A 72,089-nucleotide genomic window follows, 5' to 3' on the forward strand; every position below is an offset into this window, starting at 1 on the left:
ATCTCATGCCGCCTTTGAAACATTGAGACCGTTGCTGCAAAATGGGACCCATATGTCATCCTCCATGTACAATAAAAGTTTCTTTTCTTGGATTATTTTTTGTTCCTGATATTTGGTCACTTTCCTTTTTCTTTCGATCTCATGCCGCCTCTGTAACATTGAGTAAGTAGCTCGGCTCATGGGACCCGCATGTCATCCTCTATGTACAATAAAGTTTCTTTTCTTGGATTTTTTTACCCCTGATTTTTGGTCACTTGCCTTTTTCTTTCGATCCTATGCCGCCTTTGAAATTGAGGAGGCTGCTTGGCTCATGGGTCCCACATGTCAGCCTCTATGAACAATAAACCTTTCCTTTGTTGGATTTATTTTTTACCCCTAATTTCTCGCTATTTGCCTTTTTCTTTTGATCCCCTGCGGCCTTTGAAACGATGAGGACGACGATGGCAGGTCGGTCCCACATGTCATCTTCTATGAAGAATAAAAGTTTCCTTTGTTGGATTTACTGTTGACCCCTAATTTCTGGCTATTTGCCTTTTTTTTCTTTTGATCCTCTGCCGACTTTGAAATGATGAGGATGCCATTGTTTTGTACTCCGTATCTAGTTCATTGTAAGCTAACAAAGTAAGGACTTAGTTTGGCATGCTATCACTCTGCTATCTAGCCTGTAGTACAAATAAACTTGTCATACTGCTAGATAATAATTTTGTGTGCCATCTTGTTCTTCAAAAGTCTGCATTATTGACTTGTTTCTCCGACTTGGCATGACGCTTACATATGGAATGCTTGAACATATTGGTTTGCATTCCCTCTTATACAAGTTCACGAGTGATCCCACTATATTTTGTATCTGGTCCATCCTAAGCTCCGGCATTAACTATCCTCTATGTGTTGCTCATTACAAGTTTATATCCCGAAACATCTTGATTTGCATCACCTTCACTATAAGTTCAGGAGTATTATTTAGTTCACGACCAATTTGAAGTAATTGCACTTGGCACATGTTGGTTCACATTCTCTCCTCTTTAGCTTTTGCCATCGTAACTTCTATTTTTGGTTTACATTCCCTGCTCTGTAGATTTAGCCATCAACTTCATCTTGCTCAGTCGTTGTTACAAAATTTATAGCCTGCTACTATGTTGTTCATGCCAATTTTGTACTCCCTGAACATGTTGGTTTGCATGGGACTCGATAGTAGTAAGTCTGTTGTTTCATTTTAACGTGCTCTGTTATATTGGCTGTTGGTATGCGGCATGCACTCTTTGTTTGCTTATTGTGCGCATTACAATGATCTTATAACGACCAAATGATGAGTTCCAAATTCTTTGGCAAACAATATTGTAGTGTCTTTGCCTTTCCATTGTTGCTATCTTAACTTGTAATGTCTTTGTTTCAGATATAGGTGGTGCATGGACAACTTAAAAGATTGCCGAATCGCTTCATTGTATTGCTAGGTTTAATTACCATTAAATTTCTCTAGGTTCTGTAATATTTTTTCAAAACCTTGCAGCTGATGTAATATTTAGTTAGTTTTTATAGTTCTTTCGCGCATTTTTTCTATGGTGCTTGTGGTAAGTGAGGCTATCCGACAGAAATCATGTGCTGTGTAAATATTCTCAGTATCTAAATCACAAATTCCCATCCCTTAAACGGCCTAATTAAGCGAAATCTCAAATGTGCCGGCCCGCAAAATCCTAAAACGCCTATTATGCCGGCATATAAACAGCAACTAAATGGGCTGGCCCACTTACTTATTGGGCCTGCCCACTTGATTTATTGTGGACCCTGATACGTCCAATTTGCATCACTATTTTATATCATAATTTGCTGTTATTCATTGATATATTTCATATTGGGACACAATACTTATGTTATTTCATCTATTTTGCATGTTTCATCATTATTGGAGGATCAAGCACCGGAGCCGGGATTCTGCTGGAAAAAGCACCGTCGAACGCAATATTTCGGAAGATCAAGTCGTGGAAGGAAATTATACCAAAAATCCTATTTTTCAAGATGACGAAGGAAGCCGAGAAGGAGGAGCCGGGTGGACCCGGGGTGGGCCCACACCATAGGGCGGCGCGGCCCATGGCCCGGCCGCGCCACCATGTGGTGTGGGGGCCCCACGGCCCCTTTCGCCTCCTTTTCTTCGCGAAACCCTTCGTCCCGAAAACCTAAGCCACGGAGGGTACCTCGCGAAGAGTTACGGCCGCCTCGCGGGGCGGAGAACACCGAGAGAGAAAGAGCTCTCCGGCGGGCAGGAATCCGCCGGGGAAATTCCCTCCGGGAGGGGGAAATCGACGCCATCGTCACCGTCATCGAGCTGGACATCATCTCCATCGCCATCATCATCATCTCCACCATCATCACCGCCATCTCCACCGCAGCACCTCGTCACCGCTGTAGCAATTTGGGTTTGATCTTGATTGTTTGATAGGGAAAACTCTCCCGGTATCGATTTCTACTTGTTGTTGATGCTATTGAGTGAAACCATTGAACCAAGTTTATGTTCAGATTGTTATTCATCATCATATCACCTCTGATCATGTTCCATATGATGTCTTGTGAGTAGTTCGTTTAGTTCTTGAGGACATGGGTGAAGTCTAAATGTTAGTAGTGAACTATGGTTGAGTAATATTCAATGGTATGATATTTAAGTTGTGGTGTTATTCTTCTAGTGGTGTCATGTGAACGTCGACTACATGACACTTCACCATTTATGGGCCTAGGGGAATGCATATTGTATTCGTTTGCCAATTGCGGGGTTGCTGGAGTGACGAAACCTAAACCCCCGTTGGTATATCGATGCGAGGAGGGATCGCGGGATCTCGGAGTTTAAGGTTGTGGTTAGATTTATCTTAATTACTTTCTTGTAGTTGCGGATGCTTGCAAGGGGTATAATCACAAGTATGTATTAGTCCTAGGAAGGGCGGTACATTAGCATAGGTTCACCCACACAACACTTATCATAACAATGAAGATTATTTAGCCGTATGTAGCGAAAGCACTAGACTAAAATCCCATGTGTCCTCGAGAACGTTTGGTCATTATAAGTAAACAAACCGGCTTGTCCTTTGTGCTAAAAAGGGATTGGGCCACTCGCTGCAATTGTTACTCTCGCACTTTACATACTCGTACTTTATTCAATCGTTACATCTAAACCCCACGAATAATTGTCTGTGAGAATTTACAGTGAATCCTTCATCGAAACTGCTTGTCAACACCTTCTGCTCCTCGTTGGGATCAACATTCTTACTTATCGAAAATACTACGATACACCCCCTATACTTGTGGGTCATCAAGACTATTTTCTGGCACCGTTCTTCGGGGAGTGAAGCGCTATTGGTAAGTGGAATTGGTAAGGAAAACCTTTCTTGTTTGTGCTGATTTTATTTACGCCTGCTGCTATAAGTCATTATGGAGAGATCTTCTCTTCAATTTCTATTTGGGAAATCTACTACTATCGCAACGGTAGTGGATGAGGCGCCAGGTGAGGAAGTGATACCATATAAAATACCTATGAAAATTATTGAACGTGTTATGGATAACCGCTATGAAGGGGATGGAACTGTCCACCCTGGGGATCATTTATTGTCCTTACATGAATTATGCGGCTTATTCAAGTGTGCAGGTATTGCTATGGATGAAGTGAGGAAGAAACTATTCTCTTTATCGATGTCTGGTAAGGCGGCGCATTGGTATAAATTACTGGATAATGGGGATTCTCTTGAATGGAATGATATTGTGCCCGGTTTTATTCTAAGTTCTATCCTCCAAGTGAAATTCACAAGGATCGGAATCGCATATATAATTTTTGGCCTCATGATGGAGAGAGTATTGCCCAAGCTTGGGGGAGATTGAAGTCTTTAATGCTCAAATGCCCCATTCATGAGCTTCCTGGTAATGTTATTATTGATAATTTCTATGCAAGACTTTCTTTTCAAGACAAGACCTTGCTGGATACTTCTTGTTCTGGATCATTTACACGCAACAAAGAAGAGTTTAAAAGGGACCTTCTTGATCGGATCCAAGAAAATACTGAAGGTTGGGAGAACGACAAGGATAGAGAATCAGATATTGATGTGGTTATTCAGCTGGCTAATAGAGAAACTATTTCTCCAATTGGTATTGTTCGAGATGTGGAAGTTTTATGCGGTAAGATTAAATATCCTGCTGACTTTTTGGTACTTGGTTCTGCTTGCTAGTGATTATTGTCCTATTATTTTCGGTAGACCTTTTCTAAATACTTGTGGAGCTATTATAGATTGCAAGAAAGAGAAAATTTTGACTAAATTTGCTGGTGAATCTTATGAGTTTAATTTCTCTAAATTTACCAAAACTCCTTATAAAGCTGATTTGCCTAGTGATGATTTTAAAATGGAGCAATGTGCATCTATTGTTCTTGTTCCTAACAATCCTTTGCGGCAACATTTGGAGGATAGCGAGAGTGAAGTTTTTAGGAAAGAAAGAGATGAGCTTGAGGAAATTTTTCTTCGCCAACCTATTCTCAAGCATGATTTACCGGTGGAAGATTTGGGTACAACACCGCCACCAAAGGAAGATCCTGTTTTTGATTTAAAGCCTTTGCATGATAATCTTAAATATGCTCATATTGATGATAAGAAAATATATCCTCGTTATTATTAGTTCTAAGCTTTCGAGTTTGAAGAAGAAAGGCTATTGGAAATATTGAAGAAACACGAGGCGCTATTGGCTACACTCTTGATGATTTGAAACGGATTTCTCCTTCTATTTGCCAACATGCTATTAATATGGAAGATGATGCAAAGCACTGTTGTTGAACATCAGCGTCGTCTAATTCCGAAGATGAAGGAAGTGGTAAGGAATGAGGTATTAAGACTTCTTGAAGCTGGTATTATATATCCTATTCGCTGGTAGTAGATGGGTTAGTCCTGTGCATTGCGTTCCCAAGAAAGGAGGAATGACTCGTTGTGCCTAATGATAATGATGAGCTCATCCCTCAAAGAGTAGTTGTAGGGTATAGAATGTGCATTGATTTTCGAAAAGTTAATAAAGTTACTAAGAAAGATCATTACCCTTTACCATTTATTGATCAAATGCTAGAAAGATTGTCTAAAAATACTCATTTTTGTTTTCTTGATGGTTATTACGGGTTTTCACAAATTCTTTGTTAAAACTAAAGATCAAGAGAAAACCACTTTTACTTGTCCCTATGGAACTTATGCTTATAGGCGTATGCCTTTTGGTTTATGTAATGCTCCTGCTACTTTTCAAAGATGCATGTCTGCTATTTTTCATGGTTTTTGCGAGAGTATTGTAGAGGTATTCATGGATGATTTTTCCGTTTATGGGAATTCTTTTGATAGTTGCTTGCGAAACCTTGATAAAGTTTTGCGAGAGATGTGAAGAAACTAACCTTGTTCTTAATTGGGAGAAATGCCACTTTATGGTTAATGAAGGAATTGTATTGGGACATAAAATTTACGAGAGATGTATTGAAGTTGATAGAGCTAAAGTTGAAGCAATTGATAAGATGCCCTATCCAAGGGATGTTAAAGGTATTCGTAGTGTTCTTGGTCATCTTTGGGTTTTATAGGAGATTTATTAAAGATTTCTCCAAGATTTCAAAACCTCTTACTAATCTTCTTCAAAAAGATGTACCATTTGTTTTTGATGACGATTGTAAGGAAGCTTTTGAAACTCTAAAGAAAGCCTTAACAAGCTGCTCCTATAGTTGAACCTCTGATTGGAATTTACCATTTGAAATTATGTGTGATGCTAGTGATTTTGCTTGTAGGTGCTTGTTCTTGGACAGCGAGTAGATAAAAAAGCTGAATGTTATTCATTATGCTAGTAAAACTCTTGATGTTTGCTCAAAGAAATTATGCTACAAGCTGAAAAAGAATTATTAGGCTGTAGTATTTGCTTGCGATAAATTTAGATCTTATATTGTTGATTCAAAAGTTACTATTCATACTGATCATGCTTGCAATTAGATACCTTATGACAAAGAAAGATTCTAAGCCGAGGCTTATTAGATGGGTACTTCTTTTGCAAGAATTTGATTTACATATTGTAGATAGGAAAGGTCTTGATAATCCTCGTTGCTTGATAATTTGTCTAGATTGGAAAATATTGCTTATGATCCTGTTCCTGTTAATGATAGTTTTCCAAATGAACAATTGGCTGTAATAAAGGTGAGCTCGTGAGACAGGTCCTTGGTATGCTGATTATGCTAACTTTATTGTTTCCAAGTACTTGCCTCCAACCTTTTCATTTCAGACAAAGGAGGAAATTCTTTTATGACTTGAGGCATTATTTCCGGGATGACCCACACTTATATAAAGAAGGAGTGGATGGTATTCTGCGAAGATGTGTTCCCGAATATGAACAACAAGAGATATTGAGTAAATGTCATGGTAGTGCTTATGGAGGACATCACGTCGGAGAAAGAACCGCGCAAAGGTTCTACAATCAGGTTTTTATTGGCCAACTCTCTTCAAGGATGCGAGAAAGTTTATTTTATCTTGTGATGAATGCCAAAGGGTTGGTAATATCTCCGAAGTAATGAAATGCCTATGAATTATACTCTTGTTATTGAACCAGTTTGATTGTTGGGGATTTGACTTCATGGGACCTTTTCCCTCTTCGGAAGGTAACACTCATATACTTGTTGCTTGTTGATTATGTTACTAAATGGGTGGAAGCCATACCTACAAAAAGTGCTTGATGGTGAGACCTCTTTAAGAATGCTTTTAGACATTATTTTTCCTAGATTTGGAGTGCCTAGATATATTATGACTGATGGAGGTTCTCATTTTATTCATGGAGGTTTTAGAAAAACTCTTGCTAGGTATGGTATTAATCATAGAATTGCTTCCGCTTATCATCCTCAAACTAGTGGTCAAGTAGAATTATAAAAATAGAGAGATTAAATCTATTTTGGGAAAGACTGTTAATAAAACTAGAAAGAATTGGGCTAGTAAATTGAAGGATGCACTATGGGCTTATAGAACTGTTTATAAAAATCCCATGGGAATGTCACCTTATAAAATGGTTTATGGGAAAGCTTGTCATTTACCTTTAGAACTAGAGCACAAAGCTTATTGGGTACATTAGAGAATTAAATAAAGATCCTAAACTTACTTAGGTAATAAGAGGTTGTTGCAATTAAGTTCTCTAGATGAATGGAGAAGTGAAGCTTATGAAAATGCTAAACTCTTTAAAGAGAAAGTTAAAAAATGGCATGATAGAAGGATTATCAAAAGAGAGTTTAATATTGGGGATAAAGTCCTATTGTATCGGTCTCGTCTCAGATTCTTTGCAGGGAAATTACTCTCGAAATGGGAAGGACCATATGTTGTCAAGGAGGTGTATCGTTCAGGAGCAATCAAAATTAGCTCTCTCCAAGGCAATGCTACGCAAGTGGTGAATGGACAAAGACTCAAGCATTATATCTCAGGTGATTCCTATAATATTGATGTTGATATTATTCAAGTGGAAACACCGGAGGCTTTCATCAAAGGGCAAATTGACGATCCGCTGAACTTGACTTTGAATAGGTAACGATGCGGTAATGAAAAGTACGCAATTTACCTTCCGAACAATATTTTCGTTGTTTTTGGAAAATATGAAAAATTACGAGTTCGAAACGAGTGGAAAGGACGCACGAGGGCGTGCCACCATAGGCCGGCGCGGCTCGGCTCGGGCCCGCGCCGACCTATGGTGCGGCCGCCTCGTCGCCCCTTCCGACTGCGGTTCGTTCCGGTACTTTCCGTTTGTCGTGAAAATTTTTGCTATATAATCCCCGGACCCACGGAGGTCCGTATATCGTTTTCTCGACGTGTTTTGTTTCGATTGTTTACGCCAGGATCTGTTTTCAGTTTAGAAGCACCATGGCCTCCAACAACAAGGGCAAGGGGCTTTCGGAGGAAGAAGTGAAGAGGGTGCCATCAAGACAAGAGCAGCAAGCCGTTGGGAGCAAGCAAATCTTGGTGGGATCTGTTGACACTCGACGTTCTTTTTCTCATAACTTGCGGGGACCTTTACCACCCGCTCTTAGCCTCGACTCTTTCACCGAGTTGGAAGAAGCTCTACGAACTACCGAGTGAGTTTTGTGATCAATATCGGGCTCTAAGAAGAGAAGTGGAGATACTCCGGGAGGAGAATTGCCGTCTCCGAAGAATGCTGGAATACCACTCGATTCACATCACAAGGTCATCATCGCCAACTTCGGATAACAATGAATCTCTTCGAGTCTTAGTGCGAGAATTTCCAAGCTGAGAAACCGAAGTCGAAGGAGATCTGTAAGAAGCGCGGGAGGAGTTCATCACCATCATCGCCAAAGGAGTAATTCATCATCGGTATTGGCATCCCCTTGGTTTGTTCCAAGCTTGGGGGAGTGCCGCGGTATCACATTGTCACTACCTTTTACTTTTTATTGTCAAGTAGTGTCATATCATGAGTAGGGAAGTTATCATATAAGATGGGTTGCAGTTTGGAAGTATCTCTCCTTTAGTTGGTTATCTATGTATCCCTTGGTGTGAGTTATCGTTATGGAATATTAATGAGAAGTCTTATCATTTACATATTGCACATCTTATTCTAGTTTGCAATCTCTGTCAAATGATTTACCTTGTTGTTAGTATTGGTATCACTTTGGGAGCATTGAATAAATCTATTTGGTTTTGGCAAACTTAGCATTGGTCAATAGCAACAACACTTTGAGGTTTAAGTAGAAAAGAGAAATACATGTAGTTGTTTCATTGTCTTTCTTTCTTGTTAGCTCATAGCTTATTTTTCTGAAATTAAAATTGTTTGTGCTTACAAGGAAGATGCATGATTGTTTCTATCACATGTATATTTGTTTGTTTCCCTCGACTCTTATGCTTGCTAATTAACCTTGCTAGCCAAAGACCTGTACTGAGAGGGAATACTTCTCGTGCATCCAAACCTTAGCCCAAACCTATGTCATTTGTGTCCACCATACCTACCTACTACATGGTATTTTCCGCCATTCCAAGTAAATACTTCATGTGCTACCTTTAAACAATTCAAAAACTTAGCAATTCTTATTTGTGTCAATGTTTCATAGCTCATGAGGAAGTATGTGGTGTTTATCTTTCAATCTTGTTGGGCAACTTTCACCAATGGACTAGTGGCTTCATCCGCTTATCCAATAATTTTGCAAAAAGAGCTGGCAATGGGATTCCCAGTCCCAAATTAATTAAACTAAATAGACACTCCTCCATGGTATGTGATTGATGGATGGCACCCGAAGGACTCGGTTAGCCATGGCTTGTGTAAGCAAAGGTTGGGGGGAGTGTCATCATCATAATAAAACTAAAATAAAAGGGCACTCCTTCATGGTATGAGATTGTTGGCAGGCACCCGAGGATTCGGTTAGCCATGGTTTGTGAAAGAAAGGTTGGAAGGAGTGCTACATAAAATAAAAATAAAATGGGAGCCGCTCTTTGAAGGTTGTCTGGCAAGGGGGTTAGAGTACCCGCTACCAGTCGTTGACAACAACAAACACCCCTCAAAATGTTACTTCTACCCTTTTTATATGATTTCAAAACTGAAAAAGCTCTAGCACATGATTTAATCCCTGCTTCCCTCTGCGAAGGGCCTGTCTTTTACTTTATGTTGAGTCAGTAAACCTATTTCCCTCCATCTCAAGCAAGCATTTGAGTAGTTGTGATCAAACCATTATATTGTGATTTGCTTCGTCATGCCTTTTATTCTTCTTTGTTTAGTACAAGTTTTATCTGAATGAATATAGCTTTGCAAGTTATCAATGATCATGAAGAGACCATTATGATTGAGTATGCAAGTTGTGCCTTATAAACTTTAACATGAGAGCGCTGCTCAATGAGATAAGTATAATCTGTTAATTGTTCTCTGACCAAGAACGAAGTTTGCCATCACCAATTATGATTTCTTATGCACCTTTATTTGTGATTACCTTATACTTGTTTCAAGTTGAGTTATATGAGGAAGTTGACTACTATAATGTCTTGTGCGAATGAATATGATGCTTCTTGTCCGTATTTTATTTATCGACTCTTCACTCCATAAACATGTGGTCCTCGTTTATCGAGCTCAGTTCGCTTGGGGACAAGCGAAGTCTAAGCTTGGGGGAGTTGATACGTCCAATTTGCATCACTATTTTATATCATAATTTGTCGTTATTCATTGATATATTTCATATTGGGACACAATACTTATGTTATTTCATCTATTTTGCATGTTTCATCATTATTGGAGGATCAAGCACCGGAGCCGGATTCTGCTTGGAAAAAGCACCGTCAGAACGCAATATTTCGGAAGATCAACTGTGGAAGGAAATTATACCAAAAATCCTATTTTTCAAGATGACGAAGGAAGCCAGAAGGAGGAGCCAGGTGGACCCAGGGTGGGCCCACACCATAGGGCGGCGCGGCCCATGGCTCGGCCGCGCCACCATGTGGTGTGGGGGCCCCACGGCCCCTTTCGCCTCCTTTTCTTCGCGAAACCCTTCGTCCCGAAAACCTAAGCCACGAGAGGGTACCTCGCGAAGAGTTACAGCCCGCCTCGCGGGGCGGAGAACACTAGAGAGAAAAGAGCTCTCCGGCGGGCGGGAATCCGCCGGGAAATTCCCTCCGGGAGGGAAATCGACGCCATCGTCACCGTCATCGAGCTGGACATCATCTCCATCGCCATCATCATCATCTCCACCATCATCACCGCCATCTCCACCGCAGCACCTCGTCACCGCTGTAGCAATTTGGGTTTGATCTTGATTGTTTGATAGGGGAAACTCTCCCGGTATCGATTTCTACTTGTTGTTGATGCTATTGAGTGAAACCATTGAACCAAGTTTATGTTCAGATTGTTATTCATCATCATATCACCTCTGATCATGTTCCATATGATGTCTTGTGAGTAGTTCGTTTAGTTTTTGAGGACATGGGTGAAGTCTAAATGTTAGTAGTGAACTATGGTTGAGTAATATTCAATGGTATGATATTTAAGTTGTGGTGTTATTCTTCTAGTGGTGTCATGTGAACGTCGACTACATGACACTTCACCATTTATGGGCCTAGGGAATGCATCTTGTATTCGTTTGCCAATTGCGGGGTTGCCGGAGTGACGAAACCTAAACCCCGTTGGTATATCGATGCGGGGAGGGATCGCAGGATCTCGCAGTTTAAAGGCTGTGGTTAGATTTATCTTAATTACTTTCTTGTAGTTGCGGATGCTTGCAAGGGGTATAATCACAAGTATGTATTAGTCCTAGGAAGGGCGGTACATTAGCATAGGTTCACCCACACAACACTTATCATAACAATGAAGATTATTTAGCCGTATGTAGCGAAAGCACTAGACTAAAATCCCATGTGTCCTCGAGAACGTTTGGTCATTATAAGTAAACAAACCGGCTTGTCCTTTGTGCTAAAAAGGATTGGGCCACTCGCTGCAATTGTTACTCTCGCACTTTACTTACTCGTACTTTATTCAACCGTTACATCTAAACCCCCTGAATACTTGTCTGTGAGCATTTACCGTGAATCCTTCATCGAAACTGCTTGTCAACACCTTCTGCTCCTCGTTGGGATCGACATTCTTACTTATCGAAAATACTACGATACACCCCCTATACTTGTGGGTCATCAGACCCCACCATCTATTTGGGCCGGCCCACTTGCTTTAAGGTGGACCCCACCCACTACTGGGCCGGCCCCGTAACAGAAAAGTGGGCCCCACATGCTTATTGGGCCGGCCCACTAGCTTGTTGGGCCAGCCCAATTGCTTCTGTGGTGGACCCCACTTATTAACTGGGTCGGCCCGTTAACAGGAAAGTGGGGCCCACCTGTGTTTTTGGCCCGGCCCACTATCTTGTTGGGCCGGCCCAATTACGCTATGGTGGACCCCACTTACTAACTGGACCGGCCCTTTAACAGGAATGTGGGACCCACCTGTGTTTTTTTGGCCCGACCCACCATCTTATTGGGCCGGCCCACTTGCTATGTGGTGGACCCCACATGCTAAATGGGCCGGCCCTTTAACAGGAATGTGGGACCCACCTGTGTTTTAGGCCCGGCCCACTTTCTTGTTGGGCCAATCCACTTGCTATATGGTGGACCCCGCAAACTTAATGGGCCGGCCCTTTAACAGGAAAGTGGGACCCACCTGTATTTTTGGCCCGGACCACTATCTTGTTGGGCCGGCCCACTTGCTATATGGTGGACCCCACATACTAAATGGGCTGGCCCTTTAACAGGAAAGTGGGACCCACTCAGTACTTTTGGCCCGACCATCGGCTTGTTGGGCCAGCCCAGTTGATCTAATGTGGACCCCACGTACTAAATGGGCCGGCCCGATAGTAGGAAAGTGGGGCCCACATGCTTCTTGGGCCGGCCCACTTGCTTTAAGGTGAACCCCACTTGTTAAATGGGTCGGCCCGATAACAGGGAAGTGGGTCCCACATGTCTTGTGGGCCGGCCTTTTTGCCTATTGACCGGTCAAACGAGTGCATTCGGCCCGGCCCACATGCTTAGTGGGCCGGCCCATTAAAGTTTTGACCAGTCAACCTTAGAGGTTAGGCCCGACCCACGTAACTAATGGACCAGCCTGACTATATAGTTGACCGGTCAAACTAAGTCGACCTGGCCGGCCCGCAAACTTAATTGGCCGGCCCGCTTAAGACGTGGCGAGGCCTCATGTGGGCCTACCATCTACGACGGGGTTTCAGCCGGTTAACGCCGTTAACTCCAGTTAACGGCGTCTGCCACGTGTCAGTTTGCATGACGTCAGCAGTCAACGGGCTCCCGGAAACACTTCTGCAACGTCCGATTTTTCGTGGCGGAAGGGCGCCCAAGCGCGATGATACGTCTCAAACGTATCTATAATTTCTTATGTTCCATGCTACTTTTATGATGATACTCACATGTTTTATACACATTATATGTCATTATTATGCATTTTCCGGCACTAACCTATTGACGAGATGCCGAAGAGCCGATTCGTTGTTTTCTGCTCGTTTTTGGTTTCGGAAATCCTACAAAGGAAATATTCTCGGAATTGGACGAAATCAACGCCCAGGGGCTTATTTTTCCACGAAGCTTCCAGAAGACCGAGGGAGAAACGAAGTGGGGCCACGGGGCGCTGCCACACTAGGGCGGCGCGGCCTAAGGGGGCCCGCGCGGCCCTACCGTGTGGGGCCCCCGTGACTCCTCCGACTCCGCCCTTTCGCCTACTTAAAGCCTTCGTCGCGAAACCCTCTGTACCGAGAGCCACGATACGGAAAACCTTCCAGAGACGCAGCCGCCGCCAATCTCATCTCGGGGGATTCAGGAGATCGCCTCTGGCACCCTGCCGGAGAGGGGAATCATCTCTCGAAGGTCTCTTCATCGCCATGATCGCCTCCGGATCGATGTGTGAGTAGTTCACCCCTGGACTATGGGTCCTTAGCAGTAGCTAGATGGTCGTCTTCTCCTCATTGTGCTATCATGTTAGATCTTGTGAGCTGCCTATCATGATCAAGATCATCTATTTGTAATGCTACATGTTGTGTTTGTTGGGATCCGATGAATATTGAATACTATGTCAAGTTGATTATCAATCTATCATATATGTTATTTATGTTCTTGTATGCTCTCCGTTGCTAGTAGAGGCTCGGCCAAGTTGATACTTGTGACTCCAAGAGGGAGTATTTATGCTCGATAGTGGGTTCATGCCTCCATTAAATGCGGGACAGTGACAGAAAGTTTTAAGGTTGTGGATGTGCTGTTGCCACTAGGGATAAAACATCGATGCTTTGTCTAAGGATATTCGTGTTGATTACATTACGCAACATACTTAATGCAATTGTCTGTTGCTTGCAACTTAATACCGGAAGGGTTCGGATGATAACCTGAAAGTGGACTTTTTAGGCATAGATGCATGCTGGATAGCGGTCTATGTACTTTGTCGTAATGCCCTGATTAAATCTCATAGTACTCATCATGATATATGTATGTGCATTGTTATGCCTTCTTTATTTGTCAATTGTCCAACCGTAATTTGTTCACCCAACATCTCGTTTACCTTATGGGAGAGACACCACTAGTGAACTGTGGACCCCGGTCCTATTCTTTACATCTGAAATACAATCTACTTCAATTGTTCTTTACTGTTCTTCGCAAACAATCATCATCATCCACACTACACATCTATCCTTTGTTTACAGCAAGCCGGTGAGATTGACAACCTCACTGTTACGTTGGGGCAAAGTACTGTGATTGTGTTGTGCAGGTTCCACGTTGGCGCCGGAATCCCCGGTGTTGCGCCGCACTACACTCCGCCACCAACAACCTTCAACGTGCTTCTTGGCTCCTACTTGGTTCGATAAACATTGGTTTCTTTCCGAGGGAAAACTTCTCGCTGTGCACATCACACCTTCCTCTTGGGGTTCCCAACGGACGTGTGTCTCACGCGCATCAAGATCGTTTTCCGGCGTCGTTGTCGGGAGATCAAGACACGCTGCAAGGGGAGTCTCCACTTCCAATCTCTTTACTTTGTTTTTGTATTGCTTTATTTTCTTTACTACTTTGTTTGCTGCATTAAAACAAAACACAAAAAAATTAGTTGCTAGTTTTACTTTATTTACTGTCTTGTTCTCCATATCAAAAAAAAAAAATTAGTTACTTGCATTTACTTGCATTTACTTTATTTACCTATTGTTTATTTCATCATGTTTCCTCCTAAGTACACTCTAAAATACATACCGATAGGCTGAGGGTCTATAATTGGAAGAGATAATATAGAAGATTTCTTCACTCATGTTAGTATAGCTGAAGATTTTGAAGATAGACACTTGGTAGAACTTGCTCCTACTTATGAAATTGCTGTTGCTTCTTTAGTACACATGTTGGAAACTAAGTTTGTTAATCTCAATCCTATAATTCAACATATGTTTCTTACACTTGGTGATATGGAAGAAGGAGAAAAGAAAGATTTTGTTTTAGAAACCCTTCTTAAAGAATTTGGTGGTGTAGCAAGAGAGGCTAGAAAGGTCTTTATTAAATATAAGATGCTTGGATCTTATACCAACTTTGCTAGTACCCTTGAAAAGATGGACATGGATAGAATAAGGTACACTAATAATGTTAATGATGGTGGGAAAATTAAGACAACAATACCTTGCAAGCTCGTAGGAATGTTCGAGGCACTAGAAAGGAATTATGATTGGATTGTTCCTGAAAATTTGTTTGATGAGAATAGCAAGCCTTAGAGTAATGAAAAACAAGCCTCTGAAACTAACATAGATAAGATACAATGCATAGTTGAGGAAACTCCCAACACCCCTGGTAATGATGTTGATGCTTCATCTCTTGATAATACTTGATTCACACTTTCTACGCCTAGCTGAAAGGCGTTAAAGAAAAGCGCTTATGGGAGACAACCCATCATTTTACTACAGTACTTTTGTTTTATATTTGAGTCTGGGAAGTTGTTACTACTGTAGCAACCTCTCCTTATCTTTATTTATTGCATTGTTGTGCTAAGTAAAGTCTTTGATAGTAAAGTCAATACTAGATTTGGATTACTGCGCAGAAACAGATTTCTTGCTGTCACGAATTTGGGTATGGTTCTTCGTAGGTAACTCGGAAAAATCTGCCAATTTACGTGCGTGATCCTCGGATATGTACGCAACTTTCATTCAATTTGGGCATTTTCATCCGAGCAAGTCCGGTGCCTCTAAAAAATTCGTCTTTACTGGATCGTTCGTTTTGACTGATTACTCGCCTTTTATTTCGCATCGTCTGTTTTGCTATGTTTGATGGATTTCTTTGTTCCATTAACTTTCAGTAGCTTTGTGCAATGTCCAGAAGTGTTAAGAATGATTATGTCACCTCTGAATATATGAATTATGCACTGACCCTCTAATGAGTTTGTTTTAAATTTGGTGTGGAGGAAGTTTTCAAGGGTCAAGAGAGGAGGATGATACAATATGATCAAGAAGAGTGAAGAGTTTAAGCTTGGGGATGCCCCCGTGGTTCATCCTGCATATTTTAAGAAGACCCAAGCGTCTAAGCTTGGGGATGCCCAAGGCATCCCTTCTTCATCGACAACTTATCAGGTCACCTCTAGTGAAACTATATTTTTATTCCGTCACATCTTATGTGCTTTGCTTGGAGCGTCTGTTTGTTTTTGTTTTTGTTTTGTTTGAATAAGATCGGATCCTAGCATTCTTTGTGTGGGAGAGAGACACGCTCCGCTGTTGCATATGAACACATGTGTTCTTAGCTTTATTCTTAATGTTCATTGCGAAGGTTGAACTACTTCGTTCATTGATATATGGTTGGAAACGGAAAATGCCGCTGTGGTAAATGGTATAATGTTTTGAATAATATGATACTTGGCAATTGTTGTGCTCATATAGATCATGTTTAAGCTCTTGCATCATGTACTTTGCACCTATTAATGAAGAACTACATAGAGCTTGTTAAAATTTGGTTTGCATGATTGGTCTCTCTAAGTCTAGATATTTTCTGGTTAAGGTGTTTGAACAACAAGGAGACAATGTAAAGTCTTATAATACTTACAATATGTTTATATGTGAGTCTTGCCGTACCATTTTATACTTGAGTTTGCTTCAAACAACCTTGCTAGCCTAGCCTTGTATTGAGAGGAATTCGTCTCGTGCATCCAAATCCTTGAGCCAAAAACTATGCCATTTGTGTCCACCATACCTACCTACCACATGGTATTTCTCTGTCATTCCAAAGTACATTACTTGAGTGCTACCTTTAAACTTCTATTCTTTGCCTTTACAATATATAGCTCATGGGACAAATAGCCTTAAAAACTATTGTGGTGAAGAATATGTACTTATGTATCTTATTTCTTAATAAGTTGCTTGTTGAGCGGTAACCATGTTTCTGGGGACGCCATCAACTTTTACCTTTGTTGAATATCATGTGAGTTGCTATGCATGTTCGCCTTGTCTGAAGTAAGGGCGATTTTCATGATCAAATGGTTTGAGTATGCATACTGTTAGAGAAGAACATTGGGCCGCTAACTAAAGCCATGATTCATGGTGGAAGTTTCAGTTTGGACACAAAACCTCAATCTCTTATGAGAATATTACCTGTTGTTGAATGCTTAAGCATTAAAAGAGGAGTCCATTATCTATTGTCTATGTTGTCCTGGTATGGGTGTCTAAGTTGAGAACGATCAAAAGCGAGAAATCCAATGCGAACCTTCTCCTTAGACCCTTGTACAGGCGGCATAGAGGTACCCCTTTGTGACACTTGGTCGAAACATATGCTATGCAATGATAATCCGTGTTAATCCAAGCTAATTAGAACAAGGTGCGAGCACTATTAGTATACTATGCATGAGGCTTGCAACTTATAGGATGTCTTATACATAACACATATGCTTTATTACTACCGTTGACAAAATTGTTTCTATGTTTTCAAAATGAAAAGCTCTAGCACAAAAATAGTAATCCATGCTTCCCTCTGCGAAGGGCCTATCTTTTACTTTATTGTTGAGTCAGTTTACCTATTCCTTCTATCTCAGAAGCAAACACTTGTATCAACTGTGTGCATTGATTCTTACATGTTTACCTATTGCACTTGTTATATTACTTTGTGTTGACAATTATCCATGAGATATGCATGTTGAAGTTGAAAGCAACCGCTGAAACTTATATCTTCCTTTGTGTTGCTTCAATGCCTTTACTTTGAATTTATTGCTTTATGAGTAACTCTTATGCAAGTCTTATTGATGCTTGTCTTGAAAGTACTATTCATGAAAAGTCTTTGCTATATGATTCATTTGTTTACTCATTATCTTCATCATTGCTTCGAATCGCTGCATTCATCTCATGTGCTTTACAATAGTATTGATCAAAATTATGATAGCATGTCACTTCAGAAATTATCTTTGTTATCGTTTACCTATTCGAGGGAGAGTAGGAACTAAGCTTGGGGATGCTTGATACGTCTCAAACGTATCTATAATTTCTTATGTTCCATGCTACTTTTATGATGATACTCACATGTTTTATACACATTATATGTCATTATTATGCATTTTCCGGCACTAACCTATTGACGAGATGCCGAAGAGCCAGTTGCTGTTTTCTGATGTTTTCTGCTGTTTTTGGTTTCAGAAATCCTACGAAGGAAATATTCTCGGAATTGGACGAAATCAACGCCCAGGGGCTTATTTTTCCACGAAGCTTCCAGAAGACCGAGGGAGAAACGAAGTGGGGCCATGATACGTCTCCGACGTATCGATAATTTCTTATGTTCCATGCCACATTATTGATGTTATCTACATGTTTTATGCACACTTTATGTCATATTCGTGCATTTTCTGGAACTAACATATTAACAAGATGCCGAAGTGCCGGTTCCTGTTTTCTCGCTGTTTTTGGTTTCAGAAATCCTAGTAAGGAAATATTCTCGGAATCGGACGAAATCAACGCCCAGGTTCCTATTTTTCCCGGAACCATCCAGAACACCCGAGAGCCGCCAGAGGGAAGCCCTGGGGGCCCCACACCACACCCTGGCGCGGCCAGAGGGGGGGCCGCGCCGCCCTATGGTGTGGGCCCCCCAGAAGCCCTCCTGCGCCGCCTCTTCGCCTATTTAAAGCCTCCGTTGCGAAAACCCTGATACAATTGACGAAACTCCAGAAAAGTTACTGTGACGCCGCCGCCATCGCGAAACTCCAATTCGGGGGACAGAAGTCTCTGTTCCGGCACCCTGCCGGGACGGGGAATTGCCCCCGGAGCCATCTCCACTGCCGTCTTCACCGCCATCTTCACCGCCATCGCTGCCTCCATGATGAGGAGGGAGTAATCCACCATCGAGGCTCGGGGCTGTACCGGTAGCTATGTGGTTCATCTCTCTTCCATGAACCTCAATACAATGGTCTCATGAGGTGCTTTACATGATTGAGATTCATATGAGTTTGTATCACAATTTATCTATGTGCTACTCTAGCAAAGTTATTAAAGTAGTTTTATTCCTCCTCGCACGTGTGTAAAGGTGACAAGTGTGTGCACCGTGTTAGTACTTGGTTTATGCTATGATCATGATCTCTTGTAGATTGCGAAGTTAACTATTGCTATGATAATATTGATGTGATCTATTCCTCCTACATATGCATGAAGGTGACGAGTGTGCATGCTATGTTAGTACTTGGTTTAGTCTCGTTGATCTATCTTACACTACAAGGTTACTAAAATATGAACAAGAATTGTGGAGCTTGTTAACTCCGGCATTGAGGGTTCGTGTAATCCTACGCAATGTGTTCATCATCCAACAAGAGTGTAGAGTATGCATTTATCTATTCTCGTTATGTGATCAATGTTGAGAGTGTCCACTAGTGAAAGTCTAATCCCTAGGCCTTGTTCCTAAATACCGCCGCGTTACTACGCTTGTTTATCGTTTCACCTGTGTTACTATCGCTGCAATACTACCACCATCAACTACACGCCAGCAAGCTATTTTCCGGCACCGTTGCTACTCGCTCATACTTATTCATACCACCTGTATTTCACTATCTCTTCGCCGAACTAGTGCACCTATTTGGTGTGTTGGGGACACAAGAGACTTCTTGCTTTGTGGTTGCAGGGTTGCATGAGAGGGATATCTTTGACCTCTTCCTCCCCGAGTTCGATAAACCTTGGGTGATCCACTTAAGGGAAAACTTGCCGCTGTTCTACAAACCTCTGCTCTTGGAGGCCCAACAACTGTCTACAGGAAAAGGAGGGGAAGTAGACATCAAGCTGTTTTCACGGCGCCGTTGCCGGGGAGGAAAGGTAAAAGGTACTCACCCTCCGGATCTCGGCTACTAAGCTATTTCCCGGCGCCGTAAGTACTCGAAGCTATTTCCTTTAGATCCTGCAATTGCATCTTTTTGTTTCTTGTTTACACTAGTAAGGCATAATGGAAAACATCTGTGAGCTTTTTATTCTATTTCCTGAGTCAAGACATGAATGGTTTAATGCGAAAATTAAAAAACCTATGGAATCTCATTTGCATGCTAGTAGCAATGATATTAGTATGAACGCTTTGAACACCATTGTTGCTAATGATATGGAAAATTCTAAGCTTGGGGAAGCTGGTTTTGATGAGCATGATCTTTTTAGTCCCCCAAGCATTGAGGAGAAAATTTTCTTTGATGATACTTTGCCTCCTATTTATGATGATTATAATGATATTGGTCTTTTAGTGCCGCCTACTATGGAGAGTAATTTTTATGATGATAATACTATGCCTCCTACACTTGATGAGAATAATAATGATAGCTACTTTGTTGAATTTGCTCCTACTACAATTAATAAGAATAACTATGCTTATGTTGAGAGTAGTAATAATTTTATGCATGAGACTCATGATAAGAATGCTTTATGTGATAGTTATATTGTTGAGTTTGCTCATGACACTACTGAAAGTTATTATGAGAGAGGAAAATATGGTTGTAGAAATTTTCATGTTACTAAAACACCTCTCTATGTGCTTGAAATTTTTGAAGCTACACTTGTTTTATCTTCCTATGCTTGTTACTTTGCTCTTCATGAACTTGTTTATTTACAAGATTCCTATGCATAGGAAGCATGTTAGACTTAAATGTGTTTTGAATTTGCCTCTTGATGCTCTCTTTTGCTTCAAATACTATTTCTTGCGAGTGCATCATTAAAGCTGCGAGCCCATCTTAATGGCTATAAAGAAAGAACTTCTTGGGAGATAACCCATGTGTTATTTTGCTACAGTACTTTATTTTATATTTGTGTCTTGGAAGTTGTTTACTACTGTAGCAACCTCTCCTTATCTTAGTTTTGTGTTTTGTTGTGCCAAGTGAAGCCTCTAATCGAAGGTTGATACTAGATTTGGATTTCTGCGCAGAAACAGATTTCTATCTGTCACGAATCTGGGCTGTTTTCTCTGTAGAAAAATCAGAAAAATATGACAATTTACGTGCGTGTTCCTCAGATATGTACGCAACTTTCATTAGTTTTAAGTTTTCTGATCTGAGCAACGGAAGTATTTATTAGAAATTCGTCTTTACGGACTGTTCTGTTTTGACAGATTCTGCCTTTTATTTCGCATTGCTTCTTTCACTGTGTTGGGTGGATTTCTTTGTTCCATTACCTTCCGAGTAGCTTTGAGCAATGTCCGAAGTGTTAAGAATGATTGTGTCACCTCTGAACATGTGAGTTTTTGATTATGTACTAACCGCTCTAATGAAGTTTATGAGAAGTTTGGTGTGAAGGAAGTTTTCAAGGATCAAGAGAGGAGGATGATATACTATGATCAAGAAGAGTGAAAAGTCTAAGCTTGGGGATGCCCCCGTGGTTCACCCCTGCATATATCAAGAAGACTCAAGCGTCTAAGCTTGGGGATGCCCAAGGCATCCCCTTCTTCATCGACAACATTATCAGGTTCCTCCCTTGAAACTATATTTTTATTCGATCACATCTTATGTACTTTACTTGGAGCGTCTGTTTGTTTTTGTTTTTGTTTGTGTTTGAATAAATTGGATTACATCATGCTTGTGTGGGAGAGAGACACGCTCCGCTGTAGCATATGGACAAGTATGTCCTTAGTTTCTACTCATAATATTCATGGCGAAGTTTCTTCTTCGTTAAATTGTTATATGGTTGGAATTGGAAAATGATACATGTAGTAATTGCTATAAATGTCTTGGGTAATGTGATACTTGGCAATTGTTGTGCTCATGTTTAAGCTCTTACATCATATACTTTGCACCCATTAATGAAGAAATACATAGAGCATGCTAAAATTTGGTTTGCATATTTGGTCTCTCTAAGGTCTAGATAATTTCTAGTATTGAGTTTTGAACAACAAGGAAGACGGTGTAGAGTCTTATAATGTTTTCAATATGTCTTTTATGTGAGTTTTGCTGCACCGGTTCATCCTTGTGTTTGTTTCAAATAAACCTTGCTAGCCTAAACCTTGTATCGAGAGGGAATACTTCTCATGCATCCAAAATCCTTGAGCCAACCACTATGCCATTTGTGTCCACCATACCTACCTACTACATGGTATTTCTCCGCCATTCCAAAGTAAATTGCTTGAGTGCTACCTTTAAATTTCCATCATCCGCCTTGCAATATATAGCTCATGGGACAAATAGCTTAAAAACTATTGTGGTATTGAATATGTACTTATGCACTTTATCTCTTATTAAGTTGCTTGTTGTGCGATAACCATGTTACTGGGGACGCCATCAACTATTCTTTGTTGAATTTCATGTGAGTTGCTATGCATGTTCGTCTTGTCTGAAGTAAGAGAGATCTACCACCTTATGGTTAAGCATGCATATTGTTAGAGAAGAACATTGGGCCGCTAACTAAAGCCATGATCCATGGTGGAAGTTTCGAGTTTTGGACAAATATCCTCAATCTCATATGAGAAAATTATTAATTGTTGTTACATGCTTATGCATAAAAGAGGAGTCCATTATCTGTTGTCTATGTTGTCCCGGTATGGATGTCTAAGTTGAGAATAATCAATAGCGAGAAATCCAATGCGAGCTTTCTCCTTAGACCTTTGTACGAGCGGCATAGAGGTACCCCATTGTGACACTTGGTTAAAACATGTGCATTGCGATGATCCGGTAGTCCAAGCTAATTAGGACAAGGTGCGGGCACTATTAGTATACTATGCATGAGGCTTGCAACTTGTAAGATATAATTTACATGATACATATGCTTTATTACTACCGTTGACAAAATTGTTTCATGTTTTCAAAATCAAAGCTCTAGCACAAATATAGCAATCGATGCTTTTCCTCTATGAGGACCATTCTTTTACTTTTATGTTGAGTCGGTTCACCTATTTCTCTCCACCTCAAGAAGCAAACACTTGTGTGAACTGTGCATTGATTCCTACATACTTGCATATTGCACTTATTATATTACTCTATGTTGACAATATCCATGAGATATACATGTTACAAGTTGAAAGCAACCGCTGAAACTTCATCTTCCTTTGTGTTGCTTCAATGCCTTTATTTTGAATTATTGCTTTATGAGTTAACTCTTATGCAAGACTTATTGATGCTTGTCTTGAAGTGCTATTCATGAAAAGTCTTTGCTTTATGATTCATTTGTTTACTCATGTCATGACCATTGTTTTGGATCGCTGCATTCACTACATATGCTTTACAAATAGTATGATCAAGTTTATGATGGCATGACACTCCAGAAATTATCTTTGTTATCGTTTTACCTGCTCGGGACGAGCAGAACTAAGCTTGGGGATGCTGATACGTCTCCGACGTATCGATAATTTCTTATGTTCCATGCCACATTATTGATGTTATCTACATGTTTTATGCACACTTTATGTCATATTCGTGCATTTTCCGGAACTAACCTATTAACAAGATGCCGAAGTGCCGGTTCTCGTTTTCTGCTGTTTTTGGTTTCGGAAATCCTAGTAAGGAAATATTCTCGGAATCGGACGAAATCAACGCCCAGGTTCCTATTTTTCCCGGAACCATCCAGAACACCCGAGAGCCGCCGAGAGGAAGCCACGGGGGCCCCACACCACACCACGGCGCGGCCGGAGGGGGCCGCGCCGCCCTATGGTGTGGCCCCCAGTAAGCCCTCCTCGCGCCGCCTCTTCGCCTATTTAAAGCCTCCGTTGCGAAAACCCTGATACAATTGACGAAACTCCAGAAAAGTTACTGTGACGCCGCCGCCATCGCGAAACTCCAATTCGGGGGACAGAAGTCTCTGTTCCGGCACCCTGCCGGGACGGGGAATTGCCCCCGGAGCCATCTCCACTGCCGTCTTCACCGCCATCTTCACCGCCATCGCTGCCTCCATGATGAGGAGGGAGTAATCCACCATCGAGGCTCGGGGCTGTACCGGTAGCTATGTGGTTCATCTCTCTTCCATGAACCTCAATACAATGATCTCATGAGGTGCTTTACATGATTGAGATTCATATGAGTTTGTATCACAATTTATCTATGTGCTACTCTAGCAAAGTTATTAAAGTAGTTTTATTCCTCCTGCACGTGTGTAAAGGTGACAGTGTGTGCACCGTGTTAGTACTTGGTTTATGCTATGATCATGATCTCTTGTAGATTGCGAAGTTAACTATTGCTATGATAATATTGATGTGATCTATTCCTCCTACATATGCATGAAGGTGACAGTGTGCATGCTATGTTAGTACTTGGTTTAGTCCGTTGATCTATCTTACACTACAAGGTTACTAAAATATGAACAGTAATTGTGGAGCTTGTTAACTCCGGCATTGAGGGTTCGTGTAATCCTACGCAATGTGTTCATCATCCAACAAGAGTGTAGAGTATGCATTTATCTATTCTCGTTATGTGATCAATGTTGAGAGTGTCCACTAGTGAAAGTCTAATCCCTAGGCCTTGTTCCTAAATACTGCTGCGTTACTACGCTTGTTTCATCGTTTCACCGTGTTACTACTCGTCTGCAATACTACCACCATCAACTACACGCCGACAAGCTATTTTCACGGCACCGTTGCTACCGCTCATACTTATTCATACCACCGGTATTTCACTATCTCTTCGCCGAACTAGTGCACCTATTTGGTGTGTTGGGGACACAAGAGACTTCTTGCTTTGTGGTTGCAGGGTTGCATGAGAGGGATATCTTTGACCTCTTCCTCCCTGAGTTCGATAAACCTTGGGTGATCCACTTAAGGGAAAACTTGCTGCTGTTCTAGAAACCTCTGCTCTTGGAGGCCCAACACTGTCTACAGGAAAAGGAGGGGGAAGTAGACATCAGGCCACGCGGCGCCGCCACACTAGGGCGGCGCGGCCTAAGGGGGGCCCACGCGGCCCTAGCGTGTGGGCCCCCCGTGACTCCTCCGACTCCGCCCTTCCGCCTACTTAAAGCCTTCGTCGCGAAACCCTCTGTACCGAGAGCCACGATACGGAAAACCTTCCAGAGACGCAGTCGCCGCCAATCCCATCTCGGGGGATTCGGGAGATCGCCTCCCGCACCGTGCTCGGAGAGGGGAATCATCTCCCGGAGGTCTCTTCATTGCCATGATCGCCTCCGGATCGATGTGTGAGTAGTTCACCCCTGGACTATGGGTCCTTAGCAGTAGCTAGATGGTCGTCTTCTCCTCATTGTGCTATCATGTTAGATCATGTGAGCTGCCTATCATGATCAAGATCATCTATTTGTAATGCTACATGTTGTGTTTGTTGGGATCCGATGAATATTGAATACTATGTCAAGTTGATTATCAATCTATCATATATGTTATTTATGTTCTTGCATGCTCTCCGTTGCTAGTAGAGGCTATGGCCAAGTTGATACTTGTGACTCCAAGAGGGAGTATTTATGCTCGATAGTGGGTTCATGCCTCCATTAAATCCGGGACGAGTGACGAAAGTTCTAAGGTTGTGGATGTCTCGTTGCCACTAGGGATAAAACATCGATGCTTTGTCTAAGGATATTCGTGTTGATTACATTACGCAACATACTTAATGCAATTGTCCGTTGCTTGCAACTTAATACCTGGAAGGGTTCGGATGATAACTCGAAAGTGGACTTTTTAGGCATAGATGCATGCTGGATAGCGGTCTATGTACTTTGTCGTAATGCCCTGATTAAATCTCATAGTACTCATCATGATATATGTATGTGCATTGTTATGCCTTCTTTATTTGTCAATTGTCCAACTGTAATTTGTTCACCCAACATCTGTTTACCTTATGGGAGAGACACCACTAGTGAACTGTGGACCCCGGTCCTATTTTTTACATCTGAAATACAATCTACTTCAATTGTTCTTTACTGTTCTTCGCAAACAATCATCATCATCCACACTATACATCTAATCCTTTGTTTACAGCAAACCGGTGAGATTGACAACATCACTGTTACGTTGGGGCAAAGTACTGTGATTGTGTTGTGCAGGTTCCACGTTGGCGCCGGAATCCCTGGTGTTGCGCCGCACTACACTCCGCCACCAACAACCTTCAACGTGCTTCTTGGCTCCTACTGGTTCGATAAACCTTGGTTTCTTTCTGAGGGAAAACTTACTGCTGTGCACATCACACCTTCCTCTTGGGGTTCCCAACGGACGTGTGTCTCACGCGCATCACGCGACGGACCGAAAAAATCGTCGTAGGACTTTGCCTGACGCAGTTTCGACAACAGAACCCATATCGTCGGGTTAGGCCCATAGGCGACGAAAAATACCCCTTAGCGGATGATTTTGGGACGTTGTCTATCAGAACGTTTCTTGTAGTGAGGGAGGTAAAATGGAGGAGTTACAGGAACCATGACTTGCCATTTCAAGGGTGGAAAGGAGTCAATTTTCCATCATAATATAACAAATATCCAAGACAATGGTGTTGTGTACCTCGTCCATACGAATCAAACAATCCAAAGAACATCTAAATCGGAGTTCATATGAAGAAATAATGCCCAAATTACTGCATGATCCAACAGTTTTAACGACGTGTGGTACAATCATTCATGACCGTACTGGATGACCATACCACCCTCCTCGAGGAACATTTCGTCAAACCGAACAAAATTTGTGAAGGCATGAGAGCCATATCTAGCGCAGGGCTTGCCCTGGTCGCAAAACCGACCTCCGCGGGGCTATAAAATGAGAGGAAAACCCTAGCCAGAAAGAGAAATCCATCAAGCTAGACCTTATTCCAGTTTTCATCGCCTCCATGTCCATCCTCCGCTACACCTCCATCATGGCGTAGACATGCCGCTGTGACACCAAAGGATTTCAATCAACATTGAAGGGAGGCCGGGGACGAAGACCACCAAGGAGCCACCACCGGGGAGAGGCTATGTGCCGCCGCCCGCACATCGCCTACGAAATCACCATCTTCATCACCGTTGCTCCTTATTTCCCCACCATGGTCTCCTTGATGGGTTGTAATATGTGGATGGTGTTGTGATCTAGAGTCATACGAGTTTATGTTTATTCAATGTGTTTTCTATTCATTTGATTATCTTAGTGATTGGAGATGTTAGATCCATTGGTGTAGTTGGATACATCCAACTCCCAAGGCCACACATGATATAGTTAGGTATTTTGTGACGAATTATTTGACCCACTAGTGACAGTCTGGATATCTATCTTATGAGGAACAAATCTCTGCTGATCTTTACGATCTTAATATCTCCTAATGACTTGTGGAATACAAGCAAAGGGAGTGGAAAATTGAGTTGTCTTAAGTGGGACATGTAATCGGACAATGGTATGTCAGGGACCATCAAACATATAGTAAACAATGATGCATCACCTATACACCACCTATACACCACGTTGCTTGAGTGTTTCATTGCATTAATTCTCTCCCCACTTGTTCACCTCTTGAAGTTTTTTTTCTAGTTTACTTTTACTTGTTACTTAATTGTTGCTTTGTTCTCATTCATAAACTACTTTAAACTATCTGGTTGATTACAGGTGGTTCCGTAGCAACCTATAGAATATGATATTTCCAAACCATGGTTTGGGTGTGAACGTGGCTGCATTGACAACGCAGTCGCGGGGTTGTGTAGTGTGCATTCTGCAAAGCTCCCTTAGGATCGATCTTATAATAAATATTTGATGTTGTTAAGTATTGCGATAACCCTGTTGTGGTGTAGAAAACCCAGCTGGTCAGTTTGCCACCACCATGACATCTATCCCCAGCGCAGCCTTCTTCTTTGACATCATCGAAAGCTACCCCATCTGTAAGTTGCTGGCGACTCGAGCCCCCAACACTAACCTAATGGTAGTGCTCGCCTATAATACCTCTATCTTGGCATCACGGGCTACAACTTGACCGGTAGGTGTTAGATATGGAAGAGAAGCGAGAGGATGAAGAAGGAATTATGACGTTGAGGCGACGTGGCCACCACAGGATGCACTCGCTCCTTCCAAATAGCGTAGCTGCGTGAGAATTTGATATTCAGTAAAGGTGAATCAATCATCATATACGTGAATCAATCATCATATACATTTTTTTTGAACAAATCTCTGTATACATCACCCGACCGGTCTCCATCCCCTAGCTGCACCAGTCGCTACATGTCCGAGCTATTACCGTATGGGTTGAGAGCTTCAACTTGGTTTGGTGTTTTTTTTTCTTCTTTGAAAACGATATGGTACAAGGGGAGGATGATTACGCCTAGGTCGTGGAGCTTGTTGCCATGATTGATTTTAAGGTGGAGATTTTTGCTAAAACTCGAGCGAAGGCAATAGTGATGAGAATGGGTCTAAGATGGCCGAATCCATTGTCGGAGAGTATTTGGCGAGTCCGATTCGCCCCTTGCGAGCTTGGGGTGGCGAGATCAGTGGTCCCATACTTGTGTAAATTCTTGATGCTGCACACTTTCTTTCGAGATGCCGCAAACTTGTGTCCGTTTTGCTACAGACACAAGAGCGAGATGTTGCGGCGATTCTGGGCGTCGACTACAAAATGTTGCTTCGATGCTTCAAATCTTGTCGTGGGGTGCTTGAGACTCTCTCTCTCTCTCTCATGCCTTTTAGAGAATAAATAAATGAAAGGAGAGACGAAAAAAAATGAACGAACGCTAGAGAAGAAGCTTCGGAGAAGGCCAATGTAGCGGCAAACCGGCAAAAAAGTATTGCAATGATGCTGCTATAACATAATATACGGTGGTGCAAATTAAGGTGGAATGAAGGAATTTTTTGTTTTGTTTTGTTAAGATGGGATGGCCGTGGAGTGGAGGATTTCTCTCCTGATCTTCCGGGATGGTCAGCGATGTGCAATATCTTGTGAGACGTGGTTGGAGGAGGCGTGAACGTGGAACCACATTTATTTGGCATGTGGGTTGGCACGCAGGCGGCGTGGTGCAAGATTTAATGGATCGCGCTATCTTAAATTCATAATCTATACTACTTATCGTTTTTTGTTAAAAAATCTATATCGGCTGACCAGGCAGGAACTGGACCGATGTGATGCGATGCGACGCGATCCTCCGTCCAGCTCGCTCCATGTGGCCGTATCCCGATCCACTGACCCACCTGGACTCTACTCCGGGGGCCCGTACCACCGGCTGACACCGCGGGCCCGCCCTATGGGCCCCGCACGTCATGGTCACCAGCCGGCGCTCCACTTCCCCACGCCGTGTGGCAACAGATCACCACCGGAGCAGACTGTAGCCGCAGCCAGCCACGGAACAACAAATAGCCAAACCGGCGCGCCGGACGGCGACAACCCCCGCCACCGCACGGCGCACGCACGCCAAGCAGGAGCAGCCCCGCCTCGGCATCATCGCGTTCGCCCATAGGATCCACCCGGTTCCTGCCGCCGCCGCTCGATTGGATCGCTGTTCGTGAAGCGAGGGGAGCGGAGATTTGATTTGGGGTTGGGGGTTCGTGGGGATGGGGGCGCTGTCGCGGCCGGAGGAGGTGGTGGCGCTGGTCAAGCTGCGCGTCGCGGCGGGGCAGATCAAGCGCCAGATCCCGCCCGAGGAGCACTGGGCCTTCTGCTACGACATGCTGCAGAAGGTCTCCCGCAGCTTCGCGCTCGTCATCCAGCAGCTCGGACCAGAACTACGCAATGCCGTAAGCACCCCTCCTCCTCCCTTCCCCACCCCGGCAAACAGATTCGCTCCGATTCGAGACACCGGATTTGGACTGAAACGCGGCCGCTCATGTTGTGCAGGTCTGCATCTTCTACCTCGTGCTCCGGGCCCTCGACACAGTCGGTGAGCACTAACCCCACGGGCCCTGGACAAACTGGGGATTTTGTGTGATATTATGTCAAGTTCATAATTGCTTTCCGTTTTAAGACCAACGCTCACTGTGATTACTACTACCACCGCAGAGGACGACACCAGCGTCGCTAACGACGTCAAGCTGCCCATCCTCGTCGATTTCTACCAACACATCTACAACCCCAACTGGCGTTTTTCATGTATGTACGATACGCCATCTCTCCTTAGAACAAGCGGCTATTCTGCTGTCTTACCATGCTGTTCCTGTTAATCTGATCGTGTTTGACCTTCATCAGGTGGCACAAACCACTACAAAGTGCTCATGGATAACTTCAGGCTTCTCTCCACGGCCTTCCTCGAACTGGGTCAAGGGTAATTAGTTTCCGTTCCATGTTTCAGAGTGGCTGCTATTTTCTCAGCTTATCAATCTCCCAACTTGACTGATGTCAAATTAAAAAAACTAAATTACTTTGGTAACAGGCCAATCAGTCAGTACTGATGTCACCCAAAATTAGTAAACTCAAGACTTTTTCTAACCCAATCATTCAGTCAGCACTCATGTCCCTTGAAATAAATTAAATTAAGGGCTTTTCTATATAGGGAGCTTTCGTTGGGTATTTAAGTGTGCCATCTGGAAAACTAGTAAGAGACTTCATTACAAATTTTGTAAATGTGAAATGGCATTTTATTTGCGAGCCATGCTTTTGGAGACATTTTAAGATACTAGATGTGTTTCGCCCATTCATTCAGCTCAAAACAAGCGAAAGATACAGATCCAGTGTCCATCTCTTGGACCGGGCTACTAAAGTCAGCGTAGTACTACTTCACATGCTGCAAATGGAGCTTTCTTCCTTCTCATTTAAGTACAGTAAAGTTCATTTGAAGCCTTTGCAGAAAATAATTACATTTCATTTTTTTCAGATATCAAAAGGCAATTGAAGAGATCACTAGGCGAATGGGAGCAGGGATGGCAAAATTTATATGCCAGGAGGTCTGTTAGCCTAGATCAATCGAAATATAAAGTGTTTATAGAGTAACTTTATGTATAAATGTTCATGTTATTTTAGCATGAGGCAGAGCCTTCAATTTTTAATCAACGTAGGATGCTGTTTGTATTCCACCCCTTTATTACATTTTTTGTATGTCATATTTCTGTAGCATTTGAAGTCTGATACTTGCTAGTAACATATGGAACTTAATGAATGAAAAAATAAGAATGCGCTACATAAAAGTGAGTATCTGGTAACACATTCAAAAGCATATGAACACTTTTACCGGTATTTACCTGATAAGCACACTTGTTTGGCTGCTACTATTTTTGTTGAAAATCCATTTTTGGCTTTCATAGCAATGTAATAATGTTGTGCTCACTTCTGTGCTTTGTGGGTATTATGGCATTGATAAATGTAGTTGTCATAACGAACACTTTGACTTAAATATATATCTGTGAATAGAAGTACTTTTAGATATTTTGTCTGGACCTAATTAACAATTAAAGAGTAAAGGAGTTTTCTTTGGCAAGGCCCAAATAAATATTAGTTAGCTCTGCTAAAAGGAAGAATGTACTGTTTGTATATCAGAGTTTAATATATAATTATTAATATCATTTAAAGCTGACATTGATATTTGTTTGAACTAATTGGGAACCAACTTTGGGTTGTAGGTTGAAACTGTTGAAGACTATAATGAGTACTGCCACTATGTAGCAGGGCTAGTAGGCTATGGGCTTTCCAGGCTGTTTCATGCTGCTGGGACAGAAGACCTGGCTTCAGATGAACTTTCAAATTCAATGGGTTTGTTTCTGCAGGTATTTATAAATATTATTTTAATCAAATATCTGTATTTCCACTCTCATAATGGATGGATACCGTTTTTACATTCACCCTGTAGCTAATAGCTGGGCTTCAATTGCAGAAAACCAATATAATAAGGGATTATTTGGAGGACATAAATGAGATACCAAAGTGCCGTATGTTCTGGCCTCGAGAAATATGGAGTAAATATGCGGATAAACTTGAGGTACATCAATCCATTTATTTATATCTATTCCTCCCGACTAGCTGCAGGTATCCTATAATTGCAAATGATCACACATCCACAGTTTTCTGTCTTGTGGAAACAAGGGAATTACATTGGAATCCTATGATAAATAAATTCAAAATTCCTCTGTTCCAATACTTTGGGAAAATAATAAAAGCTGGTACTCGGCAGTAATCAAAATATCTAATGAAGCAGTTAATCATGTAATCTATTTACCTAATCCAATCTATTTACATACTCAACTGTGAAACTCTACAATTGTTCCACCTTTGTCATCCTTTTTTGCACATTCTTTAAAGTACTCTACAATTTTTCATCTATAATAATGCAATATTTTTGGGTTACTATATCAGGACCTCAAGTATAAGGAAAATTCAGAAAAAGCAGTACAGTGCTTGAATGATATGGTGACTAATGCTTTGATCCATGCTGAAGATTGCCTCCAATACATGTCAGCGTTGAAGGATAATACCAATTTTCGGTTTTGTGCAATACCTCAGGTAAACTATAGTGCTTGTTATTCTTATTACAGTCTTCACACTCTAGCAGTATCAGTGGACATGTTATAGCTCATAATAGATTTATGGTACTAGACATGATTTATGGTAACTGAACCTTCCTTTTGTTGGGTCATGGATGTAATTGGTTTTGGAGGCACATACGTTTAAAGACAGGCTTTCCATATTAGTGTACTTCACGTATTATTACTGATTGAGTCAGTTAGTAATGCTATGGTTTAGCCAAGGGTACGACGTACAAGGTTTTTTTACTTTCAGGATTGATCTGTTATCAGTGCAAGTAGCCAATATCTTTCAGACCAGTCATACTTTCTTTTCATACCGATACTCAACATTCTTTTAGCCACTTGAAATAGTTCTCAGTAGTAAAAGAGAGTTTCTGTTACAAGGATCTGACTATTTTGATGTTAATACCTTTGGTCGTACACTCGTACTACATGGCTGAGAGGCCATTTAAATGATTCACGGCTAACCGTTTCATCTTTTCAGATAATGGCAATTGGGACATGTGCTATTTGCTACAATAATGTAAATGTCTTCAGAGGAGTTGTTAAAATGAGGCGTGGTAAGACATATTAAGTTACTTCAAGTTGACAAGTTGTGCTAGCCTTCATTTTGCCAGAAAATATCAGTGTGACAACATTGTCACACTATGTTTAGGAATTTAATTTGTGACATATTATGCGATGCTCTACTTTTGTATATCACATTTGGAGTACATGCATTTCATGTGCATATTTTATATGGTTAGGAGTTGATCAATGATACAAAAAAAAGTGCATCATAGACTGCTTCGATAGTCCTTGGCATCAGAAAATACAACTCTATCCTTTTCTTTGATTGGTAATTTCTATTGATTTTATTTTATCCGCAAAGTATCATAATATCCACTTTATCAATTATGACTCAGTAGTTAAATTACGGGCATACTTGAATTTGGTTAATATGAGAAAAGGCATGTTATGCATTTATTGGGGAGGATTTGATCGAGAAAGGTGTGTATCTGTGAACCTTTTAGGGCAGTTCACGGTTTTCTGTTCTTCTCGGACATATGGGTTCACAGTTGAGTAGAACAACCTAAGATTTTCTAATCAGATTAGGAAAGGAGCTAAGCATAGTTTTTTCCCTAAGGGCCCCTTTGGATTGAAGGATTTTCAAAGGAAGTTAGGAGGAACTCTCAATCCCTAGGATTGTTTTCTCCAAGGAAGCCCTTTGGGTCAAAGGAATGATACCTCGAGAGTTCCTATGGATTGCATTCCTACACCCCAATCCCATAGGAATTTCAACATCCACTCTAACCTCTTTTTTACACTCAATCACGTAGGATTGAGGCGCATTTCCTGTATTTTCCCTGTGTTCCATCCAAATGACTTTTCTTGCAGTTTTCTTCTTCTTTGCAATCCTCTATTTTGTACCTGCAATCATATCAGATTCATCTGTTTTGAAATCCTGTGACCCAACTTTTACGTGTATGCTGCTTATTATATAATTTACATGTTTCAGTCTTGTAGTTATCTTTTATGTTCCTTCTGACCTGATCGGTGACTTAACATGTACTCCCTACCTCTCAGGGCTCACTGCACGAATAATTGATGAGACAAAATCGATGTCAGATGTCTATTCTGCTTTCTATGAATTCTCTTCATTGATAGAGTCGAAGGTATGCTCTGGAATGCTTATCCAAACAAACCTAGAGTCTAGCATGCATATAATAGAAGATTCAGATCTTTTTTCATGTACATGTAACAGAAAAGATATTATGCCATGTTACACAAAAGTGAAAAATACTTCAAATAGTGTTTCCCATTGTTTTATGGATCACTTGAATGTTCTATAGTTGTATGGATCAGTTAGAATGTTTACTTTTTATCTCAGAAATCCTCAACTTAGAATGTTTACTTTTGACCTCAGAAATCCATAACTAGGTAGCTTCACTTAAAGATGATGGTGTGTTTAGCCTTTAACTTTATGCATGTTTGAATAAAACTTACCATCTTTACTTTTGACAGTCTGTTGGTGTTGCTCCAAATCGCAAAGTTTAGCCAACCTTATTACTGTTCACTGATACATGATGTTAGTGATGGACCTTTGGATTCAATCTTTGTTTTTCGTAACTGTGACTTTATGCCTAATATGTTTGGTCGCCATCTCCTGATTTATGATAACGACTGTGACTTTATGCATAATATGTTTGGTCGCCATGTCTAGATTGATGATCATGACCCAAGTTCTGCGCTAACACGGAAGCGTGTAGAGGCAATAAAGAAAACTTGCAAGTCATCCGGTTTATTAAAGAGAAGGTTTGTTGAATGACTTAGGGTTGTACTTTAGTACTGACACCTTCATCTTCACTGACTCTCTGAATCTGTAGGGGATACGACCTGGAAAAGTCACGGTATAGGCATATGCTGGTGAGTATTTATCTATAAGTTGAAAATTCTGCAGGTTCTCTGTTACTATAAAAATTTCTCAAGCAGTTTATGTGACATCCTCAGATCATTCTTGCACTTCTGTTGGTGGCTATTTTCTTGGGTGTGCTGTATGCCAAGTGATTCGGCCAACATGGTCCTTCTATACTCATACACCACCTAGCCTAAAGGTAATAGGTTTTAAGTAACAAACTGACAATATTTCGTTTTTAACATCTTATTTGGAGAAAATCTGTAAGCTCCCAATGCTGATTCTGAATTTCATTTGTGTAGGTTCCAAGATGCTGTACCTGCTGCATGCAGATGGATATGGTTTCATGATATTGTGCTACCCTAATGTCATGCTAATTCTTTTGTTCTTTAATTTTGTCATCAGTTATGTTGTTTCAACTTGAAGTTGTTTGAATATGAGACACTTGTAACATGTATCATATGGATTTAGCGTGGTGCCTTGTTAGACAATGATGCCAACTGCATTTTGTTAATTTGTGACTTATCTATATGGAAATACCATTTTCAGTGCTACTTGTGCAATTTCATTACACCTGCTTGTGGGTAGCCTGTTCCTGAATTCTTCAGCTTGACAAGGAGATCCTGGTGCATGGTTATTCCTGCCACACGTCATCATTGCCAAGGGCGATGGCTGTGTAGTAGATGATGTCACTTCCCCTGCGTGCTGTGAAATCATTGTTGCATTCCGGAATTAAAATTTTCAGTTTTCTTCCACAATAGGTACCAAACGTTTTGCCCAACTCATGCAACTGCTCGGAGCGGTCGCGTATCGGTTGCTCACCCACACGAGATGGGACACGAACAGGATTATCCAGTTAGTACTTCGGTGGTATATTTGGTGCACATGAGCACCAGTGATCTCATTTCGAAAAATAAATTAAAAATCATATTTTTAAGCTTCAAAAAAATCTGAAAATAAATCATGATGTAGCCGGTATTGTATCCCATAATCGTGTAAATTTTCAACTGAAAATAATTTGTATTTTAGGCTGCACAAAAATAACAAATGCATAGATCTCAGTATAGTGATTCAAATCTACAAAAAGAAAACAGATTTTGTCATTTTTGTATAGGTCAAAAAACAAAACATTTGAAATTGAGATTTTGTAGGTTAGTGGGGTACATCATTAGGTACTTTTAGAATTTTATTACATAATTTTTTAAACATATAAATATAATTTTCAAATTTTTTAATACGCTGAGAGCACTGGTGGCCATGATCCAATATGACTTTTCGGGTACTTCCAAGATAGTATATCACAGGAATATAAAGTCAGTCCTTTCGTTGTCTAGGTCAGGCCATATCCATCTCATCCGTCGAAGCTTGCTATAGGTGCATTAGGGCATCTTCAGCGGCGCGACGCATTTCGGACGCCTAAAAGTGGTCGCGAGCGTCCGTTTGCGTTGCCCCGTGGATATATTTTGTCCGCTCGTCCGTTTGCGTCTGGATGTGCTCCCACCGGAGTGACCTATTTTTTGAATTGTAACATAGTTAAAAACATTCAAAGTAGTACATAAAAATACATAAAAACTATACAAAATAGATCTATAGGCCTAGACTACTTGCTTCCTGACGGGCCGACACCGTCGTTGCGTCGCTCCGCCGCCTCCCGCGTGGCCGCTATGGCTCGGTGCGCCGCTGCGTCCTCTTGCAGGCACTGCTCCAGCCTCGCGTTGGTGGCGTCGTCCTTGAGCGTCTCGAAAGACTCGACGAGGGCCCTCTGCTCCGCCGCCTTCTCCTCCGGCGTCGGCGCATAAGGGTCATCAGAGGACCAAGATATCTCCGAGTCGGAGTCCTCTGCTGCAGCGGCGGCCGCCAGCCTGCGCTGTTACAGCTCGGCGTCCAATGCCGCGTGGCCCGCCAGCTCCTCCTCTGCTTCCTGCACCGCGAGTGCCAGGGCCGCGGCGTCCCTGACCGGGTCGAGGAGGTCGCCGTGCTGTCTTCGGAGTCGAACTCCTCGAGGAGCTCGAGGCCGGAGGAGGTGGAGTGGGAGGTGAAGGTGGAGGTGGAGGCGCGGCAGCCTGCCCGCGTCCGGCGCTGCTCATGGTGGATCCGCTGGAGGCTGAGAGGAAGCGGCGCTACGGCAGCGGCGGCTAGGGTTTAGTGGGGAGGAGATGAGATGCTCGCGCCCCTGTATATATAGGTCGGAGGCAGGGCGACGGCCGCGCCACGCGTGGCATCGCCATTACTACGTGTGCAGAGGTAGACGATGGCCGCACCACGCGAGGCATCGCCATTTACGCGGCCGCAGACTGCCGAAACGACGCCTCGCTGCCAGTACTGGCTGAGAAGACGCATCGACGCAGGGTCGCTGCCAGGCGGGCCCGACGAAACATCCGCTTGACTGAAAGTGTCCGCCGAGCGTCCGCCAGAGACGCATCCCAGGCGCATATTTGGGCCAGGTTTGCGTCTCCGCGGACGGCCCGGTCACTTTGCGTCGCCCCGCTGGAGGTGGTGCTAGACGCATTTCCGGTCACGGCGGACGAAAACGGTCGCTCAGCGTCCGTTTGCGTCGCGCCGCTGGAGATGCCCTTACAACATACCTAGATCATCTCCAGTCGCGTCCTTCAAACGGCGTTGGATTGAGCGTTTGGGGGACGTGTTTTGTTCTTGCCGCGTTTGGTGAACATCGCTCCCCAGCTGCATCTCCCAAACTTTTTAAAACACTAAAATACACTTTTTTTTTGCATTTTTATATAAATAGAGAGAAGAAACATGGTTTTACATCAACTAATACGTAGTTTGGAACATGGTTTATACAAACTAATAAATAGTTTGAACCATGGTTGACACAAATTTAAAACATTGTAAAATGAGAAAATCTAACTAGGGATGGCATCGCATGTTTCGTGTGTTCGCTGTCAAGAAAGAACACTCGCAGTCACGCCCAGTCATCCAAACTGGAAAATCCAGCTGTTAACGGTACCCCTGTTGGTTCTTTCGAGGAAGAACATTCAGAAACCTCCGTGCCTATTTTTGCTGCGAAGAAACAACACTATGCTTTCAGTCGTCATCCTCCTTGTCGTTGTCGCCATGGTAGTGCTGGTGGCAGCACGTCTCGTCGAACACCTTGACGCTCATGTCGCGCTCGCCAAGGTAGGAGAACGTGAGCACATAGCTAGCTTGGAGGTGGTGGTAGCGCGCGAACTTCTCCCAGCCGATGTGGAGGTACATCTTGCCGCGCGCGTCGCGGATCACGTCCACAATCCATCAGCAGCAGCCACAGGAAGCCTCCCGCAGATGCAGCAATGCCGGCTCATCACCGGCGACGAAGTTGGCGAACTTGTCCCGGAGCCTCTCGATGCCGAATGGGTCGCCCTTGAGGACGACGACGAACTCGAACAACACTTGCCGCTCCTCCTCCTACAGGTCCGACGATGAAGACGATGGTGGGCGACGGCGAGCGTGCAGCTCTGCCGCGGCCATGACCACGGCCGCGACCTCGACCTCGATCTCCGCCTCTACCAGACATGGCATCAACTCTTGAGATGGTGGCGGCTAGGGTTGGGGAGAGAGGCGCTAGGGTTTGTGTGTGAGGGAAGATGGGAGGACGGTCCTTTTTATAGGCCAGAGGGAGGCGGGGGAGTGGTGGCGCTCATTAACGCTGACACACAGAGCTAGGCACGACGAGACGCTTCACTGCACCTCTGCGGGAACTGCACCATCGCTGCGCGCCAATAAATTCCGTCGCGAGGTAGGCGACGTTAGGTTAAACTTCAATGTGCCGCTGACGCGTCGGTCCCGCCACGCCTCGCCTCGCTTTTTGGTATGTCCGGTGTCCCCGGAGCATCCCCCGTGGGGCGGGGATTGGCTCGGGGCGCCGGACACCGTATTGGGCCGTGCCGAACAAAAAGAGGCTTTGGGGGACGCGACTGAGAATGTTTTTTTATTCGGCACGCTCCAAAAGCCTTTGGGGGACGCTTTGGGGGACGCGGTTGGAGATGCTCTTACATTTGCATATTAGTTTGAATTGTATCTGCGTCAAAGTTTAAATGGCCAACGAAACTATACGGGGAAAGATTAAGACAGCAAGGCGATCGGGAGGCGGCTCTAAAACCCATCAAGGGTTTCGTCCCTCTCACCGGCGACATTGCCGGTCCGCTCCACCTCAGGTGGTCTTGGGGCCTTTGAGGTGTGGCGGAACCACGGCCTCTCGCTGGCGGGAAGGTTTCACTTCTTCGTTTAGTTTGTTTTCAGTGTCTTTTTCGGGATGGTGAGGCGGCAGCTACTTCCTGAAGTCAGAATAAGGTCTTCCCCGTCCAATCCTGGTGGTGCATCTAGCACCGGTGGAGGGCATGTGTACTTGTGTGTCCGACGGATCTCCCGTGATCCGGTCGTCTTTCGTGTTCGATTGTGTGGTTTCAGGCCAACCCCTTTCAATCTACGGTTGTCATCATTGATGATGGTTGCTGCTCTTGTGCGCTGGCCCTTAGGGACTTAGCATGATAACTTCCCGTCTGTCTACTAGAACAAGCTCTACAACGATAAACTTTGCCTGGCTCAGGTGATGGAGGAGCGAGGATGGTGGCGCGCCTTCGGTTCGCACTAGTGTATGTGGTCGTCGCTAGGTGGTCCAATGACCTATTTATAATTTTATTGCTTTTGAGAATTTTTTATACTGATGTTGATAATTATTAATAGATCGGTGAAAATTTTCGCAAAAAAAAGTTTAAATGGCTAGACGCAGAAATAGGTAGAACTCACAACAGTATATATTAAAGTACTCGGGTCGCCTGTATCCTACATGCCGCGTCAAACATTGATCTCTCGTGTTCAGGTCAATGTTTAAAACTAAAATCCTCTTTGCATATCTTGTTGGTAACTCTAAATTGTAGTAGGTATTACAAGTTTGATGGAACATTTTTTTTTTTGGTTGCATATTCAACCTCTCCTATGTATAGTAGCAGGATGAAATTACAATTACAGAAACTCTCTTTGGAGCCCTAGCTCGCAGCATTTACAAGTTTAAAAGTATCCGAAAAAAATATGAATGTACATAAGGACGTATTCTACAATCATGTAAAATCTCATTGCTAAATACCTTATACTTTGGGCTATACAAAAATGACAAGTTTTGATAGTTTTTTAGAGTTTGAAAATGTGTACTGTTCACTATACTAATGTGTACCCGCCGGAGACGATACCACTTGGAACCGAGATGGAGTTGAGCGTCGCCATAAACTGAATAAGAGGCCTCCACTTGGAGGTTGAAGAAATGTCAGGCTTCATCGCCAGCCTTATTGGTCCGCGTGCCATTGGTAAGTCACGCCTTTCTCTGTCATTGGTCCACGCCTGCATGTTGTCAGGAGTACACAGGGTCGCAAACGAAATCGGCACCAACGCACGGAAACGTGCCCGCGCTAGCCCATCGCGCAAACGATTTTGTAAGTTACCACTTGCCAGGTAAAATTTGCTGGGAATTCGCAAATAAAAAAGATAAAATTTGCTGCAGGGCCTGGCGAGTCCCGCGTGGAGTTTATTTAAAGAGAAAAGTCACTGTTTGTTCCGGAAATTATGCCGAGGGGAGAGGCCCTGGTGCCGTCGTGCTACGGAGGGCACGTTCGCGCGATATCGGATATCTGATGGGCTAATTATATAGTGCTAGCTCAGCACAGGCGAGCAGGCGTCCAATGATTCGAACAGTCTCCAAGCTTCTCTTCCCTGCTCCAGTTCCTCGCGTCCTGATAGTGCATCTCATCTTCCTGCTTTGCTGAATTCTCACCCCAAATCACCTGAGCATTTGTAGTAATCCGGCCATCCCTGAGTTTGGGTCGTCACATGATCATGGAGCTTTGATTTGGGGTTGGTGAAGAAGAGGGATAGAGATGGAGGCGCTGTTGCAGCCGGAGGAGGCGGTGGCGCTGGTGAAGCTGTGGGTGGCGGCGAGGAAGATGAAGCGCCAGATCCCGCCCGAGGAGCACTGGGCCTTCTGCTACGACATGCTCCAGAAGGTCTCCCGCAGCTTCGCGTTCGTCATACAGCAGCTCGGGCCCGACCTCCGCAATGCCGTAAGCCTCTTTGCTCCACGCGATTCAAGAGCCTGATTTAGACTGAAACACGGCCGCTGATGTTGTGGTTATGCAGGTGTGCATCTTCTACCTCGTGCTCCGGGCCATGGACACCGTCGGTGAGCACTAACCCCGTTCATCAGTGCTCTATTACTGCGGTTTAAGAGCAACGCTCACTAGTGATTACTGTGAGTGCAGAGGACGACACCAGCATCCCTACGGAGGAGAAGCTGCCCATCCTCCGGGATTTCTACCGCAATGCCTACGACCCCAACTGGCGTTTTTCATGTACGTACAAGATCTCTTTCTTTCTTTTTTGAAGTATATATAAGCAGGAGCATACGAGATCTCTTAAGAACACACTGCTATTGTCTACAATACGGGCAGCGTCTCCGGCATCAAATCCCCCGGTCTTCCGCTGATACATGACCTTTTTTTTCAAATCCCCACTTTTTGTCCGGCGATTTTTTTAGTAAAATAATACGAGTTAATTATTTTTTTCAGAAATAATACTGTACGTGTTTTTAAACTTTTCAAATCTAGGATTCAATCGGTCATACGGGGACCGGTCGGCCACACGTACTCGATAGGATCTGGTCGACATACGCGCTGCCGGTTGCACGCTCTGTTGTGCCCACAAACCAGCCGATCATGTATGTGCACTAACAAGAATCAGGTGCCACAGCTGCCGACATCGGCACTCGAGTGACTGATCGGCCGCCGTGTGACTGATTGACTCCTATATTTGAAATTTTTAAAATACGTATAATTTCTAGAAAATAATAAATAGTTTGTATTATTTAAAAAACACCTTTTTGTTAAAATAAAGTCCCCGTTTTTTGCTTTTATGTAGGTTCAACAGAAAATAAAACTAAAAGATTGTTCTCACGAACACTTTACGTACTGGAGACTTCTTCTGAGACCTTGTAGCGAAAAATGTGCTATTATAACAAACCAACCTCGGAGACTCCAACGAAGGCCTCGCAACAAAATTTGTGTCATTTTGTGCCAAAATTGCATAATTGTTATAACAAAGTTCATTTCATCCTACGATTAAATCCATATTATATATGGTTGAGAAAACAACCTGGCTCTACCCCATGGTAGCATCGTCGTTCGGCCATGGTACCACCTGTCGAAGCCATTGGCAACACCACCTAACACGACGTTGGGAGCATCTGCCTTAGCGGCTGAAAGTATGTGGCCTAACCGTACCAGTGGGATGTTGGAGACCTTCTCGGAGGCTTTCGCTCATAGCGACGGTGAGCATGACGACGCCTGCAACACGCACCCCACCGTCCTCGACATCGACTTGTTGCACACACGGCAGGCGAGCGAACAATGGAGGGCAGTGAGGAAGCTAGGGTTTCTCATAGGGTAGGGTGTGTATGCATGCATTTATATGGGTGAATATATGTGTTGCGTCTTTTGTGTGTTTCAAAGAAAATTCCTTCCTCCTCCTTTTCTCTTAACTTTCTTAATTTTTAAATTTCATAAATAACATAATTTTTTTACGTCGTTTGCTAAAACACACCGTTTATTTGTGTCTTTGTGAGATACGACACATTACCAAAACACACCACCTATCAAAAAAGGGAAAGTTTTGCATTTTTCCTTCAAAACCCAGCATCCCAGCTAAAAGTGCAATTTTTTTCCTTTTTAGACAAGTTTTGTGTTCTGTCAAACGTGTCACAATATTATAATGGTTTAGCAAAGGCTAGAAAATAACGATGTACTGTACTATTTTTTCCTTTTTTTTTTCTTAATTCATACTTTTACCCACCGTATCACCGTTCACCAATCTGGCCGGAGGCTTTTGAGAGCAGCAGCGGCGGCAGTCTCAGCCGTGGCCACTCCACCATGCCTGCGTGCCCTGCTAGCCACGCCCACGCTCTCGCTGATGGAGCTCGTGCACGGTGCACCGGCGCCTTCTCCCGTGCTGGCCGACACGGATGCGGCCGACCGCCATAGACTTCCAGGATGTGTTCTCCCCTTCCGTGTCTACCCTGGCCGCGCAGCCACCCAACTCGTTGACCATGTGCTGTTCGCGTACTCGCTAACTACGTGGTTGCCGGAGCTTCTCGAGGTCGGGTTCGCCGGAATCGAAGACGCCGGCGGTGCTCGGCTCGGTCTTCGTCGGGGTGGTCGCTCCCGGGCTTTCCAAGCTCGATGGAGGCATATAGGAGGTGCGAATCGGCTCTATGATTTTCCTATGGTGGTTGGCTTGCAGCGGCGTTGCTTCCTCCGTCGGCAATTGCTCGCCGGAGTGGCGCCAACAGCCGAGATCGATGCCGTGGGACTGATGAGAAGTGCCAGGCAATTCACTTATCCACATTAATCGATATCCACTATGTTGACATGGACACGCTGGTGCGGCTGCCAGGACCCCAAATTCAGTTTCTCGGTAGTTATTGGGATGTTACCCTGCTGTTCTTGTTGATCTGATGATTTTTTTTGGCCTTCAGGTGGAACAGGCCACTTCAAAGTGCTGATGCATGAGTTCCGATACGTCTCCACGGCTTTCCTGGAACTGGATCAGGGGTACTTTATTTCTGTCCCGAATCTCAGAGCGGTCGCTATTTTCTGAAGTTTCCTAGTTCCCAATTTGTGTTTGGAAATATGTGGCTACGTACGGATTTTTTATTTTATCAAAGTCTTAGGGAACAGCCAACCACACCGTTCACTCAGCACTCATGTCACTCAGAAAAATAAAGTGAATACTTCTCTAAATATGAAATCGCTATGTCAAGTCAGGTTTACAAGTGAAATAGAAATGTAAGTTGCTCATAATAATTACAAGACTAGAGAACATTCATGGGGAGCATGTGCTAATTTATTTTGGCCAGGTTGTCACAAGTGAACCAGACAAAACAGGGACTGCGAAACTTTGAATAGTGAGATTAATTGTACATTGCCAAGCTAGGTTTCTGTGCCCACTTATCGTAAGCACTGAGCCTTCCCAGCTTTTGCATTTTGTGTTGAGTTCCAACTGGTACAAATGACAGAACCTATGTTGTCATCTGGATGATCTTTTTTTGAGGGATTATCTGCGTGTTTTTTTGGAGGGATTATCTGTAGGAGTTCATTCAATAGTTTGTAAATATGAAAGGACATTTAATTTGTGATCCATGCTCTGTTTCGAAAAAAAATGTGAGCCATGCTTTTGGAGGCATTTTAATACTCTAAATGTGCCTTGCCCGTTTAGCTGACAAAAAGAGAAATGTCCATCTTGAACCAAGCTATTAAAGTCAGTGTAGTACTTCACATGCTGCAAATGAAGCTTTCTCTGCCCTCATTTGTTTTCCCAGTTCATCAATTAAGTGCGGTACGTAAAGTTCATCTAAAGCCTTTGCAGAAAATAATAATATTTCATTTTTTTCAGATATCAAAAGCCAATTGAAGAAATCACTAGGCTAATGGGAGCAGGAATGGCAAAATTTATATGCCAGGAGGTCTGTTAGCCTAGATAATCAAAATATAAAGTGACTATATAATCAGTATATATATGAATGTTCACTTTATTTTTCTTATGAGGTGGCCCTCTTCAGTTTTTAATCAACATAGACAGATGGTGTTTGTCTTCCATCTCTCAACATAAATGTTTGTACGGCATATGGCTCATTCAGCTCAATCCTTAACGCCATGTGAATTTTTCAAAAAGGGGCCTCTGCTAATGCCATATGTCTGTAGCTTATAAAATATCTGATACTTGTCAAGTAACATATCAGAAAACGCCAGTAAAAGTGAGTATCCAGTAACACATCCAAAGGGATATTCACCTGATAACCACACTTTATGCCCAAAGGCATTGTCATTCAGTTGTGCAACCTTTGTTTGGCTACTACTATTTGGTTTGAAATCCTATGTTTGGCTGTTATAGCAACATCTTAATGTTTTGGTCACTTCTCCTTATGGAAGATGGTTTGTGGGCATTATGGCATTGATAAATGTACTCATCACACTAATATTAATAAACCATACATATCTTGTGTGCATAAGAATTGTGATAGCAACATCTATGAATAGAAATGCTTTTAGATGTTTTGCTTGGACCTAGTTAAAATTTAGGGAGTAAAGGAGATTTCTGTGGCAAGGCCAGAAGAATCATTAGTTAGCTTTGAGAAAAAAGGAAGCATGTAGTGTTTGTAGGTCAGGGTTTTGTACACATTTATTAATATCAACTAGATGCTGACAACATTGTTATTTGTTTGAACTAATATGGAACTACTTTGTTTTGTAGGTTGAAACTATTGATGACTATGATGAGTATTGCCACTATGTATCAGGGCTAGTAGGCTATGGACTTTCTAGGCTCTTTCATGCTGCTGGGACAGAAGATCTGGCTTCAGACCAGCTTTCAAATTCAATGGGTTTGTTCCTGCAGGTATTTTCACTGCCATAATGATGGAAACCTTTCTTTACATTTTCCCCATATCTAATAGGTGGGCTTCAATTATTGCAGAAAAACAGTATAATAAGGGATTATTTGGAGGACATAAATGAGATACCAAAGTGCCGTATGTTCTGGCCTCGAGAAATATGGAGTAAATATGTTGATAAGCTTGAGGTACATCAATTGTTTTACTATATTAATTCCGCCTGACTAGCTTCAGGTACCATATATTATGAATTGCAAATGATCGAACATCCACAATTTTCTGTCTAGTGGCAACGAGTAAATTACAATGGAATCCTATTATAAATAAATGCATGATTCTTCGGTTCCAATGTTTAGTACTCCCTCCGTCTCAGTTTACTAGTCTTCCCCGTATCCCTAGGTCGCCAATTTGACCTATATAATGCAAAAATTATATCATTAGAAAATAGAACATCTAAACTTTCTAATGATATAATTTTTATAACATATAACTAATGCTAACTTGATCAAATTTGCGACCTAGGGGTACGCGCACGCTTAATAAATTGTGAGAGAGGGAGTAAAATAACGAAAGGGTACTTCAGAGTAATTGAAATATCTAATTAAACAATTAATCATGTATTATGAATACGTAATACAATCCATTTACATAAATTTGAAAGTCTACAACTGTTCGACCTTTTTTCATCATTTTTTGGACGGAATTTCTATTTTTCAGCTATAATAACGCAATATTTTGGGTTACTAAATTAGGGCCTCAAGTATGATGAAAATTCAGAAAAAGCAGTGCAATGCTTGAATGATATGGTGACTAATGCTTTGATCCACGCTGAAGATTGCCTTCAATACATGTCATCGTTGAAAGATAATACCAATTTTCGCCTTTGTGCAATACCTCAGGTACACTATAGTGCTTGACATTCCTAATTACAGTCTTCATACTTAGTATTATCGGTGGAACATGTCCTAACTCTAAGTACATGTATGCTACTAGACATCATTTATGGTTACTGAAGCTTCCTTTCTTTGTTACCTAGATGTAAGCATATGTACAATTGTTGATAAGGCAGTCTTATCTCAGGCATTACATTTCATTAGAGAAGACAAAAAACATATTGTACATGCATTACCTCCAACGATTACCGTATGCATGCTGCTTAAATTATGGCAAAAAATAAATTATAAAGTATGTGACTAGTATAAGGCATCTCATGCAGTTAATGGAGAAAATGTCTTATATTTGATGGTAAGATATCATCTCTTGAGAAGACAAACCACTTTTTCATTTCTCTCTCTTCTAACTCATCGATAATTCTACATGGCTGGCCACTTATAAGTTATAACCGTTATACATGACCTAATTGGTGTTGCAAGGCACCAAGGATTAAAGACACGTTTATTTGTGTAGTTGATATATTATTGCTAATTGAGGCAGTTAGTCATGTTTTTGCCAGGGGTAGGATGTACGATGTTGTTACATTTAGGATAGAGCTATTACCAGTGTAGAAACGCAATTTATTTTTCCTATAGATACTCAACATTCATATAGCCACTCACTTATTGTAATCGAAACTATTTTTTATTTTCTTGCCCGCAAAAAATAAAAGAATTTCAATTACAAAAAGCTATCTATCTTACGATGTTAATATCTATAGTCGTATTTCATGGCTGAGTGACCTTCTAAATGTTTCTTGGCTAACTGTTTCATATTTTTAGGTAACGGCAATTGGGACATTTGCTATTTTCTACAATAATGTGAATATCTTTAGAGGAGCTGTTAAGATGAGGCGTGGTAAGACATATTAAGTTACTTCATGTTGACAACTTGTACGCATTCATTTTACCAAAAAATATATTTGTATGACAACATTGCCACACTATAAAAAAGGGCAGCCAGGTGCATGAAGCTCCCGCTTTGCGTGGGGTCCAAGGAAAATTGCCACACTATGTTTAGGAATTTAATGTGGACAGATTATGCAATACTCTTGGCCATATATCAGTTTGTTATTCTCGGAAATATGGATTCAAAGTTGAGTTGAACAACATAAGATTTCCTAGATTAGAAAAGGAGCTAAGTATAGTTTCTTTTCTAAGTGGTTATTTATCCTCTTAACCAACTATTACTTTTATGCTTCCTATTAATGTATATGTTTTACGGTTTCAGTCTTGTAGTTATTTTTTTGTTCCTTATGCATGATCAGTGGCAGTGACTAAACATGTACTCCCTCTCTCTCAGGGCTGATTGCACGAATAATTGATGAGACAAGATCAATGACAGATGTATATTCTGCTTTCTATGAGTTCTCTTCATTGCTAGAATCGAAGGTATGCTTTGGAATGTTTATCTAGAAAACATAGTCTCGCACACATATAATAGAAGATTCAGATGTTTTGTCATGTACATCCAAAACAAGGGGTATTATGTCATGTTACACAAAAGCGAAAAAATCTTGAAATAATGTTTCCAGTATTTTTAGTAAGGCGTCTTGTAGTTTATGGATCACTTAGAATGCTTACCTTTGTCCTCGTAAACCCATATCTAGGTAGTTTCACTTCATGATGATGGTGTGTTTGGATTTTAACTTCATTCACGTTTGTATAAAACATTCCATCTTTATGTTTGATCGTCTGATGGTTTTGCTCCAAATGGCAAAGTTTAGCCAACCTTCTTACTGTCCAATAGTCCATGATGTTGTTGGTGATGGCCTTTGAATGTGATTTTTCTTGTTTGTATTGTGACTTTATGCATAGTATGGTTGGTTGCCATGTCTTGATAAATGATAACGACTGTTGTTGGGCTTCAACTTTATGCATAATATGTTTGAGATCATCATGCTTAATAAACTGATGATGTGGATAACTTGGATGAAGTGATGACATGAAAAGCAGATAATCTCCAATTAAAGTTACGTGATTTTCCTCATTGAAAAATAACATAACTAGCCTAAAATTCGTTTGGTTCACAGAAACAATTAAGGTTGAAACAAATTATAATGTTCCAGTTGCACATGATTTAGTTGTGTCATATCACAACAAAATGGTCTGATCAATCAGGCAGGTAAAAAAGGATAAAGTGGACAACTAAATGACTACAAGAATAGATGATGTGAATAACTAGCATATGGAGATAGACTATCAATAATAAATGTTAGTGTGCGGAGGATGTAGATTATTGAATGATAGTGTGGAGATGACATGGATCATTGGATGGTTGAAAATAATATGGATAACATATTAAGATAGACTATCATGAATAAATGTTGATGGAATTTTGCTCAAGATATATAAATATTTTTGGCCACCATGTGCAGATTAATGATAACGACCCAACTGCTGCGCTGACACGGAAGCGTGTCGATGCAATAAAGAAAACCTGCAAGTCATCCGGCTTGCTAAAGAGAAGGTTTGTTGATGACTTAGAGTTGGACTTTCCTCTCATGTCTTTACCTTCACTGATTGTCTCTGATTCTGCAGGGGATATGACCTGGAAAAGTCGAAGTATAGTTCTATGCTGGTGAGTAATATTTCTATCAGCTGAAAAATCCTCTTAGTTCTCTGTTTAATAACTTTCTCAAGCTGCTTACGTGACATCCTCAGATCATGCTTGCACTTCTTCTGGTGGCTATTATCTTTGGTGTACTAACGCCAAGTGATTTGGTCAACATGGTCCTTGTATATTCTAAGTGACATGACCTATCCTTGTAAGGCAATCTGTTTCTTAGTAACAAACTGACAATATTTCGTTTGTAACCTTTGATTCCGGCAAACACCGCACTTCACAAGGCCGATTCTGAATTGCATTGCGTAAGTTTCACATGTGTACCTGCTGACTGCATACGGATATGGGTGCATGTAGTATTGTGCTACCATGATAGCATTCTCTTTACTTTTTCATGTCGAGTATGTTGTTTCAGTGTGAAGCTGTCTGGATTTTGGAGAAACCTGTAACATATATGCCACGTATTCGGTATAGCGCCTTGTTTGATGAGGACCACTAAGTATATCCTGTTCATTTGTGACTTATATATGTGATGAAAATATTATTTTCAGTGCTATCTGTGCAATTTCAATATAACCGGCTTATTGCAAGCTCTTACTGAATGCTTATAGTTCGACATGGAAATCGTCGCATGCCATTGCACCTGCCACACATGTCTCTTTTCACTGCCACTACCCTCCTTGGAAGTGGTTATGTACTCCACAATTGCCAAGATGCATGTGTACTGTGTAGATGATGTCACTTCCTCCGTGTGTCGCCTTTTTTCTAGCTAAAGCGATTCTCCTTGTGCGGTCATATTGGCAGTCAGGAGTTCAAATATACAAAATTTTGTCATAACTAGTCCCTTTGTCTCCTAATATAAAACATATTGGCAATCTTACTATGGGGTGGAGGGAGTACATACAAAACAGTTCGTCTTACTGAAGCATTCTACTTGGAGTGGTCGGTTGTTCACCCGTGAGAGGTGGGGTACAAAAATAAATGGATGGGCATGATTGAACTAGCGAACAATAGGATTATACTATACAGTTAGTACTCCCACCTTTATCGAAAAAAAAAGTTAGTACTCCCACATATCACAAGAATGTGTAGTAAGTCATTTCATATCGTTTCGATAACGTCAATTTGTGCATATTATATGGTGAAAACATAAATATCTTGAAAAAGTATATTATAATTTCCAATTCGTTTTTAAGCTCCTAGTTGTAAAGCGAGATTTATGGTTACCATGGTCAAACCAAAAATGACTCACTTAATTGTTCTTCAGAATATATTTACATTCGAAACAATTATATGACCAAACGGTTTTGCCTGTGAAAATGGCCAAAAAGCACAAAAACAACTATTTTTTATCGATGTCCTAGTAACCTGTTCGCCGGATCCACCTGACCTGTAAATTCGTCCAAGCAACAAAAAAGAGGATGAGATTAGGTCATGCGCTACAGTAGAACTGTAACTCTATAATTTGTCCAATTTCGTCTATGTGAGGGCGGCTATCGATCTCATCCGTCGAAGCTTGCTATAGCTGCATGTGTTGCATTTGCATAACAGTTCGAATTGCTATACCTTCCCACCAGGAAAACAAAACAGGACCCCCCGTGTCGCACCCAGGCGGCACCGGGGGCAACCTCTCCGCCACCGCCCCGCCTAGCCCTCCCCCGGCCTCCTCCGCCGCTGCCGCCGGCCCTTGCCGCGGTGGCGGCGGGCCCGGCTGCCAAAGGTGGCTCGGGGGGATCGTCTTCTTCGGAGGTGGCGCCGGTGGCCTGGTCGACGCGACTGGGACGACGACGGCGAGCTCGCCGGCGCGCGGAAGCCGGGGCGGTGGCCCCGGGAAGCTGTGGTGCTCTCCCTCGTCGCGGGGGAGGCGCCGGTGGTCGGGCGTGGCCGGGTTGTGCGGGGCACGACGGATCGGGCTCGGCCAGATCTTGTCTTGGCCTCGCGCCGGCGGCGGTCCGTGGCGGGGCTGTGCTGCGCGTCGGCGGCCGGGGAGGGCTCGGCGACGACGGTTGCAGGGGTTGCGGCGTGGAAGTTGCCCGGGGCTGCGCGGCGTGGAGCACGCAGTTTGGTCAATCTGGCCAGATCTTTTGGTCAGCGGAAGTTGCCACAGGTGTTGGGTTTGGTGGACGACGGTGATGGCGCGCACGATGGCGTGCTCTGGCTGCCCTGCCAGTGATGTAAGCCTCGGCGGGAGAGTGCTTGCTCGGGTGAAAGCTCTGCCCGACTTGGTCGGTGCCGGCGATGGCGACGCCCCAGGGCGCCGTTCCCCTTCTTGAAGGCATCGTCGTGGAGCTCCTACCTCTTCTGCCTTCGAGGATTCGTGCCCTCCGGGTGAAAACCCAAGCTCTTGCCTCGGTCGGAGCGGGCGACGGCGGCGGCCTGTCGCTTCCCTTCTTGGAGGCGTCGTCTTTGGAGGGCATGTCCTTCACTCGGTGTGGGTGGTCTGGTTGCCGGGCTGCGTTGCCTTACCGTCTGCGTTGGAGGATGTCGAGGCGGCGGCCTCGGGTAGGTGGCTGTGAGCCGGGGCGGCGGCCCCGGAAGGCGGTGCGGCTTCATCTCTATGGTGCGGGGATGCGGCTTGTCACGGCTTGGGTGGCAACCCTGGCCGTATGGGCGGCAGGGTAGTCGGCTCGGTCGGATGCGTCCTAGAGGGGACGGTCGGACGTTATGTCGGGGCGGCGGCCCCGGATGAGTTGGTGTGATGCCCGTGGTCTGCGGTCGTTTGCCCTGTGCAGCTTGGGTTGCGGGCCGACGGTTCGTGCGGCATTGCAGCTCGAGAGCGAGCGGTGGTACGTCGGGGCGGCGGCCCCGGAAGGTGGTGGTCTTGGTGGGCGCGCAGGGCGCGATGGAGCAGCGGTATGTCGGAGCGGCGGCTCCGAATGTTCGTCATCTTCGAGGGTGCTTGGCCTTGGGTCGTGTGGGCGATAAGGTGACTCTCGACGGTGGGCTTGGCGGCAACGACAATGGTGCTGAGCATGGTTTGGTTGCTGCAAGACCGTGTTAGTCGGCTCCGTCCCGGCGTGTCCGAATGTCTTCAGGTTGGCCTCCTCTTGCTGGGAAGTCGAAGCTTCCTTTGGGTGGTGTACGATGACCTTCGAGGGGTGGTCCGGCGTTGAAGGTCCTTTTCGGCGCAGGTCTTGTGCATCTCCTCTCCGGGGCTCGTCGTCAGAATCGGAGCTACCGGCCTTTTCTTGGGGAGCCATCTGTTTGGCATAGGCCAACTCGAGCTTCACATTTGTGTAGCTTCTGTAGGTAGCCAGGGTGGCTCGGTGTGCCCTTCGTGGCGTCTTGTGGGTGGTTGTGGGCTTGGCCCTGTTGTAGGTTTTCGCCCGGTTTTCTCCTAAAAACCGGACACCTTCTGCTTAATTAATGGATGAGGCAAAGCTTTTGCCTCCGTTTCAAAAAAAAAAAAAGGAATTGTATCTACTACTTCAAAGTGTGGCCAGCCAGCCAGATGCAAAATTAGGTAGAACTAACGAACAGTATATATAGAAAGTACTCTTGCCACTTCCATCCTACGTGCCGAGTCAAACATTGATCCCTCGTGTCCAGGTCAAAGTTCAAGCTTAAATCCTCTTTAAATATCTTGTTGGTACACCAAATTGTAGTAGGTATTATGAGTTTGATCAAATCTTTTTTGGTTACCTATTCAGCCTCTCCATACTGCCAGGACGATGGAATTAGTTAGACACTTCAGGGCACTTTCTTGGACAGAGTTAGTTACTATATCTTATTGGTTGTAAATGCTCTAGATATATAATTAGTAGGGGAACAACTTCAATCATGAGTTTGTAGGTTGCTGATTTAGCTACATATAGCGTACTGGCTGGCTCTCCATTTTTAGTCAAAATGAAAATCCCATATCTGGTCAAAATGAAATTGGTCGTGAATGATGTCACATTGTTTCCCTCTTAGATATACTACCTCTATTTTAAAGAATAAGGTGTACATGTATTCCAAGACGAACTTTGACTATAAAAAATAAGCAACAAAATCATGATTATATTATAATGATGTTAATTTCATACAAACAATCTTTATATATTTTAAGCAATTCATGGTCAAACAAAAAACACGAAAAACGAGAGCACCTTATTCCTCGAAACGGAGGGATTATTATCTATGAAAACAAGTCAAGACAAAGTAGAAGCTTGTCACGTCTGGAAGAATGTATATGGAAAGTTCCAAGGTTCCTTCCTAGCTGAGGGTATTTTGGGCATATTGGTCTGGAGCCAAACCTCTCCTAGCTTAGCTACACTGTCACTGTACCGATTGAATCCTGAATTGACAGCATGTCAGCACAGACTGCTTAGTAGCACCAACTTACATATGAAAAGAGGCTGGGATACTTTGAGACAATTCTGTAAATTATGGCTGTCTAAAAATTTAATCCGATGAGAGGAGAGGGAGGGGGAGTGACAGTCTCCCGAGTCCCGCTCCCGTCGCCCCCAAGTCGGGTGGCCGGGGCGCCTCCCCCTTCCCCCACCTAGGCTCGCCCCCTCCTCCTTCCCCCGCTGCCGCCGCCGGGCAAAGCCCCGGCGGTGATGGCGGTGGCGGATCTCCCTTCCCCCACGCGCTTGGAGGGTCCGACGAGGCGGATCCCGTCCTGGCCACGAGGAGGCTCGCCGGCTCCTTCCCAGACTGGCGCAGCTCCGGTCATTGGGGGCCATGTGGGTGGCGGCCGGTGCTGCCGTGGCCTCGCCCGACGGCATGGTGCTCTGGCCGGCGGCGATTTTGGGTGGATCTGGGCTTGTGGGCCCAGATCTGGGCCTGGCGGGGCCTGGCCGGACCCGCTCGATCTGAGGGTGGCCAGGGGTGCGCGGCTGTGTGCCCGCTGCGCCGCCTCCGCTGCCTCTTGCCGGCTGCATTCGGGTTGGTTCTGGGCCAGGCGGGCCTGGATCTAACCCTGGCCGTTCAGGGCTGTCGGAGTCCGGCAGTCCTTCGTCGCTGCGGTCGACATTCTGGAGTCGCTGGGGCGACATCCTTGCTAGCTATCTGGGACGAGGTCCTTTGACTGGCTCAGTACTGCAGCTACTTCGGCGGCTGCGGTCTATCCCTCCGACCAATTTGGTCGTGCCTGTGCAGGTGTGCTCGCGTGCTGGGGATGGTGGACATCGTGGTGCCGCCAATCTAGGGTCATGGTCGATCTAGATCTGGGTCTGGCCGAAACCTCTGCCAGCCAGCACGTGTTTCCTGCAGATGAGTTGAGTTGGGGCTAGCTCATAGTGCGACTTAGGTTGGAGGCGCGGCGGTGATCTCCGCCTTGTTCGCTCTACATCCTCGCGATGGCGTTCAGAATTTCTATCTAGGTTTGGACCTCGGCGAAAGCTGCGCATGGCTCTGGCCTGTGCCGGTGACGGCGTCACCTGCGGGTGTCGTTCCCTTATTGAAGGCGTCCCGATGATGGCCCTCCTATTCGAAAGGATGGACTCCGTCCCTCCGTCTCAATCTGCTCCTCTTGGAGGCCTCGCTTCGTGTAAGCTTCTCTGGTAGTGTCTTGTGGAGCACCGTGTGACCTCTCGCTGGTGTCGCAGCCCTCTCGCAACGTCGGCCTGGCTGCTTTTACACGGTTTGCTGCGGTAGCTGATTTCCTTCCTAGCGCCTTGGGGGGCTTGGCTAGGTCGGCGTCTGGTCGTAGCTCTTGCCGGTGTGCCTATCCCAATGCCAGGGGATGATGTTGTGTGTTTGGTCTGGACCTAGCCCGAGCTCCATGGGTGGTGGTTCTTGGGTCTGGGTGAAAACTTTGCAGGTCCTCTGTCTCTGCCGACGACGATGGCGCATTCTTGCACCATTCATCTTCTTGGAGGCGTCGCCGCAAGACCCTCCCTCCTTTGGTTCCTCAAGCTCTGCTAGGTGGCCGGCCCGTCGTTGAGTTCCCCTTGAGTTGCAGTCTTGGTGCGGTGGAGGTTTGTTGGCGTGGACTCGGTCGCGATCGCTCCGGTGCAACAGAAGACAAAGCTCCCTCTTCATGGATCTAATGGCGCTTCGGCTTGCTTCTCTGTGTTGTCTTTTGTTGTGGTCTGGGTTGTGCGATTAGCGTGTGTGTTGTAACTCTTGGTGTAACTCCTGGCTGGTTGATGGCTTCGTTAATTCAAAGCCGGGCTCATTTCGAGCCTTCCGTCTAAAAAAAAATTAATCCAAGTGGTACATGGTGGGGGTGACGAAGTGCTCTGCATGCGGCTCGGTTATGTACTGCTATTATGCTTAATAATAATCTGAATAATATAAACATAAAGCACGTACTGCAAGCTTTTGAGCAATCAACCTCGTGGCACAATTCGATCTGAAAAGTAAGCAACAAATACCTGTACGTAGCTCGTACTTACAGTTAGGTAGTAGCAATTACTACTAGTTAACTGAACTAGTGGATCAAGGTTGATTGATCCATCCATTCATATAGTATAACCCTAGCTTTTTCGAGCATGCCATCCGAACTCCGGACCGGATACAATCACGCTCGTGCGACAATCATTTACAGTTATCTGAGACACGAAATCTATGAAATGGAAAATGATGTGGATATAGACGGAGTTAAAACAATATGACATGGAATGGAATATGTAAAAGGCGACCAGCTGTTGCTTCTTCAAATTGCATGCGACCCTCATGCGTGCCATCACATCAAGCAAATGCATGTTGTGACGATGGTAGGTCGTCATAGTCAGCCATACAGAAACCTGGCCACAGGAGAAGTGGCCAAATATTCTCCAACAATCATTTATTTAATGTTTACTTAGACTAAATTATATGATAATTTCCTTACATATTCAACATTTTCATGGGTGAATATAGTATACAAACTACTTGAGAAAGTATCCAGCGTTGTGGTTTAGTTGAAAGTTCTCAATGAAAAGTCTCGAAAAAGAAGGTACCTTAGAGACTTGATGCTCTATACATATGTATAATTTAAAATTTAAACTCACATTCATTTGGAAGGTATGAAAAAAAACTAGTCGTGCATGAATATAGTACTTCGTCCTTGCCAAAATGTACTGCACATAATTTTTTTCAAGTCAAACGATGTAAAGTTTGACCAAGTATGTTGATAAAAATATCAATATCTGGATTTTTCGATAAAGGGAATATATTAATATCAAAAGATACCAATTACACCCAGTCTCTACAACAACGTATCACCCTAATGGCACTACGGATGCACACAGCCAAAAAAGGAAAAGAAAACTAAGAAACAAAAGTCCCGCTACAGTATCTCGGGCCTAACAACAGCAATACATCCACCGCCAAGACAACACCTGAAATACAGACTCTCCAAAAACGACGCCTCCAAGAAGGGATCAATGCTCTAACACCGTCGTCGTCCGATCAAAGATCTTAGGTTTTCACCCTGAAGATAGTCTCCGCTCTCAAAACAATGCCTCCAACAAGGTCATTGCCAGGCACAACCAGTTAAGGCCAGACCTAGGGTTTTCACCCTGAAAGGTAGGACTCTGAACTTCACCTGTGTTGTCGCCCCCACTTTCATATCGCTGCTGTGAAGCCCGGAACACCAAGCAAGTTGCTCAACAACGCGGATACTTGAACCTCCCTTAGCTTGTACTCCCCTCCGGCCTTCATGAAATTCTCTTCTTCCGACTTTCATCATGGATCCATAGTCACTTGATGTCAACACAGAAAAAGAGCTTCACGCCGCTCCCTCCAGAACCAATCGGTCGGAATAAAAGCATTGGTGCGCACGACCGAATACCACCGATCCAGCAAACTCTAGGCAAAAGCACTGTTACATTCACCGGCGGAGCCTTCCGAAACTCAACACTCCGGCCAGATCACGAGTCCATGCCTCCGGTAGGTCCTCCTCTTCACGCAAGAGAGGCCCTAGGACCGCCGCCTTTATTCAGGTCGGACCCCCACGTCGGCGACCACCCTGGGCTGGCCACTCCAACCCTCCACCGGCGACACCATCACCGGCTTCCAAGCTCCTCCATCTCGCCGCCGGAACGCGGTGATAGATCAATAGATCCACCACCACCAACCGCAGGCCGATCCTCTCCGGCGAAGAAGAGGGTCACCTCCACCGTTGAACCCAAGGCTGCTGCCCCGGGCGTCCTCGTACCGCGGGGGAAGCCCAAGATCATCGCCCCTCACCGGGGAGAGGCAGAGGGAAAGGCGTTGTCCTCCTCCACCAGCCACCACCGCCGGCATGCCGCCGATGGGAGGCGGGGACGCCGCAACCCGCAGCTGGATCGTCCCCGGGAGGACCGCTGCCGCCCCTCCATCCTCGTCCGACCGCCGCCGCCCCGGGAGGTGGAAGGGCCGCCGCCGCGTGAGAAACTCCTTGGACGCCGTTCCCGACACGTCACGAGGGAAGGCCCCCGCCCCCGCCACGCCCCGAGATCTTTGCCCCAGCGGCGGCAGCGGGAGGGTTGGGAGGCGGGGTGCGGGAGGCTCTCTGGGCGATAAGATATTCAGCTATAAATTTTTAATCATGGATTACAATTAGATTAATCATGATGTATATTTTTATATAGTATAAATTTGGTATTGTAGATATAGATAATTTTTTCTATAAACTCGGTCAAACTTCACATCGTTTGACATTTTATTTATATGGACTACATTGTGGCACCACAAGAATCGAGTAATGATGTACTACTGCATGTGACCATTGGTCGCGAAACTTGGTTTTTTCTTACCTCCCAAGTGAATTTGGTTTTGTAGCTGAATTTAACAGGTTTCCAAATCATTTTTTTTAGATCAACAGGGGTCGCCCCCCAGCTCCATTTTCATTGAAAAGAAGCCAAGTCTTTACAGGAGAAAACCAAAAACCAACGAAAATAACAGGTTTGCTGGGGAGATTGGCTGCCATCCCAACCAACTCCGAAATACCAGCAAAATCTGGAGTAATGTCCTTACATCAATACTAGGCAGACATCATCTAATCCCATTACAAAGCCAAACAGGTAAGGTAAGACCACACCCTAGCACAACTCCATCTCATCACTCGCCAGAAGACCTCTTTTTCTCCTGGCATTCCTTGGGCCTTCTCCATTTTTTCACAGAGGTGATCAGGTGACCACATGGATCTTGTGGGATTCGCCAGGATTGTCCAGGAGGTAGGTCAGCGTCGCCCGGTCTTCATAGCTTGAGTTCCAGGAAGAAATCTAATCGAAGGATGGGCATCTCACCCCACTGGGAGGCAGAGAGGAGCTCTTAAATTGACTAGCAGCAGGTCCATGAATTGACCGTTTCTTCCAGATTCTAGCTCTTTGAAAGGTTTCAACCAATCCCGAAGGAGGAAGAGAACCCTTCGCCACACCTGTTTCACATTTATCCAAGTAGTTTTATTAAACACAAGACTATTTCTATTAAGCCATAAACCCCACAGAACAGCAGAAGAAGCTACATTAAAATGCATGAATTTTTTGTTACAAAGCCATTTCGAAGCAATTGATTCAAAATTAGTAACATGCACTTCAAAAATTTCTTCAAACAGGTTCCAAATGGATTTAGCCACCACACATTTAAACATCAGATGATGAACTGACTCAAATTCAGAACACATCTCACAATTCATGGGTTTGGGAATACCTCTAGCCCTCAGATTATCTCTAGTCATGATCTTATTCTGAGAAAAAAGCCACAGGAAGACTTGGATCCTATGAGGGATTTTCAGCTTCCAAACAGCAGGTAGATAGACTGGGGTAACACCCCTAAAATTAATGATAGCATACAAAGAACTAGATGAATAAACCCCAGATGAGGTGTACTGCCAGATCAATTGATCCTCATCCTGAGAAAAAGAAATAGTTTTAGCAATCTCTAACAGCTCATACCATTGAGTCATCATATCCTCAGTGAAAGTTCTCCTAAAGGTACCTCTAATCTCCTGACCATCCTAGATATCAAAGATAGTTTTCTTTTGTTGGTTAGAAACAAAATAAAGATCCCAGAATTGAGTGGCCAAAGGGGAATTACCAAACCAAATATCTTCCCATAACTTAATGGATTTACCATTCCCTACATGCCATTTATAACCAAACTTCACTGCCTTAGCTGCCCACATAACACCCTTCCAGAAGGTGGAAGGTTGAATGTCATGGCAGGACATAATGTTTGGGCTTTTAGTGTTATATTTAGCATCTAGAACTCTTTTCCACAGAGCCCGTTCACTCTGGATGTACCTCTTAATCCAAGATCCTATCAAACAGATATTTAGGTCTTGGAGATTTAGAATACCTAACCCTCCAAAATCTTTTTTCATCCAAATGGAAGGCCAATTAGCTAAATGAATTTTATGATTGCCTTCTTCATCATTCCACATAAAGTTGGTCATCTGTGTGTCAATCAGATGTAGAGCCCACTTTGGAAATTTGAAGAAGGAGAGAAGATAGATGGGAATACTAGCTAAGCAAGATTGGATAAGAATTCTCTTGGCAGCAGAGGATACAAGTTTCCCCCTCCATCCAGTAATTCTTTTGAGAATGTTCTCAATGAGAGGTTGCAGATCCTCTCTTCTCAGCCTATCATAGTGCAGAGGAATACCTAGATATTTAACAAGGAAACCTCCCATGACACATTGAAAAATCTCCAGGAAAGGTTGAGTTTCATCAGTACCCATATTAATGGGAATGAGTTCACTTTTATGAAAATTTACCCTCATACCAGAAATCTGCTCAAAGCAGGTAAGAATCCATCTTAAGTTTAAAGCAACCCTAGTATCATTTTTAAGGAACATGAGGGTATCATCAACATATTGGAGACTAACAATCCCTCCAGGTAGGAAATTGGGACAGAGCCCACTAATCAAAACACCTTCTGTCCCTTTAACTAACATCCTAGAGAAAACATCTACAATACAATTGAATAAGAGAGAGGCAATGGGGTCTCCCTGTCTTAAACCCTTGCCAGTTAAGAGAGGGGCAATGATCGTTTCCAAATCATCACCTTCGGACCTTTCCAATGTACAGTACTCTTTTAGAACTCTCTGAAATTATGAAATATTGCTTTCTCTTTGATTTGAACGGTTCACCTGACAATTTCTTCATATTTTACAGGGCTGTGATCTGAACCAGAATGTCTGGTCTGTCAACATTCAGACCCAGCTAATTATAATAAAATGTAATTAGCTGATGAGTGATGAGTAACGTGTGCTGTCATCTGATCCAGGTCTTGCCTCTTGGAGACCTGCGTGCAACTTGACCAGAAAAGAGCATCTATATGTTCTAGACTGCACGCCGCCTAAACGTAAATTTATTTTCTTGATGTTCTTCTAGACTGGGCGTGGCTCCAAACCCACCTAATTGACGCACGCACCAAAAACCTCTCAGTCTCAGATGCAATGTATGTGGAATACATATAGCTGATTAATATGTGCCAGTGGAGTATTGGAGTGTTACATTCTAATAAACACGTGGCATAAATGCCCGAGAACACAAGGGGAAGTAACACAGGAAGGAACGAATCGTACGTACGACAGATGGAAAAGGAACCGGTTAAGCAATAGCGCTGCAGGCGAGGTGCATTGCATGTCCCGCCTAACGACGTATTATGCTTGGAAATTTCAGAAACAAAACATAGCAGACGTCGATGCATGGTAGTAATATATGTGCCACTAACAAATTGATATGTGGATGTAAAGGTCAGGTGCAATGGACCTGCATATTGACTCACGTGCGGCTAAGCTAGCGTGACCACGATTTGCGGTAGTATCATAATCCAATCGTCACACCACCTTGCCACCTTGCCCATTATTACCAGCTGAGTGGAGTGTGTAGCAGTGGCTACCACGTACTAGCCGTTACTTCCACTTGATCACAAATATACTACTCCCTCGTTAGAAATATATATTAAAATTTAGATAAATTTGTGCCATACTTTTTGGGACAGAGAAGCAATTAGCTTTTTTAAGAACTACAAATATGATGCTTCCTCTAATTTAAATTAGTTGCCGCAGATTCAATAAATCTAGATATATTTAGGCAAAATATTGTGCCATACTTGGAGCGGAGGGAGCAGAAGTACGTACTTCAAGGAAAAAAGTAAGCAATGATTACCGTTTTCAAATTCTACCGCCGTTCTTTTCTATAAAGCATATAAGTCTTCTAAAAGTGTAAGTCATCTATTTCTGATAAAGTTTATATGAAAGGTTATGTTCACCTACAATACTAAACAAATAAAATATTAAAATATATTTCACAATAGTCTAATCTTATCAACTTTGTACTAAATCCCCGACACTCCTAAATGGGACATTTTGAAGAAAAAAAATCCGCTAAATGAGATAATATGTTTTACAAATATACAACAAAAAGGTAAAAAGTGAAATTCACTCAAGAAAATAGAAACTGGAAATATCTCTAACCCATGTTTGGATTTAGTGTAAATTTTGTGTATTACTGATATTTTGTTCAAGATTAAATCTTGGGTCCAGTGAATAAATCTTCTTATGGTACCTAAGAGATTTATCGTAACAAAACCAAAAGGGAGCAAATAGTGTTGATTTTCATGATAGAGCAACAGAAACTTGAGAGCATCTCCACCGGCGCCCCATAAGGGTCCCGGTAGCGATTTGGGGCCGGCGTGGTTTTTGGGCTCGCGCCGGTGCGTCCCAAACGGCGTCGGCTAGTTTTCGAGCCCAATAGAATCATCGGCATCCCTGTGCCGGCCCCTTCGCGTAGGGCGGAATCGAGCGCGACGGCGCCTCGCGGCACGTCCGAAAACGAGCGTGGGCTCCGCCTGGCAGCTAGACGCACCAATTTTCCCACCTCCTTCCCACGCCCGAGCCGACTCCCACCTCTCTAGATCGCCACCGTCGCCGTCGTCGTCGCGTCCCTGCTTTCAATAGACACTGTCGCCTGTCAAGGAACCTCCGTACATCGACACGGCTGCCACCCCCTCGACCGGCGGCCGTTGTTTCACTCGGAAAAGATCTCGCCGCCACCGCGGCACAACCGCCCCGCCCGCCAGGTATTCGTCTGATTGTCGCGATGGACAGCGACGATGAGATGACGGTGCAGCTATTCACGGAGGAGCTGAACGCTGAGGCTATCCGACGGTAACAGCAGCAGTTGATTCTGATGAGCATGATGCGCGTTCGCCAGCCTTTATTCGTCGTGCCTCGGCGCGGTAGCTCAAAGCCAGGCAAGAGGAGGAACATCAACCGACATCGTCAAGCTGGCGCAATGCTGCTAGACACCGACTACTTCAACGACGACGTGACTCATTCGCCCAAGGAATTTCGGCGCCGGTTTAGGATGAACAAGGAGATGTTCTTGAAGATTGTGCGTCAGGGAGTACGACAACTACTTCATGACCAAGCAAGATTGCACAGGTTTGTGGGGCTTCACCTCAATTCACAAGTGCATTGCTGCAATGCGATGTCTTGCATACGGAGCTTCTCCAGATACAACCAATGACTACCTAAGGATGGCAGAGTCGACATGTACATAGACTCTCTACAGGTTTTGCCGAGCCGTCATAGCAGTGTTTGCTAAAGACTATTTGAGAGCACCAAGAGAAGATGATACAGCTCGGATCCTGCAAAAAAAATACAGCAAGAGGATTTCCTGGGATGCTCGGAAGCATTGACTGTATGCATCGGGGTTGGAAAATTGCCCTTTTTCTTGGCAGGGGATCTACAAGCATACTGGTGAGTGCAATGTCATTCTTGAGGCGGTGGCAGACCATGACCTTTGGATTTGGCATGCATTTTTTGGCATGGCAGGAACAAACAATGATATCAACGTGTTGCAGCGCTCTCCAGTGTTTGCCAGGGTAGCTGAGGGACAAGCTCCTGCCGTGAACTTTGAGGTAAATGGCCACGCATACAACAATGGGTACTATCTAGCTGATGGTATCTACCCGATGTATGCTACATTTGTGAAGACAATTCCCTCTCCATCAAACGAGATGAAAGCTTATTTTGATGGAATTGTCTTCACAAAATAAGCTTTCATCTCGTTTGATGGAGAGGGAATTGTCTTCACAAATGTAGCATACATCGGGTAGATACCATCAGCAAGATAGTACCCATTGTTGTATGCGTGGCCATTTACCTCAAAGTTCACCATTGCGTGCTGCTTTTGGGGTGCTTTTGGGGTGCTTTCATCTCAGGATGTTGAGCATGCTTTTGGGGTGCTTCATCAGCGTTTCACCATTGTAAGATACCCTGCTCTCACTTGGTCTGAATCTCAGATGTGGGAGGTGATGAACATCTATGTGATCATGCACAACATGATCATTGAGAGCGAGCACGACGAACCTGTAGGGATTCGTTGCATAGAAAACAAAAATATTCCTACCGCGAGAACGCAATCCAAGCCAAGATGCAATCTAGAAGACGGGAGCAACGAGGGGATGATCGAGACTCACCCTTGAAGATTTCCAAAGCCTACAAGAGTAGGCTCTTGTTGCTGCGGTAGACGTTCACTTGCCGCTTGCAAAAGCGCGTAGAAGATCTTGATCACGGTGCCACGATCGGGCAGCACCTCCGTACTCGGTCACACGTTCGGTGTTGATGAAGACGACGTCCTTCTCCCCGTTCCAGCGGGCAGCGGAAGTAGTAGCTTCTCCTTGAATCCGTCAGCACGACGGCATGGTGGCGGTGGTGGTGGAGAACTCCGGCGGAGCTTCGCTAAGCGTGCGGGAGAGGTGGAGGAGAGAGGGGGCGGCTAGGGTTTGGGAGAGGGGGGCGCCGGCCACTTAAGGGTGCGGCCGGCCCCCTCCCCTATGCCCCTCATTATATAGGTGGATCCCCAAGTGTTGGACTACAAGTCTTCGAATAAGACCCCAACACAAGAACCTTCCATGTAGTAGGGAAACCTACCCAAGGTGGGACTCCCACTTGAGGTGGGATTCCCCCTTCCATGTAGGGGTGGCCGGCCCCTTAGGTGGAGTCCACCTTGGACTCCCCCACTAGGGTTGGCCGGCCATGGGAGGTGGAGTACCTTCGGGACTCCGCCTTCCAAATTGATTTCGTCCGAACTTTTTCTAGAACCTTCTAGAACCTTCCATAAAATCTTCTGGATCATTTTAAATCTTATAAAATGACTTCCTATATATGAATCTTATTCTCCGGACCAATCCGGAACTCCTCGTGATGTCCGGGATCCCATCCGGGACTTCGAACAATACTTCGAACTCCATTCCATATTCAAGTTCTACCATTTCAACATCAAACCTTAATTGTGTCACCCTACGGTTCGCGAACTATGTGGACATGGTTGAGTACTCTCTCCGACCAATAACCAATAGCGGATCCGGAGATCCATAATGGCTCCCACATATTCAACGATGACTTTAGTGATCGAATGAACCATTCACATACGATACCAATTCCCTTTGTCACGCGATATTTTACTTGTCCGAGGTTTGATCATCGGTATCACTCTATACCTTGTTCAACCTCGTCTCCTGACAAGTACTCTTTACTCGTACCGTGGTATGTGGTATCTTATGAACTTATTCATATGCTTGCAAGACATTAGATGACATTCCACCGAGAGGGCCCAGAGTATATCTATCCGTCATCGGGATGGACAAATCCCACTCGTTGATCCATATGCCTCAACTCATACTTTCCGGATACTTAATCCCACCTTTATAACCACCCATTTACGCAAAGTGGCGTTTGATGTAATCAAAGTACCTTTCCGGTATAAGTGATTTACATGATCTCATGGTCATAAGGACTAGGTAACTATGTATCGAAAGCTTATAGAAAATAACTTAATGACGTGATGTTATGCTACGCTTAATTGGGTGTGTCCATTACATCATTCATATAATGATATAACCTTGTTATTAATACCATCCAATGTTCATGATTATGAAACTAATCATCCATTAATCAACAAGCTAGTTAAGAGGCATACTAGGGACTCTTTGTTGTTTACATATCACACATGTATCAATGTTTCGGTTAATACAATTATAGCATGGTATATAAACATTTATCATAAACATAAAGATATATAATAACCACTTTTATTATTGCCTCTTGGGCATATCTCCAACATGCTCTCCCACTTGCACTAGAGTCAATAATCTAGATTACATTGTAATGTACCTAACACCCATGGCATTCTGGTGTTGGTCATGCTTTGCCCTAGGGAGAGTTTTAGTCAACGGATCTGATACATTCAGATCAGTGTGTACTTTGCAAATCTTTACTTCTCCATCTTCGATGTACTCGCGAATTGAGTGGTAACGCAGTGATGTCTACGTTCCCCCTCCTTTCCTGTAGACAGTGTTGGGCCTCCAAGTGCAGAGGTTTGTAGAACAGCAGCAAGTTTCCCTTAAGTGGATACCCAAGGTTTATCGAACTCAGGGAGGAAGAGGTCAAAGATATCCCTCTCATGCAACCCCGCAACCACAAAGCAAGAAGTCTCTTGTGTCCCCAACACACCTAATAGGTGCACTAGTTCGGCGAAGAGATAGTGAAATACAGGTGGTATGAATAAGTATGAGCAGTAGCAACGGTGCCGTAAAAGTGCTTGGCGTATAGTTGATGGTGGTGGTATTGCAGCAAGTAGTAACGCAAGAAAATAGTAACAAGCAAGTAGTAACCCAGCAGTAGTAACGCAGCAGTAGTAAACAAGCAGTAGTAACTCAGCAGTATTTAGGAACAAGGCCTAGGGATTACACTTTCACTAGTGGACACTCTCAACATCGATCACATAACGTAACGTATAAATGCATACTCTACACTTTTGTTGGATGATGAACACATTGCGTAGGATTACACGAACCCTCAATGCCGGAGTTAACAAGCTCCACAATAATGCTCATGTTTAAGTAACCTTTAGTGTAAGATAGATCAACGCTACTAAACCAAGTACTAGCATAGCATGCACACTCGTCACCTTCATGCATATGTAGGAGGAATAGATCACATCAATATTATCATAGCAATAGTTAACTCCATAATCTACAAGAGATCATGATCATAGCATAAACCAAGTACTAGCACGGTGCACGCACTGTCACCTTTACACACATGCAGGAGGAATAAACTACTTTAATAACATATCACTAGAGTAGCACATAGATAGTAGTGATACAAACATGCTGCAATCATAAAGAGATATAAATAAGCACCTCACTATGCCATTCAATGAGTAAGTATTCTGTGAAATCTAGCCTAAGAGACCCACACGGTGCACACACCGTCACCTTTACACACGTGGGACGAGGAGTCTCCGGAGATCACATAAGTAAAACCCACTTGACTAGCATAATGACATCTAGATTACAAGCATCATCATATGAATCTCAATCATGTAGGGCAGCTCATGAGATTATTGTATTGACACACATAGGAGAGAGATGAACCACATAGCTACCGGTACAGCCCCGAGCCTCGATGGAGAACTACTCCCTCCTCATGGGAGCAGCAGCGGTGATGAAGATGGCGGTGGAGATGGCAGCGGTGTCGATGGAGAAGCCTTCCGGGGCACTTCCCCGTCCCGGCAGGGTGCCGGAACGAGACTCCCGTCCCCGCATCTTGGCTTCGCGATGGCGGCGGCTCCGGCGGTGTTTCGTGGGTTTCGTCAATTGGTATCGGGTTTTCCGATCCAGGGGCTTTATATAGGCGAAGAGGCGGCGCAGAGGGCCGACAGGGGGGCCACACCATAGGGCGGCGCGGCCCCTCTCCGGCCGCGCCAGCCTAGGGTTTGGTGGCCCCGTGGCCCCCTCTCGGTCCTTCCCGGTGTTCTGGATGCTTCCGATGAAAATAGGAACTTTGGCGTTGATTTCGTCCGATTCCGAGAATATTTCGTTACTAGGATTTCTGAAACCAAAAACAGCAGTAAAACGAGAACCGGCACTTCGGCATCTTGTTAATAGGTTAGTTCCGTAAAATGCACGAATATGACATAAAGTGTGCATAAAACATGTAGATAACATCAATAATGTGGCATGGAACACAAGAAATTATCGATACGTTGGAGACGTATCGCATCCCCAAGCTTAGTTCTCGCTCGTCCCGAGCAGTGTAAAACGATAACAAAGATAATTTCTGGAGTGACATGCCATCATAAACTTGATCATACTATTTGTAAAGCATATGTAGTGAGTGCAGCGATCAAAACAATGGTGATGACATGAGTAAACAAGTGAATCATAAAGCAAAGACTTTTCATGAATAGCATTTCAAGACAAGCATCAATAAGTCTTGCATAAGAGTTAACTCATAAAGCAATAATTCAAAGTAAAGGTATTGAAGCAACACAAAAGAAGATTAAGTTTCAGCGGTTGCTTTCAACTTATAACATGTATATCTCATGGATAGTTGTCAATGCAAAGCAATATAACAAATGCAATATGCAAATATGTAAGAATCAATGCACAGCTCACACAAGTGTTTGCTTCTTGAGATGGAGAGAAATAGGTGAACCGACTCAACAATAAAAGTAAAAGAATGGTCCTCATAGAGGAAAAGCATCGATTGCTATATTTGTGCTAGAGCTTTGATTTTGAAAACATAAAGAGAGCATAAAAATAAAGTTTTGAGAGGTGTATGTTGTTGTCAACGAATGGTAGCGGGTACTCTAACCCCTTGCCGGACAAACCTTCAAAGAGCGGCTCCCATTTTATTTTATTTCTGGATGGCACTCCTTCCAACCTTTCTTTCACAAACCATGGCTAACCGAATCCTCGGTGCCCGCCAACAATCTCATACCATGAAGGAGTACCTTTTATTTTAGTTTTATTATGATGACACTCCTCCCAACCTTTGCTTACACAAGCCATGGCTAACCGAATCCTTCGGGTGCCGTCCAACAATCACATACCATGGAGGAGTGTCTATTTTTAGTTTGTTAATTTGGGACTCGGGAATCCCATTGCCGCCTCTTTTTGCAAAATTATTGGATAAGCGGATGAAGCCACTAGTCCCTTGGTGAAAGTTGCCCAACAAGATTGAAAGATAAACACCACATACTTCCTCATGAGCTATAAAACATTGACACAAATAAGAGGTAATAAATTTTGAATTGTTTAAAGGTAGCACTCAAGCAATTTACTTTGGAATGGCGGAGAAATACCATGTAGTAGGTAGGTATGGTGGACACAAATGGCATAGTGTTGGCTCAAGTATTTGGATGCATGAGAAGTGTTCCCTCTCGATACAATGGTTTAGGCTAGCAAGGCTTATTTGAAACAAACACAAGGATGAACCGGTGCAGCAAAACTCACATAAAAGACATATTGAAAACATTATAAGACTCTACACCGTCTTCCTTGTTGTTCAAACTCAATACTAGAAATTATCTAGACCTTAGAGAAACCAAATATGCAAACCAAATTTTAGCATGCTCTATGTATTTCTTCATTAATGGGTGCAAAGCATATGATGCAAGAGCTTAAACATGAGCACAACAATTGCCAAGTATCACATTACCCAAGACATTTATAGCAATTACTACATGTATCATTTTCCAATTCCAACCATATAACAATTTAACGAAGAGGAAACTTCGCCATGAATATTATAAGCTAAGAACACATGTGTTCATATGAACCAGCGGAGCGTGTCTCTCTCCCACACAAGCATGATGTAATCCAATTTATTCAAACACAAACAAAAACAAAAGCAAACAAACAGACGCTCCAAGAAAAAGCACATAAGATGTGATGGAATAAAAATATAGTTTCGGGGAGGAACCCGATAATGTTGTCGATGAAGAAGGGGATGCCTTGGGCATCCCCAAGCTTAGACGCTTGAGTCTTCTTGATATATGCAGGGGTGAACCACCGGGTGCATCCCCAAGCTTAGAGCTTTCACTCTCCTTGATCATAGTATATCATCCTCCTCTCTTGACCCTTGAAAACTTCCTCCACACCAAACTCGAAACAACTCATTAGAGGGTTAGTGGACAATAAAAATTAACATGTTCAGAGGTGACACAATCATTCTTAACACTTCTGGACATTGCATAAAGCTACTGGACATTAATGGATCAAAGAAATTCATCCAACATAGCAAAAGAGGCAATGCGAAATAAAAGGCAGAATCTGTCAAAACAGAACAGTCCGTAAAGATGGATTTTATTAGGCCACCAGACTTGCTCAAACGAAAATGCTCAAATTGAATGAAAGTTGCGTACATATCTGAGGATCATGCTCGTAAATTGGCATAATTTTCTGAGCTTCCTGCAGGGCAGTGGGCTCAGATTCGTGACAGCAAAGAAATCTGGAACTGCGCAGTAATCCAAATCTAGTACTTACTTTTCTATCAACGGCTTAACTTGGCACAACAAAACTCAAAACTAAGATAAGGAGAGGTTGCTACAGTAGTAAACAACTTCCAAGACACAAATATAAAACAAAGTACTGTAGCAAAATAACACATGGGTTATCTCCCAAGAAGTTCTTTTCTTTATAGCCATTAAGATGGGCTCAGCAGTTTTAATGATGCACTCGCAAGAAATAGTATTTGAAGCAAAAGAGAGCATCAAGAGGCAAATACAAAACACATTTAAGTCTAACATGCTTCCTATGCATAGGAATCTTGTAAATAAACAAGTTCATGAAGAGCAAAGTAACAAGCATAGGAAGATAAAACAAGTGTAGCTTCAAAAATTTCAGCACATAGAGAGGTGTTTTAGTAACATGAAAATTTCTACAACCATATTTTCCTCTCTCATAATAACTTTCAGTAGCAACATGAGCAAACTCAACAATATAACTATCACATGAAGCATTCTTATCATGAGTCTCATGCATAAAATTATTACTCTCCACATAAGCATAATCAATTTTATTAGTAATAGCGGGAGCAAATTCAACAAAGTAGCTATCATTATTATTCTCATCAAGTATAGGAGGCATAGTATAATCACAACAAAATTTACTCTCCATAGTAGGTGGCACCAAGAGACCACTATCATTATAATCATCATAAATAGGAGGCAAAGTATCATCAAAGAAAATTTTCTCCTCAATGCTTGGGGGACTAAAAATATCATGCAAACCAGCTTCCCCAAGCTTAGAACTTTCTATATCATTATCAACAATGGTGTTCAAAGCGTTCATACTAATATCACTACCAGCATACAAATAATATTTCATAGGTTTTTTAAGTTTCGCATCAAACAATCCATGTTTTAAATCAGGAAATAGAATAAGAAGCTCACTCTTGTACATTATGCCAAACTAGTGTAAACAAGAAACAAAAAGATGCAATTGCAGGATCTAAAGGAAATAGCTTTGAGCACACACACGACGGCGCCGTAAAAATACTTTACCCGGGACCGTAGTATGAGAGCCTTTTACCTTTCCTCCCCGGCAACGGCGCCGTAAAAGTGCTTGATGTCTACGTTCCCCTCCTTTCCTGTAGACAGTGTTGGGCCTCCAAGTGCAGAGGTTTGTAGAACAGCGAGCAAGTTTCCCTTAAGTGGATACCCAAGGTTTATCGAACTCGTGGAGGAAGAGGTCAAAGATATCCCTCTCATGCAACCCCGCAACCACAAAGCAAGAAGTCTCTTGTGTCCCCAACACACCTAATAGGTGCACTAGTTCGGCGAAGAGATAGTGAAATACAGGTGGTATGAATAAGTATGAGCAGTAGCAACGGTGCCGTGAAAAGTGCTTGGCGTATAGTTGATGGTGGTGGTATTGCGAGCAGTAGTAACGCAGTAAAATAGTAACAAGCAATAGTAACCCAGCAGTAGTAACGCAGCGAGTAGTAAACAAGCAGTAGTAACTCGGCAGTATTTAGGAACAAGGCCTAGGGATTACACTTTCACTAGTGGACACTCTCAACATCGATCACATAACAGAACGGATAAATGCATACTCTACACTTTTGTTGGATGATGAACACATTGCGTAGGATTACACGAACCCTCAATGCCGGAGTTAACAAGCTCCACAATAATGCTCATGTTTAAGTAACCTTTAGTGTAAGATAGATCAACGCTACTAAACCAAGTACTAGCATAGCATGCACACCTGTAACCTTCATGCATATGTAGGAGGAATAGATCACATCAATATTATCATAGCAATAGTTAACTCCATAATCTACAAGAGATCATGATCATAGCATAAACCAAGTACTAGCACGGTGCACGCACTCGTCACCTTTACACACATGCAGGGAGGAATAAACTACTTTAATAACATATCACTAGAGTAGCACATAGATAGTAGTGATACAAACATGCTGCAATCATAAAGAGATATAAATAAGCACCTCACTATGCCATTCAATGAGTAAGTATTCTCGTGAAATCTAGCCTAAGAGACCCACACGGTGCACACACTCGTCACCTTTACACACGTGGGACGAGGAGTCTCCGGAGATCACATAAGTAAAACCCACTTGACTAGCATAATGACATCTAGATTACAAGCATCATCATATGAATCTCAATCATGTAGGGCAGCTCATGAGATTATTGTATTGACACACATAGGAGAGAGATGAACCACATAGCTACCGGTACAGCCCCGAGCCTCGATGGAGAACTACTCCTCCTCATGGGAGCAGCAGCGGTGATGAAGATGGCGGTGGAGATGGCAGCGGTGTCGATGGAGAAGCCTTCCGGGGGCACTTCCCCGTCCCGGCAGGGTGCCGGAACAGAGACTCCCGTCCCCGGATCTTGGCTTCGCGATGGCGGCGGCTCCGGCAGTGTTTCGTGGGTTTCGTCAATTGGTATCGGGTTTTCTGATCCAGGGGCTTTATATAGGCGAAGAGGCGGCGCAGAGGGCCGACAGGGGGCCACACCATAGGCGGCGCGGCCCCCCCTCCGGCCGCGCCGCGCCTAGGGTTTGGTGGCCCCGTGGCCCCCCTCCGGTCCTTCCCGGGTGTTCTGGATGCTTCCGAGTGAAAATAGGAACTTTGGCGTTGATTTCGTCCGATTCCGAGAATATTTCGTTACTAGGATTTCGAAACCAAAAACAGCAGAAAACGAGAACTGGCACTTCGGCATCTTGTTAATAGGTTAGTTCCAGAAAATGCACGAATATGACATAAAGTGTGCATAAAACATGTAGATAACATCAATAATGTGGCATGGAACACAAGAAATTATCGATACGTTGGAGACGTATCACGCAGCTTGATATGCTTCAGCCTCTTGTGTGACCTTGGTTCTTGTGCATTGGCGATGGCACCCATGTTGTCACAGTAGATGACTAGTGGGTCCAATGCACTAGGAACCACACCGAGCTCTACAATGAACCTCTTCATCCATACCGCTTCGATGAAGCCTCGAAGCCGCTATGTACTCGATTCCGTTGAAGACTTCGCCACCGTGCACTCGCTTCGAGCTTGCCCAGCTTCATCGCAAGCACCATTCAATATAAACACGTACCTGGATCGTGACTTAGAGTCATCGGGATCGTTGTTCCAACTTGCATCGGTGTAACTTGTTACAACGAGCTCTTGGTCACCTCCATAGCAAAGAAACATATCCTTAGTTCTTTTCAAGTACTTCAGGATATTCTTGACCGCTATCCAGGTGTTCCATTCCTCGGATCACTTTGATATCTCGCTAGTCAAACTAACAACGATGTGCTATATCCGGTCTAGTACATAGCATGGCATACATGATAGAGC

The 72,089-nt window shown here is 43.5% G+C and overlaps 2 protein-coding genes across 4 annotated transcripts; both read left to right on the forward strand.

The window, feature by feature from the left end:
• Positions 1-29,351: 29,351 nt before the first annotated feature.
• LOC124704619 (squalene synthase 1-like) lies at positions 29,352-35,198 on the forward strand. Its single transcript, XM_047236890.1, has 14 exons — positions 29,352-29,534; positions 29,635-29,677; positions 29,797-29,886; positions 29,983-30,058; positions 30,608-30,677; positions 31,350-31,493; positions 31,601-31,705; positions 32,080-32,226; positions 32,734-32,809; positions 33,816-33,904; positions 34,453-34,544; positions 34,616-34,655; positions 34,740-34,843; positions 34,947-35,198. The coding sequence occupies exons 1-13, from the start codon at positions 29,352-29,354 to the stop codon at positions 34,794-34,796; spliced, it is 1,212 nt and encodes a 403-aa protein (XP_047092846.1). The 3' UTR covers positions 34,797-34,843; positions 34,947-35,198.
• Positions 35,199-40,511: 5,313 nt separating this feature from the next.
• Positions 40,512-48,790, forward strand: LOC124700934 (squalene synthase 1-like). 3 transcript variants are annotated; one of them, XM_047232999.1, is made up of 13 exons: positions 40,512-40,694; positions 40,771-40,813; positions 40,893-40,982; positions 43,160-43,235; positions 44,077-44,146; positions 44,935-45,078; positions 45,157-45,261; positions 45,826-45,972; positions 46,789-46,864; positions 47,309-47,397; positions 48,384-48,475; positions 48,547-48,586; positions 48,670-48,790. In XM_047232999.1, the coding sequence occupies exons 1-13, from the start codon at positions 40,512-40,514 to the stop codon at positions 48,757-48,759; spliced, it is 1,245 nt and encodes a 414-aa protein (XP_047088955.1). In that variant the 3' UTR covers positions 48,760-48,790. The 3 variants fall into 3 exon arrangements, with proteins under 3 accessions (XP_047088955.1, XP_047088952.1, XP_047088953.1); XM_047232996.1 differs by lacking the exons at positions 40,512-40,694; positions 40,771-40,813; positions 40,893-40,982 and adding an exon at positions 42,730-43,064 and having other exon boundaries at positions 48,670-48,780; XM_047232997.1 differs by lacking the exons at positions 40,512-40,694; positions 40,771-40,813; positions 40,893-40,982 and adding an exon at positions 42,730-43,010 and having other exon boundaries at positions 48,670-48,780.
• The last annotated feature ends 23,299 nt before the right edge of the window (positions 48,791-72,089 follow it).

This window comes from Lolium rigidum, chromosome 3, assembly GCF_022539505.1.
Source record: "Lolium rigidum isolate FL_2022 chromosome 3, APGP_CSIRO_Lrig_0.1, whole genome shotgun sequence".
Classification (NCBI taxonomy): Eukaryota; Viridiplantae; Streptophyta; class Magnoliopsida; order Poales; family Poaceae; genus Lolium; species Lolium rigidum.

Excerpts from the sequence above, each read along its gene's own strand:
- LOC124704619 (XM_047236890.1), top strand. The coding sequence starts at position 29,352 with ATGGGGGCGCTGTCGCGGCCGGAGGAGGTGGTGGCGCTGGTCAAGCTG. Across the intron at positions 29,887-29,982 it reads CCCCAACTGGCGTTTTTCAT|GTGGCACAAACCACTACAAA; the intron begins GTATGTACGATA and ends GACCTTCATCAG. Across the intron at positions 32,810-33,815 it reads AGTTGTTAAAATGAGGCGTG|GGCTCACTGCACGAATAATT; the intron begins GTAAGACATATT and ends CCTACCTCTCAG.
- LOC124700934 (XM_047232999.1), top strand. The coding sequence starts at position 40,512 with ATGGAGGCGCTGTTGCAGCCGGAGGAGGCGGTGGCGCTGGTGAAGCTG. Across the intron at positions 44,147-44,934 it reads CAAAATTTATATGCCAGGAG|GTTGAAACTATTGATGACTA; the intron begins GTCTGTTAGCCT and ends TTTGTTTTGTAG. Across the intron at positions 48,476-48,546 it reads TCCGGCTTGCTAAAGAGAAG|GGGATATGACCTGGAAAAGT; the intron begins GTTTGTTGATGA and ends CTGATTCTGCAG.